Source organism: Lolium rigidum, chromosome 7 (genome assembly GCF_022539505.1).
Source record: "Lolium rigidum isolate FL_2022 chromosome 7, APGP_CSIRO_Lrig_0.1, whole genome shotgun sequence".
In the NCBI taxonomy this organism is placed as follows: domain Eukaryota; kingdom Viridiplantae; phylum Streptophyta; class Magnoliopsida; order Poales; family Poaceae; genus Lolium; species Lolium rigidum.
In genome coordinates this window covers 5,086,800-5,158,888 of record NC_061514.1, presented here as the reverse complement: position 1 = coordinate 5,158,888, position 72,089 = coordinate 5,086,800, and the positions used below count along the sequence as shown (strand labels likewise).

The following is a 72,089-nucleotide window of genomic DNA, read 5'->3' as shown; positions in this document are numbered from 1 at the left end:
CTTACTTGACATAAAGTTGACAAAATTGATTTTTTTTTTTGGATATGTCAAATGTTGTAACTTTGATATTCTTTTGTTCTGTCAAATTGGCAAGATGTTGAAAATGCATCTAAACTCTAAGTGGGCGACTATGACTGAGCCGATGTAGAAATACTTATTTTGCGCTTAACGGGGATAGTCCTTTTATCAAGAAATTCTTGATCTTTTACACCGACATGAATCCTGGTGACCAAATCAAAGGTTCTTATCGGGGATTTAAAAGTAGTGACTTCGCAATCATGGGAAAAAGGTCGCTTCATCGAAAAAGGGAACCTACATTGCACCTAAAAAATTATTTTTTATTTTGATCTTTCTCACAAATATACAATGAAGAAACTAGAAAGATGTATATATGCTCCTAGAGAGGTTACAAAAGGAAGCCACACGACACAGAATATCAATGTGGAGAGGTGGCATGGATGAAGCACACTCGGTTTATAAACACAGGTATTTTAATAATTTTTGCACCAAATATCCAAATTATGAACAATTTTCATATATATTCAAACTGTCTCCAATTTAATATAGTTTGATGGTTTATTTTTTTCGACAAAGAGTATATATTAATATCAGAGATACCAATTACACCCAACCTCTGCAACAACGCATTGCCCTAGTGACATTACGGATGCACACAGCCAAAAAAGAAAGAAGAATTACAAAAAAAAAACCCTGCTACAATGATCTAGTCCTTTAAACAATAGTACTAACACCACCATAATAGCACCAGAAGTTCAGCTTCTCCAAAAGCAACACCTCCAAGAAGGTAACAGTGCACCAGCGCTGTCGTCGCCCGATCATAGATCTTAGGTTTTCACCCTGAAGAAAATCCTCACTCTCAAAACAATGCCTTCAATAAGGACATTGTCAGGCACAACCAATTAAGGTCAGACCTTGGATTTTCACCCTGAAAGGTAAGATTTTGAACTTCTCCTGTGCAGTCGCCCCCACTCGCATGCCGTTGCTTCAAAGACACCGATCACGAAGCCAATTCCTCCTCGCCACCCAGACTCGAGTCGCCATTGCAAGACCACATATCTCGACTTCCATGTCATTCTCCACCAGCACCACAGAACGAAAACGTGCTCCATGATAATAACCGCCAGCAGAGTTTCGAAACGCTCCCTCTATAACCAAACGGCCAGAGTAAAAAACATGGGTGCGCTCGACCGAATTCCACCCGATCTGGCAACCTCCAGGCTTGAATCGCCCAATGGAGCGCCGACGGAGCCTTCCGGAACACGACACATCCGCCAGATCGATGAGGATAGGCACCATCAGATCTGCATCTTGGCGCGAGAAGAAATCCAAGGACCACCGCCATTATTCGCAAGATCAGCCGGTCCCCACACCGCTGGTCAACTCCGATGCAGCAAAGGCCGAAGAGGAAGAAAAGGGGATCCAGTGCAGGACCGGACTAACCCCACGATCACCGATCGGGCCGCAGCCATCCACCAGATCTCGCGGGTCAGGGCGCCGCCACAGACGCCTCACCCCTCCTCCTCGACGGCTCCCGCCGGAGACCTCAAGCGTTGGCCATGGGGCGGCCGCGCAGCTCTGCGCCTCCGAACCGATCTCCCACCTCCTCCCATGAGAGACCTCCAGGGCGCGCCTCCCCTGCCCACCATCGGGTGGGTGTCGCCGCCGCTGCCAGTGAGGGCAGCAGCGACGGCCAGGAGGGCGGCCTTGAGGCGGCGGCGGCGGGGTCCCCGGGAGTCGCTCGAGAGAGGAGCGACTCAGGAGGAAACGGAAGTGAACAAAGTCGTTTGTTGGTTTCTTATGTTAGTTTTCCACTAGATTTCTTGTACGTGCTGCAACTTGAAACATACGGTGACGGACACAACACCAAATGGCGCGAAATAAGTGACTCAACTTTCTCTAGATCACCAATATCTATAATAAGTTGTGTCACTTATTTTGGGACGGAGAAAATATTATATATCTGCATCAAAATATATGCAATGGATACGATATGACTCGGCATAATCGGCAGAACACACTATCTTACATGTCGTGTTTGAAAAACAAGAAAAGTTGCAAATAAACAAATAAAACATGCCAACACAAAACCTCAATAAATAAACGGTCCTGAATGTAAAAAACCTGAGACGGGGTGGGGAAGCTCAACGGTAGTTCGGAAGTGTATCCCCTGATGTAACCACCCTGACTTTGAGTTGATGGGATGTGGGGCCTACCAGCCATGGGGCCATCTATCGGTGACTCAAAGTCGAGGATCTACAAGAATAGCTATGGACAAATGGAGGCCGAGCTACATGTAGCTCTTTAATTTCAAAAAAAATGGAAAAATATATTTTTAAGTTTCAAAAAGTTCTGAAAAAAATCCTAGATCTAGGCAATGATGGAATCTACAAACATGCAAAATCTTAATATAAATTCTTAGTACTTTAGGCTACACAAAAATGACAAATGTGTGGACGTGATAATAGTGAATAGTGCACATTTCAAAACTATAAAACCTGACAGATTTTGTCATTTCTGTGTAGTCTACAATATAAAGAATTTTACATTGAGATTTTACATGTTTGTAGATTTTATCATTGTCTACATCTAGGATTTTTTTCAGATTTTTTTGAAACTTAAAACTATGATTCCAAAATTTTAAAAATAAAGGGCTATATGTAGCTCGGCCTCTGTTTGCAGTTTTCGTGTTAGCGGTAATCCCTATATAGTTTCTTCCATCAAATAATTAGTCATAGATGCTTGTGCCATGCGATCACTAGCACAGAACGACCCATCGAACAACCCTTATGGAACATGGCACGAACATCAATCATACATGTAGAAAAAAGAATGTGTGCAATGGGGCACACCAGAATAGGGAGATCACGGCCCACGACACATCAACATGGTGAATAATGGATGCCCATTGCTAAGGTGGGAATGCCACATTGGCCACGAACACTTTACTATGCCCGTCTTTGTTATAGCCCTCTAACCAAATTGTGGAACAAAGTCAACCGTTACCGATGCGACCACAACACATGGTGGTATATCATCCCATAATTTTCAAAAAAACAAACCCTAACTATGTCACTCCCTCTCTCTCACCTACTCTGATGGCTCGTCCTAGGACTGTTGTCCTCAGTGGTGATAGAGTCAGATGCTGGGTCTTCAATTTTATACCTCATGTACCTCTTTCTTGCCTCAGTAGCACGGGCCTTGAGCACATCAATCTCGTGGTGAGGTTTCAGCTTCAAAACCTTCCGAAGAATTTCCTGAAGCGCACAGAGTCCTCATGCTTTTCGTCAACACGAGCAAGTCATCAATGCAATGCTCCATGTCGTAGGGCAATTCGTGGAAATCATCCCATGAAGCTATCATCTCAGGGTCGAGCTGCTCGGCGTCAGCTAGCTCCTCCATGCTGGATGCTGCTTATCTCATCTTTTGTGTCTTCCACTGACGCCGCGCACCCTTGAGCTTGCCACACTATTTCTTCAGCCCCTTGTAAAACTTAATTGACGAAATTTATATAACATTGCACTCACCATATAATAACTTGAAGGCATCAAGCCAGGAACAGTGAATCCAATTGCTTTCTACTACTTCTTTCCCTGATCAAACGAAAGAAATCAAGACAAGTATTTGTTTACCCTTTTGCATATGAAAAGTATATTTCGGACAACTTCTAAGCAGAAATATAAGAGTGAACTATAGCTTCTTAATTTTACCAGAGTTTACTTTATAAGTGTGACGTAGATCATTCATAACTTTTAGCCTTTGTCATTGTAGCCAATGCAACCACAATATGATGATCATCAGAAGCCCGAGTCTAACTCATCACGCAAGCAAGCTGCAATATACTACTGAACAGTTTATTGAGCAGAGTAATAGCAACCCCATCTTATTATTCCAGCCGAAAATATTGCGGAAATTCAATTCGGCTCCCGGATGCATACCATCTACCAAAAAAAAAATTGAAGTGTCAGAAAATTTTTGAGAAAAAATTCTACATGTACATCTCCGTAATAGTGTGTTGATCAAGTTTTGCTAAAAACCGATATTTCTATGGTCTATTAAAAAAGAGAAAAATTATCTTGTGAAAAACTTTATTTTTAGCATCGAATTTTATCTTTTTACAAGCGGCACACCATAAGTCAATTTTTCATGAAATGACTTTGTGGGCGCATAGCAGGTGAAGATGTCCATGCAAATTTTTTGTTTCGAATTTTTTAACATTTCAAAATATGTCTAAGATGTGTTTTAAAATAAAAGGAGCATATGCTATTATGTGCCAAAACATCACTCCCAAAATATTGCATTTAGACACGGGGTTCCAAAAGACTAGGTAAACACTGAAGATGAGCCATGCATGTCCGACAAAAAGAAGTCATCAGCACAAATTTTGCTTAGGCTAAAAAGATCTCATCCTCCAATTGATTAATCAAGTCCTGAAGTGCAACTCAAATTTTTCTGTAGCAGATGCAGTAACCTGAATTTAGTTACCTACGCTCCGACTGATTGCGCACACTCAATTACATCGGCCACAGAAATCTGAGTTGCACTCTGTACTCCTCCGGAACAGCATATAACGGCGTGTACAGAGGAGTCGGCGTGGTAGCAAGAATTCTCCTTGCCGAGTTGCGTTTGGGCTGGTACGAAGCCGGAGGCTCGAGGATCTTGTACCCCTTCTGCGGGAACATGGAGTCGAGCTCGTCATCGGAGAGAGGCCTGCTGCGCTCCTCGATGTCTCGCTCCCACGGCAGGTACTGGTACAGCTCCGGAGTCGCTGAGCCACAGGCAGCAATCTGGCTAGCTGCTGGTGTGGGCGTGGCAAGATGCTCTGCTCCGAGTGGCGTCTCCATACTCGCCTCCGTTGTCTCGTCGTCCCATCTCGACCTCTGCTTCTTGTGTGTCTCGTCATCCCATCTCGGCCTGTGCTTCTTGGGTGTCTCATCATCATCCCATCTCGACCTCTGCTTCTTCCCTGTCGGAGCATCGGGGGCATCGTCGTCGTCGTCCCAAGCTGAGCTAGCGGTGGTGGCCCCGGCGGCGGCGGTAGCATCCCACATGCCGCGTCGCTTCACCGGATGCTTCTCCGCCTTGATTTTAGCGATTTCACGCAGAACCTCTTCCTTGCGATGCTGCAACATGTTCTCGCGCATGGCGTCGGCGTAGGTCCGCACCGACGGGTCAGGCGGGGCCTCCCCCGCGGCGAAGGCGTCGTGGCGGTCCGGCGATAAGAAGCGGTGGAGGCGGCGGCGCCGATACTCGTCCTCGCGGTCGATGATGCGCCGTGACTTGCCGTTGGTGGCGTGGTCTTCGTGGTCGCTGGGGAGGGCGGCGTCGTAGCCCGTGTATGACGCGAGGCGAGGAGCCAGGGTGGGGCTGGTGGCGGATAGATCGTCCTCATCATCCCCGGATGCCGGGATGGAGGTGACGTAGCCGTCGAAGCGGTTGCCGGTGGCGCCGTAGAGGTCGGTGTCGAAGGCGCCCTCCAGCTTGCGGTGCTCGTCCTGCGCCCGTGCGAGCGCCAGGTCGATCCCGTCCATGGCGATCGGGAATCGGGAGAGGTGATTCATCAGGGTTCGGCGAGATTGAGGAGCACTCTTGTAGACTGCAGTTTCAGTTTGACGACCCGTGACCGTGAGATTTGGGAAGTAATATACGGTTGATTCGTTGCCGACATGCGACGGTGACTTTGACCATTGTGATCTCTAAAACGATCATCGGTTTTTCCCACTATATTTATCTTTACCCAAGTGCTAAAAAGTGCACGACGGCTGGTTTGCTCGTCCCAGCCCTCGATTTTCGTCCGTCCGATGGGGGTGATGAGCGCGCGACGACTCGATCATCCCGACAACGACGGAAACGGACAATGTAGGCCTCGCCCATTTCTCTTCCCCGTACACCTTCTATCTATCCTATGCTACCATCAGGCCCTCAATTTCCCTCAAAAAAAAAAAAATCAGGCCCTCAATCGCCTCCACCTGCGTCGTCGACGTCGTCGACGGATGGCTCCTCTACCCAACTCCGGCGCGGCCCCCTACCTCAGGCCCTCCTTCCCTCCTGCAGACCCCCAACTCTTGCGCGGCATGTCTGCCTGACGCCTCCCACCCACCCGCAGCTGATCCCCTTTCTTCCCCCCTCGATCTCCTCCGCCCCCTTGCCACCACATCAGCCTCACCGGCCAGCCCATCCTCCGGCGGAAGTCCATGATCCCCTCTGCTAGCCCCTCCATCGCCCCCCGTGCGTGAAGCCCTATCAGGAGGCACAACAGGAGGATGGGATTCGAAGCCCTAGCACATGGTGCGCAAGGCGAGGGCCGACCGGAGGGCGACGCGTGCACGCGGGCGTGACGCTCAGCGACGGAGAACGACACATGTGTAGGAGGTATGGTCCAACAAAATTTCTCCCAGCCCACTTGATTTGAGTTCCGTTTGATTCTCGTATGGTAGATTTAGTCATCTACTCCGTTTCTTCAGTTTCATTACAGGAACTCTGCATATGGTAGATTCATGGCGAGCTCTTTCTCTCTCTCTCTCTCTCTCTCTGGAGTGATTTGTGAGCAATTCACACTCACGAGCACATGAGGAAAACCATGATAATCATCTTGCTGTACTTGTGTAAATAGGGGCATTAGTGGTGATTGTAGGAGAAAAATAAAGGTAGGTTCAAAGTCTAAAGCAGAGCAAAATCGAGACAAATATGATGAATAAGACATCGCCGAACTTAAATTGAATTGCTTAGAAAGATATGTAAATCCAGGTCACTGGTTGTGTCCCTCTAGCCACCGCTATTTGCGTTGTTGGTCACTTCTCGCGTCCTGACTGGTCGGCTCTTGCGTTTGCGTTGTCCATTTCGCTCATCGTTGTCCGCCATTGCTCATGCTATCATTCTTTTTCCCGAACTCTACCGCCCGCGGCGTGGCTTCCTAGCGAGTGGAAATGGCAACCAGGCCAACGCGCGACCATTATTCTATGGTTATCACCAGCGCACTGTGATCTTCACGATCGAGTGCGTACATCTGTCTGTTTCCTGCTCAGCAAAATTTCCGTTTCCTCTTGTTAGTCATCTTCCACTTTACCACATAGCTAGCTTGTTGATTCAAGACCCAAAAATCCGTTTCCTCTTTGTTGTACGCAGTATGCTGCTGCCACACACAGCCATGCTAGACCTATGCAATGTAATGTTGATTGCATATCTTAGTCTATGCTTGCATATGTTTGGGTTGTTTTTCTATACAATACACACCAATTTAGTTTAGATTTCTGCTTTATCCTTCTCTTTAATTAAGTTGATTCACCGACATAACTAAGTTGCTTATAGAACGTATTAAGTTGATTAGACATATAAGTCTAAGTTGTGTACTGATCCTCTTTTAAGTTTTGGTTTTCTCACATATCCAAGAATGCAGTGGAGTTGCTCTATTTTATCCTCTCTTTTTCCCAATTAAGTTGCTTTGCTAATATTTTAAATTTACTTCTACCACTTAATTAGGTTGTTTCTACCACTTTCATGCTTCTCAATCGTTCTGTTGGGTTCAAGATTATATCATTGTCGATTTGTAGAACGTCGTTGTTTCTACGGGAGTGTAGGCTCGGTGCTATTTTTTTGGTTTACGCACATATACGCACCAAAATCTCATGCTTTTAGTGAGGGTTCGGAGATTAACGACTCAAGGTAGTTGGTTTATACGTATGCTCTAATTTCACAAATTATTTTGTATGTGCTAGCTAATTGAAAAGTATGGCCATCACTCTGTGCTGTAGTCTCCCTACAGTCCTACTTTTGTAGTGATGCAGCTTCCACTTGCCTGCAAAAAACTGCCGTTTTATTCTATTAAGTAGAGTAGTAGATTTCCTAGAGCTACTGCTCTAAGTAATGCCATGTACTTCTCTTCCTGTTGTAACTATGGTCAAGAATCTTATTCGACTGTCATGCTGTTTATGTTTACTAACTCCCTCCATGATAATTTATACTCAGCCTCTGCTATGTCCAGCACATGCCATTCCCGACATCTCAAATCGTAACATCTGCGAAGGACACCTTATACACATCTTTAAATCCATCTTTGGTACTTTCAGATCAATAACCACTTAATTTGTGGACACTGATCTACTAACAGTAGTTCTGACTTGGTTTTATTTGTTAAATTGTCCTGCCAAGATAGTTAAGTTACTTGTGCCGTTTAATTAAGCTGATTAGAGATTTTAGTCTAAGTTGTATTTAATTTTACTCTCTCGTATTTTTCAAGTACCTTTTTTCATGATATAGGTTTGTGCTTAAAACACCACAACTACGGCTGAAACAACACAAGCAAGAAGCCCAACAAATAAAGATATTTCAGACGCAACTCATGTTGAAACTGCAACACTCATCTCAAGATCTTCCTTCTGGTCATTCTATCGTAAGTTGTTTATCCCATTTAACCAAGTTGCTTTGATCAACAGGCTTAAGTTGTTTTCACCACTGAACTAAGTTGTGTTTTATCACCTAACCAAGTTGTTTTACAAGCAATGTCTTAAGTTTGCAGTGATTTAGTTAAGTTGTTTCTATCGACATGCTTAAGTTGTTCCCACCATTTAACCAAGTTGTGTTTTATCATCTAATCAAGATGTTTTAAATCAATGTCCCAAGTTTGCATAGTGATTTAATGAAGTTGCTTCTATGAACATGCTTAAGTTGTTTTCACCATTGAACTAAGTTGTGTCTTATCATCTAACCAAGTTGTTTTACAAACAATGTCCTAACTTTGCATACTGATTTAATTAAGTTGCTTCTATCTCCATGCTTAAGTTATTTCCACCATCGAACTAAATTGTGTTTTATCAACTAACCAAGTTGCTTTACAAGCTATGTCCTAAGTTAGTTACTTCTATCACCATGCTTAAGTTGTTATCACCATCGAACTAAGTTGTGTTTTATCATCTACCAAAGTTGTTTTATAAGCAATGTCCTAAGTTTGCATAGTGATTTAATTAAATTGCTTCTACCAACATGCTTAAGCTGTTTCCAGCATCTAACTAAGTTGTTATCATCATCTAACCAAGTTGTTTTACAAGCGATGTTCTGAGTTTGCACAGTGATTTAACTAAGTTGTTTTTATCACCTAACCAAGTTGTTATACAAGCAATCTTCGCGTGGATGGATGATTGTTGAAGCGAACCAACTCGCCGCTACCCTCACATGCTTTATGAGACATGGTTAAGTACGCGATGTTCTGAGTATTGCAACCTTTGTTGAAGCCATGTTATGAGTATTGCCCATGTTTATATCGTTGTGTGAAGTTCTGAGTTTAATTTTTGTGTGAAGTTCTCTCATTCAATGTCTATTTTGCTCTGTTTTTCGCAGCTTTGCTCTGTGGCGACGGTGCCGGAGGGTGCCTCTTCCGCGATTATCGTTGGTGGATGTAGCAAAGTGTCAGTCTTTTGGGATATCGCCTCAACCGAAGCTAGTCATTTTTTGCCCATGTTTATATCGTTGTAGAACAATAAGAGATGATTTCTACAACAAGAGATGATAGTTGATGGCCGGAGCTGGTCTTTTCTGCCCCTGTTTTTTGTGGTAGTAGAACAAGAAGAGAAGAAACTGCATGTAATCAGTCAGATGGAAATGGGATTATGTGCCGTGTATTTTGGATGGTTTTCTAGAATAAGGGATGGAAGATATACATGCCTAGTAGAATTCTTGATGAACGACGTCGTGTGTTCACGGATGGCAGACAACATAGGAGTATTTGATTTACGTGGCTGTCAATTTCTGTATACAACAAGCGCGGGCAAAACATTCTGTTTTGGGGCAGGGCTGGTGATGTCTACGTTCCCCCTCCTTTCCTGTAGACAGTGTTGGGCCTCCAAGAGCAGAGGTTTGTAGAACAGCAGCAAGTTTTCCCTTAAGTGGATCACCCAAGGTTTATCGAACTCAGGGAGGAAGAGGTCAAAGATATCCCTCTCATGCAACCCCGCAACCACAAAGCAAGAAGTCTCTTGTGTCCCCAACACACCTAATAGGTGCACTAGTTCGGCGAAGAGATAGTGAAATACAGGTGGTATGAATAAATAGTAGCAAGTAGCAACGGTGCCGTAAAATAGCTTGCTGGCGTGTAGTTGATGGTGGTAGTATTGCAGACAGTAGTAACACAAGAAAACAAGAAACAAGCAGACGATAGCGATATTTAGGAACAAGGCCTAGGGATTTGACTTTCACTAGTGGACACTCTCAACATTGATCACATAACAGAATAGATAAATGCATACTCTACACTTTTGTTGGATGATGAACACATTGCGTAGGATTACACGAACCCTCAATGCCGGAGTTAACAAGCTCCACAATAATGCTCATGTTTAAGTAACCTTATAGTGTAAGATAGATCAATAGACTAAACCAAGTACTAACATAGCATGCACACCGTCACCTTCATGCATATGTAGGAGGAATAGATCACATCAATATTATCATAGCAATAGTTAACTTCGCAATCTACAAGAGATCATGATCATAGCATAAACCAAGTACTAACACGGTGCACACACTCGTCACCTTTACACACGTGCAGGAGGAATAGAACTACTTTAATAACATTGCTAGAGTAGCACATAGATAGTAGTGACACAAAACTCATATGAATCTCAATCATGTAAAGCAGCTCATGAGATCATTGTATTGAAGTACATAGTAGAGAGATTAACCACATAGCTACCGGTACAGCCCCGAGCCTCGATGGAGAACTACTCCTCCTCATGGGAGCAGCAGCAGGTGATGAAGATGGCGGTGGAGATGGCAGCGGTGTCGATGGAGAAGCCTTCCGGGGCACTTCCCCGCTCCGGCAGCGTGCCGGAACAGAGACTCCTGTCCCCCGCATCTTGGCGTCGCGATGGCGGCGGCTCGGGAAGGTTTCGTGGTTTTCGTCGAACGCATCGTGGTTTTCGATCCAGGGGCTTTATATAGGCGAAGAGGCGGCGCAGAGGGTTGAAGGGGCGACGACACCATAGGGCGGCGCGGCCGGGGCCCGGGCCGCGCCGGCCTAGGGTCCGGGGGCCCGGTGCCCCCCTATGGTCCTTCCCGGGTGTTCCGGATGCTTCCGGTGAAAATAGGAACTTTGGCGTTGATTTCGTCCGATTCCGAGAATATTTCGTTACTAGGATTTCGAAACCAAAAACAGCAGAAAACGAGAACCGGCACTTCGGCATCTTGTTAATAGGTTAGTTCCGGAAAATGCACGAATATGACATAAAGTTTGCATAAAACATGTAGATAACATCAATAATGTGGCATGGAACATAAGAAATTATCGATACGTCGGAGACGTATCAGCATCCCCAAGCTTAGTTCTGCTCGTCCCGAGCAGGTAAAACGATAACAAAGATAATTTCTGGAGTGACATGCCATCATAAACTTGATCATACTATTTGTAAAGCATATGTAATGAATGCAGCAATCCAAGACAATGGTAATGACATGAGTAAACAACTGAATCATAAAGCAAAGACTTTTCATGAATAGCACTTCAAGACAAGCATCAATAAGTCTTGCATAAGAGTTAACTCATAAAGCAATAATTCAAAGTAAAGGTATTGAAGCAACATAAAGGAAGATGAAATTTCAGCGGTTGCTTTCAACTTATAACATGTATATCTCATGGATATTGTCAACATAGAGTAATATAACAAGTGCAATATGCAAGTATGTAGGAATCAATGCACAGCTCACACAAGTGTTTGCTTCTTGAGGTGGAGAGAAATAGGTGAACTGACTCAACATTGAAAGTAAAAGAATGGTCCTCATAGAGGAAAAGCATCGATTGCTATATTTGTGCTAGAGCTTTGATTTTGAAAACATGAAACAATTTTGTCAACGGTAGTAATAAAGCATATGCATCATGTAAATTATATCTTATAAGTTGCAAGCCTCATGCATAGTGTACCAATAGTGCCCGCACCTTGTCCTAATTAGCTTGGACTACCTGGATTATCACCGCAATACATATGCTTTAACCAAGTTTCACAAAGGGGTACCTCTATGCCGCCTCGTACAAAGGTCTAAGGAGAAAGCTCGCATTTGGATTTCTCGCTTTTGATTATTCTCAACTTAGACATCCATACCGGGACAACATAGACAACGGATAATGGACTCCTCTTTTAATGCTTTAAGCATTTGACAACAATTAATTCTTTTCTCATTAGAGACTTGAGGATGTTTGTCCAAAACTGAAACTTCCACCATGGATCATGGCTTTAGTTAGCGGCCCAATGTTCTTCTCTCACAATATGCATGCTCAAACCATTCAACTCAGTGTAGATCGCCCTTACTTCATACAAGACGAACATGCATAGCAACTCACATGAAATTCAACAATGAGTTGATGGCGTTCCCCAGTAAACATGGTTATCGCACAACAAGCAACTTAATAAGAGATAAAGTGCATAATTACATATTCAATACCACAATAGTTTTTAAGCTATTTGTCCCATGAGCTATATATTGCAAAGGTGAATGATGGAATTTTAAAGGTAGCACTCAAGCAATTTACTTTGGAATGGCGGGAAAATACCATGTAGTATAGGTAGATATGGTGGACACAAATGGCATAGTGGTTGGCTCAAGTATTTTGGATGCATGAGAAGTATTCCCTCTCGATACAAGGTTTAGGCTAGCAAGGCTTATTTGAAACAAACACAAGGATGAACCGGTGCAGCAAAACTCACATAAAAGACATATTGAAAACATTATAAGACTCTACACCGTCTTCCTTGTTGTTCAAAACTCAATACTAGAAATTATCTAGACTTTAGAGAGACCAATTATGCAAACCAAATTTTAGCATGCTCTATGTATTCTTCACTAATAGGTGCAAAGTATATGATGCAAGAGCTTAAACATGAGCACAACAATTGCCAAGTATCACATTACCCAAGACATTATAGCAATTACTACATGTATCATTTTCCAATTCCAACCATATAACAATTTAACGAAGAGGAAACTTCGCCATGAATATTATGAGCTAAGAACACATGTGTTCATATGAACCAGCGGAGCGTGTCTCTCTCCCACACAAGCATGATGTAATCCAATTTATTCAAACACAAACAAAAATAGAAACAAACAAACAGACGCTCCAAGTAAAGTACATAAGATGTGACCGAATAAAAATATAGTTTCAAGAGAAGGAACCCGATAATTTATCGATGAAGAAGGGGATGCCTTGGGCATCCCCAAGCTTAGACGCTTGAGTCTTCTTGATATATGCAGGGATGAACCACCGGGGCATCCCCAAGCTTAGAGCTTTTCACTCTTCTTGATCGTAGTATATCATCCTCCTCTCTTGACCCTTGAAAACTTCCTCCACACCAAACTCGAAACAACTCATTAGAGGGTTAGTGGACAATAAAAATTAACATGTTCAGAGGTGACACAATCATTCTTAACACTTCTGGACATTGCATAAAGCTACTGGACATTAATGGATCAAAGAAATTCATCCAACATAGCAAAAGAGGCAATGCGAAATAAAAGGCAGAATCTGTCAAAAACAGAACAGTCCATAAAGATGGATTTTATTAGGCCACCAGACTTGCTCAAATGAAAATTCTCAAATTGAATGAAAGTTGCGTACATATCTGAGGATCACTCACGTAAATTGGCATAATTTTCTGAGTTACCTACAGAGAATTAGACCCAGATTCGTGACAGCAAAGAAATCTGTTTCTGCGCAGTAATCCAAATCTAGTACTTACTTTACTATCAAAGACTTTACTTGGCACAACAAAACACAAAACTAAGATAAGGAGAGGTTGCTACAGTAGTAAACAACTTCCAAGACACAAAATAAAAACAAAGTACTGTAGCAAAATAACACATGGGTTATCTCCCAAGAAGTTCTTTCTTTTATAGCCATTAAGATGGGCTCAGCAGTTTTAATGATGCACTCGCAAGAAATAGTAGTTGAAGCAAAAGAGAGCATCAAGAAGCAAATCCAAAACACATTTAAGTCTAACATGCTTCCTATGAAAAGGAATCTTGTAAATAAACAAGTTCATGAAGAGCAAAGTAACAAGCATAGGAAGATAAAACAAGTGTAGCTTCAAAAATTTCAGCACATAGAGAGGCATTTTAGTAACATGAAAATTTCTACAACCATATTTTCCTCTCTCATAATAACTTTCAGTAATGTCATGAGCAAACTCAACAATATAGCTATCACATAAAGCATTCTTATCATGAGTCTCATGCATAAAATTATTACTACTCCCAACATAAGCATAGTCAATTTTATTAGTTGTAGTGGGAGCAAATTCAACAAAGTAGCTATCATTATTATTCTCATCAAGTGTTGGAGGCATAGTATAATCACAACAAAATTTACTCTCCATAGTAGGTGGCAACAAAAGACCACTATCATTATAATCATCATATATGGGAGGCAAAGTATCATCAAAGAAAATTTTCTCCTCAATGCTTGGGGGACTAAAAAGATCATGAAAACCAGCTTCCCCAAGCTTAGAACTTTCTATATTATTATCAACAATGGTGTTCAAAGCGTTCATACTAATATTACTACCAGACATGCAAATAAGATTCCATAGGTTTTTTAATTTTCGCATCAAACAATCCATGTTTTAAATCGGGAAATAGAAATAGAAGCTCACTCTTGTCCATTATGCCAAACTAGTGTAAACAAGAAACAAAAAGATGCAATTGCAGGATCTAAAGGAAATAGCTTCGAGCACAAACACAATGGCGCCGTGAAAAGTACTTTACCCGGAACCGGAGTATGAGTGCCTTTTACCTTTCCTCCCCGGCAACGGCGCCGTGAAAATAGCTTGATGTCTACGTTCCCCCTCCTTTCCTGTAGACGGTGTTGGGCCTCCAAGAGCAGAGGTTTGTAGAACAGCGAGCAAGTTTTCCCTTAAGTGGATCACCCAAGGTTTATCGAACTCGGGGAGGAAGAGGTCAAAGATATCCCTCTCATGCAACCCCGCAACCACAAAGCAAGAAGTCTCTTGTGTCCCCAACACACCTAATAGGTGCACTAGTTCGGCGAAGAGATAGTGAAATACAGGTGGTATGAATAAATAGTAGCAAGTAGCAACGGTGCCGTGAAAATAGCTTGTCAGGCGTGTAGTTGATGGTGGTAGTATTGCAGACAGTAGTAACACAAGTAAAACAATGAAACAAGCAGCGATAGCGATATTTAGGAACAAGGCCTAGGGATTTGACTTTCACTAGTGGACACTCTCAACATTGATCACATAACAGAATAGATAAATGCATACTCTACACTTTTGTTGGATGATGAACACATTGCGTAGGATTACACGAACCCTCAACGCCGGAGTTAACAAGCTCCACAATAATGCTCATGTTTAAGTAACCTTATAGTGTAAGATAGATCAATAGACTAAACCAAGTACTAACATAGCATGCACACTGTCACCTTCATGCATATGTAGGAGGAATAGATCACATCAATATTATCATAGCAATAGTTAACTTCGCAATCTACAAGAGATCATGATCATAGCATAAACCAAGTACTAACACGGTGCACACACTCGTCACCTTTACACACGTGCGGGAGGAATAGAACTACTTTAATAACATTGCTAGAGTAGCACATAGATAGTAGTGATACAAAACTCATATGAATCTCAATCATGTAAAGCAGCTCATGAGATCATTGTATTGAAGTACATAGTAGAGAGATTAACCACATAGCTACCGGTACAGCCCCGAGCCTCGATGGAGAACTACTCCCTCCTCATGGGAGCAACGAGCGGTGATGAAGATGGCGGTGGAGATGGCAGCGGTGTCGATGGAGAAGCCTTCCGGGGCACTTCCCCGCTCCGGCGGCGTGCCGGAACAGAGACTCCTGTCCCCCAGATCTTGGCGTCGCGATGGCGGCGGCTCTGGAAGGTTTCTGTGGTTTTCGTCGAACGCATCAGGGTTTTCGATCCAGGGGCTTTATATAGGCGAAGAGGCGGCGCAGGAGGGTTGAAGGGGCGACGACACCATAGGGCGGCGCGGCCAGGGCCTGGGCCGCGCCGGCCTAGGGTCTGGGGGCCCAGTGCCCCCCTCCGGTCCTTCCCGGTGTTCCGGATGCTTCCGGTGAAAATAGGAACTTTGGCGTTGATTTCGTCCGATTCCGAGAATATTTCGTTACTAGGATTTCTGAAACCAAAAACAGCAGAAAACAGGAACTGGCACTTCGGCATCTTGTTAATAGGTTAGTTCCAGAAAATGCACGAATATAACATAAAGTGTGCATAAAACATGTAGATAACATCAATAATGTGGCATGGAACATAAGAAATTATCGATACGTCGGAGACGTATCAACTGGTTTGGACAAAGAGCGGGGCAAAACATTCCATTTTGGGGCGGAGGCTGGTTCGGACAAACCAGCCTCCGAGTGCTCGCTAGACGCGTCCTTATCTTTATCTTTACTAGTCAACCTTACTATTATATTAAAGTTGGTGATGGTTTGCACTTTGACAATCAAACATTGGAGCAATCTCAGCCCTACATCGCCCAAAAGAATCATCTCACTCCGTTCAGAAAACATAGAAACTCATATATTGTGTATCAATCAAATCGCCACAATCAAGAAAATAGATACGAATATCACGCATCAACCAAGGAAACAATCACATATCATTCAAAAAATGGAAACTTATTTATTGTGTATCAATCTAATCGCCACAATCAAGGAAAGAAACATAAACATCCAGCGAAACCAAAGATAATAGACATGTCCCGCTAATTTGCAAAAGGAAAGCTAGCACACCTCGGAGACCCCGTCCTCTCCCGCGTCCTCATCCTCCCCATCCCCCGTGTCTCTCTGTACATACGAACAACTCCACCTCTAGCTCGACTCCAGCGGCAGTCCGTCAGCCGCCCTTGCCACCGCCCCACCTTGATGGGGCATACGATCTCGATCTTGCCCCGCTTACCTCCCTTCTACGCCCAACCACCGTGATCCTCGATGAACCGTGACACACAAAAATAAGCAACAACATCACAAGAGTCGGAGTAGTACCTGGTGGCGCCGCACGAGCAACGCCAGCTCCCCGCGTGACAAGATCCTCCTCCCCATCTGCTGGAATGGTCAGTCCCATAAATAACATTGAGTTGATGGACGGAGTTGCTCTGACCTTCTTTTGTTTTCCGACGCTTCGGTACTATTTGCATTTCCGGACATGCTGGAAGTAGACAACGGAGGGACGAGCAACGACAAGTACTTCTTGCACTTCATGTGGGCAATCTCAAAGTTCAGTGACGGTCGTGATTGTTTTGCCCTTTGTGTATATGTTGATATACTGACAACGATGTATGCATGTAGTTGCCAACCAGGTTGTGATCGCTGCCACCCAAGGTGATATCTGAAGCTTGCCTAAAGTTATAAATTCTTCTGAATTATTAATTGTCTTTCGAATTAGATAGTATGCAGCTCCTAACACAATCTACTCTCATGTACTGCAAATTCATCATGAAAAGAATGACTGGCACAAAATCTTTGGCTTTTATTCTTAGGGTTGGAATGATGGCAGTGTAAGTTGATGATTATTACATCCACTCATGGCCAGGTAGATGCCATTCTCAGTAATTGAAACATTAATTACATGATGCTGGTCGAGTATGTGTCTCTAGCCTTCAGTGTATTGTAAGTGCAGTATCTAATCTTGCCATTGTTCCAATACCATTATGTACTTTCTATCCTGGAGCATGACATACATTTCATCTATAACACTTTAAGCACAATATTATTTGCTTGGATGCAGGTCATATATATGTTCCATAGATATGCTATCATAATGTTTATGAGCTACTATTTTAGTGATTCAAATGTATCATATTTTGTGGGTGCTACTGCGCCATGGCTGAAGTTTCTTGAGTGATTTATAAGTAAGCAATTTTTTAGGCTTTAATTTGGTTTCTTATGACATTTCTCAGGTGCATTACTATGCATTTATTTACCTTTGTATTGAACTGGAAAGAGTAACATTATACACTTAATTTTTAGGCTGAGTGCTTTTTTATTTTGTCATCATTAGCAGAAATACATTATGTTCTCTTCCATGGTGCAAGTTATAAATTTATTCTGAATTAAGACACTTCACCCGCATCTAGGAAGTATCCTTCTCTCGAGTGGCAATATGTAAATCATCTTGATAAAGAGGGTCCCTTTTGGCTTTACAAAAAGGAAATTCTTTTCAAAATATGTTTGTGCGATATGTGCATATTATACGAAGGGCTCTTTACAAAAGCTCATGTACAACACGGACTACAATAGGCTGGTATGATGCCCCCAATGTAGATAAAGCCCGGTGCTTTTTGTTTCCTTTTACATATCTTAAACAATACATGCAAATTTAGAAATTAGAGCAGTAATATATGGGGCTTAATCGAACGGGCTTTCATTTTCGGTGAGTGATAGCAAGATCCATATCTTTGTGTGGTAGACTTGCAAAGGGTGATGCATACAATCGCCAATATAATCCTTTTGTCTTCTTGGTAAGAAATTTGCTCGATATATATAATCCTTTTACCTTGTCATAATAAAAATCTTAGTGACATCCATAATTAAAATCTCTCCGATCAATTAACCTCCAATGACAAAATAAAGTGCAGATCTCAATAGCTTTTAGTTCAGTATGGCCGTTGATTTCATCATAGGTGGATATAAGCAAAGGAGAAAATTTAGTTAACATCTCTTAAATTAATAAATGCCTTTCTTTAGAATACACCACTATAGGTCTTTAAATCTGCTCTGTTATAATTTTTTTGTGAAGTATTGCTCCACACAAGATTCGACATCCAAGGGGATGGTGTAGCAGAATAATATCAGGTGCATTTTCAACGTTTTTTGTGCTCAAAACTTCTGATGGAATTTTCTTCTCTATTGATTATCATGTCATAAATTCTGTAAGTGGAACTTTTCTGATGGTTGTGTAGCTTTTTAAACTATACTATAGGTTCAGTAGACATATTTGATGGATCACCACTTGCTAAAGTGATACTTGTCTTGTGTCAAAACATTTATTAGTTCAAATAGGGAAATCCCCACAATCGGCCCCTCCCCAAAAGACATTTTACTTGTTGATGTTTTGGATTTGCTTGTTGATGTGTTTGATTATGATCATCATTGAACAAACCGCATATCAAAAGGCAAGATGGATATTTGATCGGATTACATGCACATTGAATTGTTCAAAAAGGTGATATATTTTATGGTTAATTTCCTTTAACATATACTCTACATTGGTTCTGAAAAGGAGAGTAAGCAAATTTCTTGTGCTGGTGCACGCCGCTTCCTACAATCAAGGTGACACTCATTCGTTGGGATGATAGTGGGGTCCTCAAGAAGTTATCCTTGTTTTTTATCCATCTTAAGCTGTAAGGGGAGAGATGGTAACAGGGCGAAGCGGAGCCATGTAACGGCCCAGGGTAGTACCCCTACTAGATTTGTTTGTTCGTTTTCCTCTATGCATCATCATATTGCATTCATGCATCTTGTCACCATGGCTTTGATAAATTGCATATTCTGTGGACTTTGTTGTTCTTCCTTTCTCTCTCAAAATTGGTTTGACCTATTTAGGGTTTACCAATTATTTTGAATACTAAATATTTTGTTTTCCATTAAGTCCCTATGCCTCGCTCCCTCTCTTTTATTCTTCCTTTACCTTCTCAGGCAGCCATAGCTTGGTTTAAATACTTGAGCCTCTTTGTTATTCAAAATATAGTTTACAACTTCAAAATTATGCTTTCCTCAAATTTCAGAAAAGATTTAAAAATGAGAGAGAAATAAAAACAGAAATTCAAAGGGAAAATATTTTTCTAAAACCCCTAACCCTTCTTGGGCTCTCTCCTCCCTCTGGCCCATCCCTCCTTCTTCCCACCGCTGGCCCGATCACATCTTCCGGCCCAAGCCACCTCCCCTCTCTTCTCTTGGCCCGTACCCCTTCAAGCCATCTGTTCTTCCTCATCTTCCTGTACGGAAGCTCATCCAAGCACTGGCATGTCGCTGTCCAAGCGATGGGACGGCCACCAGAGCTCCCCTTCCTCTATAAGTTCTCCTCCTGCAACCCTAGGTCGTGGCCATAGCCTCCCTTCCCCCGCGCCGCCACTCTCTCCTCCCTTCCCCAAGTTTTCTCTTTTCTCTGTAAGTAAACGAAGGGGAAAAACCTCACAGACACCATCCTCCTCACCATGGCGCCGCTGCTCCCGGCCGCCCCTCGCCGAGCTGAGGCCATCTCTAGAACCGCCTTGACGTCCTCTATCTCCTCCCCAAAGGAATTGAGTTAGAGCGCCTTGAATCGTCGTCACGGTCACCGTTTCTCCGCCACGACCGTCGTACTCCGGCGAACTTTCCGACGCCATCCGACCTTCCCCGGCCTCCTCATCTACACCATGAGCTTCAGCGTGAGAAGACGCATCTCCTCGACCCTTTTCCACTCCTTATCTCTCCTTGGTTCGTTTTCTCCGTCGGTGACACCGCCGTTTTCCCCGCAGGTCCTCGTCGACGGCCACACTCCGGTGGTCCTCTGGTGCCGGGTCAGCGACCTTCTGGTTCCCCATGAAGTTCTGCATCTAGCGCACCCATCCGCTCGTCCCAGTTCGCCCTGAATCGGCCAGTCTGTGCTGGACCAGATCCTCTCCGCCATGATTCTTTTCTGTCCAAGGTCTCCGTCTCGTTTTGCTTCAAAAGGTTGCGTGACATGAACCTTACACGATCAGACATGCAGCATAGTGGTTTGTCCCTTGATCCTCATCCAGCAGATCATGTGGTCAAATCCCAGTAACATCACTTTTAATCCTCTCTTTTTGTTCTCTGATTGTTGAATCAGATCTGGCGCCCCAATGGGCCTTGGCCCAGTTCGTCCCGGCATAGCCCGTCGCTCCGTGCACGCAGTAGCCCCAGATCCACCCTCTCGCCCGGCGCGGTAGGTAGCAGCCCGTTGCACCCCTTCAGCCCAGTTCGCCCCTGCATGTTTTTTTTCCTTTTCTGAAAATTCCAGAAAATGTTTGAATCTTGCAAAATTTATATCTTTTAAACCGTTTGTCGGAATGCAAAGTATTTTATATGAAAATTGATCAGAAAAATGTGCTGAACATGAATATGTCATCCATGCTTGCTGTTGCACCATACATCATAAAATTTCGTGGTTGTTTGCATTATCATCTAATATGTAACATATGGAATATGTGGGATACTATATAAATATTGTCCCGGTTCTATTTAACTTTGAAGTAGCTCACCCCTGCCATGTTTGCTATGCTAATCCACCCTTAATATTGGCGGTAGGAAATGCAACTCTAACATAATTTGTTTGTCCGGGGTTTCGACTCCGATTAATATGGATAATTGCACTGCACCATATTTGCCATGCCATGCATACCATCTCGAACATGCTGGATCTTCTTTATCCGTAGTAGTAAGACTTGCATGCGTTGTTTGTCTAGCATTTGCTTCTTCCCGGATAGGATCACGAAGTGGTGATGTGAGATACGACGAGTTCTCCAACAAGTTCTTCTGCAGCTTTTCACAGGCGAGCCCTCTCTCTTCACCTATTTTACTCTCTCCCTCGCACTGCTATCCTTATGTTGCGATTCTTTATCGAGTCACGTGTCCTATCCACTTGTTTACCATAATAATCCTATATGTATCATTCCTTACCCTTAGCCGTTGATTGATGTTTGAGCCTTGCGAGTCGTAGGCGTGTTTAGGCTCTGTTGTTTATCTCGATCTGTTATCGGGATATGTTGGGTTCTTGGGAGGTTATCACATGCTATATCAGTTATTGGAGATACACATGCTCTATTTAATTGTTAACAACTAAAATTGTAAGCAGAGGCATCTGTGAGCCCCTTTGCGAAAGCATCGGAACTTTGACTCGCTAATGTCCCCTAGGACCCGAGTTCTTGTTACCTGTTCCGAGATTGAGCGCTCTACCCATGCGTGGGGATTCACTGGAACCCACCTCACCAATTACCTTTTCTCGAGTTAGTTGAAAAGGGGGCCACAACCTTGGTTTTATTTGGCGCATGCATGTTTATTACTGTTGCCTTCGGGTGTTTACTTCCTGTTGCCTTCGGGTGGTTTATTTCTGTACTTGCATCGCATAATTGCTAGACGACTTATCTAGTGCTTGGCCGTTAGTGCCCGCCTAGACGCCTACGCAACCTGCGGGTCCGTCTCGAGTACGGCCGAACTTCGTCACGGGTAGCTTAGTTGGGTGGCCCCCTAGACTTTCTTGTTGAACTGGGAACGGTCTTGTTGTGAGACATCCACCTGTCGTAAGTGGGTCGAGCATGCGTATGGTTACATTTGGGCAACCCCTGCAGGGTGTACATCTTATCGATAAGCCGTGTCCGCGGTTATGGACGACTTGGAATTGTATAGCTTGATCATAGAACAACTTACACCTTATATTTGTTGTTAATAATCTGATAATAACTTGCGTAGTAATATAGCACTACTACAACCGATACCTAATAAAACTTGTCCACCGTTGAGTGCCTTTTACATTGCCTCTTCGCAATTGTTGAAGGGGATATGTGTATTTGGCTGGGTTATGTTTGTGTAGTATTTATCTCGTTACCTTGTGCGCTCTCTTATCTTCTCCGAGTAGACGGATGTTGTAGCGTGTCTCTATTGGTTATAGTTTTGCTGCCGCTAAACCTACCATATAGCCCCGGGCGATATATATTTATACTCGCTCGGCGAGCATAGCCATTTCCGGTCTCGCTAAGTACGTGCCGGAGTTCGTTCCTTGGTACTTACTCTCGCCTTTTCCCTTTCTCTTTTGCTTCCTCCCTTTTGCTCGGCAACCGATGGCCCGACTTTGACGAGTATGAGATGGCGACGTTAGCAAGGTTACCCTTCCGGCTTGGCCCGGGCGGGGTTATGGACGCCATCGGTTATCTTCGGGACTCTTAGTCCAATTTGTATCTTGTCCGTACTCGGACGTATTCGATCTTCCGTATGATTTGGATCTTTGTATTGTATATTTGTATCTTGACTCGTTGGAGTCATTGTTGTAATATATGTATCTTGTGGGCTCTATTGTAATCCTGTTGTAATGTTACCGCTCGTGTTAATTCCTCTGGCATCACGTGTGTGATTCGTCGCGCACGTCGTGTCGGAGGGCGTCTCTGAATCGATATCGTGCGGATTTCGGCGGGTTCGCTGGGATCCTCATGGTACCGGTTCCGGGGCGTCACAAGCTAGAGGAGCGTTCGGTTGCAAAAGTTTCCGCGCTCAACCTCGCCGCGCCGACCACCGCGCTCGAGTTCGCCGGTGCCAGGAAGGAGGAGAACATCGACGCGCTCCACCTCGACGCCGCGAGGAAGGATGCGCTCGGCCTCGCCCCGCCGACCACCGCGCTTGACATCGCCGCCTCGGGGAAGGAGGAGGGCGTCGATGCGCTCGACCTCGCCGGCGCGAGGAAGGAGTACATCGATGCACTCAACCTCGCCACGTTCGATGTCACTGACGGGAAGAAGGTGACAACCTCGCGGCGCTCGCCGCCTTCCCCGACATCGTCACGCCGCCGCTCCCTGACCTCGCCTCGAACATGGTGGAGGACGCCGCGCAAGGGGGCGAGGGCCAACTGGCCGTTTCCATGTTTGATGTTGACCCGGGCTCCATCCTCGCCCGCTTCCTCCCCGTCGACCACTCCGAGAAGGGCGTGATCAAGTACCTGCCTGCCAACTCCTCGCGCCTGGAGATCCACCAGGCCGCCGGATGTCTTCTATTCGGGCATATTGAAGCCCGCCGCTGTGCCCGTGACGCGGCGGACAAGGAAGAAGCCCGCCGCGCTCGCATCGCACGCCGAGAGGCCGAGCGGCGGCCATCGAAGGCCATCTGGAGGCGCCCAGCGGCCGAGCGCAGCAGTCCCACCTCCGCTGCCTCCCTCGCAGCAGTCCCACCAGGCACCTCCGCTGCCTCGCCCGCCGCAGCCAAGGCCATTGCGCCGGTTACCTGCGGTTTCACAGCTCCGGATGGCCAGTTTGTCACGCGGGAGTGGACGCCTTGCGCACGTGACCTTGCCATGGATGGATTTCTTGGATTCCTTGGTCCAAGTTCCTCCTCACAGATGCCGCCAACTCCTGCACCAGTTTGTTCCTCCTCCTCCTCCTCCTCCTCCTCCTCCTCCTCAGACGAGGATGACTACGACGAGCTTTACTAGTTGGTTCTTGCTTGGTTCCATTGCTCAGATAGTCGTCATGTGTTGATATTCCTTATAACTGCCGCGTTCCTTAGTTCCATTGCTCAGATAATTGTGATGTGTTGATATTCCTTATAATTGTGGTGTTCCTGTTCTATCAAATTTGTTGGATGCAAGCAAGTTAAACATGCAGTAGAACATTTGCACAATGCTGATTGTTTTCTTTTATATAATGATGATAATAACAATGCCCAATTGTATTTGATTTGGACCATTTTTTGGGGGAGTTGGGTACTTGGGCATGGTTTCTTCGTTGTGGTTCAAGATGAATCTTCTATCTACCATCTGCATCTCAAAATTGTGCCCGAATTGCTGCATTATGCAGTAGCTGATTTGGCAGGATCTTGACGCCAAGAAGTTTTATTGTTCCTGTGCAAATTTCTGTACAATCTGTGACTTAACTGCCCTACTCAGATTTGGGTGGCAAATGCTCCTATGAGCCAAACTGAATATCCCCACAATATTCTGTTTCTTTAAGAAAGTGTTACAACAATATTCTAACAACTGCTATTGTCACGCAAAACCGCATTTAAGTTCAGAATACAACTGTTGAAACAATACTTCTGAAAATTATCTGCGGTGAGGACGAGACCCTGTTGTCTCTAAGTTGTTTGACTATGGTTTCTTGCTCATCTTTGCCCCTTGGAAACATGCCTCCTACTCGAGGAGGTACTGCAGCCATTTTGTCACAATCCTTGCATCGTCTTAATTCTTTGAAGAGAACTGTCTCCAAATTTGGTGCGTGATCCATCACAGCACGTACAAATGACATATAATGGCCCACCAGGGTACTAAAGTTTGCAACCTGGAGCTCTCTCAATTGCCACTTACTGCAGCTTGTGAAATAAGGCATCTTCCACGAAGGTTGCACTCTTTGAGCACCAACGCTTAACCAATATGGTTTGACACATGAATGTTCAAACATCTGTATTCAAGAGCAAAGACAGAATTATGTAAGAGACACTATTCTAAATTTTGTCATTAGATGACCAGAAAATGCTTATATCTGTTCAACTACCACAATCGAGAAAGGAATGAGTAAAAGTACCTCGATATCAAATATCTCAACAGTTGGAGCAGCTTCAAGGAGATTCATTGTAAATAACAGGTCAAATTCAACATATATGCCATGAATAGATAGCTTCCTTAGTTTTTTGAATGCATAGCGGAGTTGCTCTCTTTCTGGCTGAATCCAAAGCTAAGAAAAAAAAATGCAACGCTGTGTTAACTTTAGTCCTTTCCAAAAAGACAAGCTTATTCATTTGCTATTAATAATATTAACGAACACTATCTAGCAATAATAAGTAAAAGAAAATATCTTGGAACACAACATGAAACAGAAAAACCTAATCTTGTGCAAGTATAAAATCCCTAGTTATGAAATTAGAAGCACATCTTACAAATAGGTACTGAGATATGAAATTACCTTTTCTCCTTGGAAGTTTAAATTGAGAGTATGTATGCTGGTGGCACCATTTAGAAGCTGGCTTAAACTAAACTCCGGTTGTTCGAGTTTTGCATCAGATAGGAGGAATAATTCCTTAAGGGATGGGACAGAACCAAAACGCAGGGGGGGCTCATAATGCACCCACATGTCCAAACGGAGCTGCTCTAGTTTAGGCAGGCAGAGCAAGTCAAGCCTCTTCAAGCAAGAATAGTAGATTTCGAGAACTCTCAGACTCGAATTTGGTGCATTTATCTGCCACACGGAACAGTTCCCGGCATCACAATGATCCAGACTAAGGTGCTGCAGCTGCTTGCAACAATCAAATAAGATGTGATGAATGTCCCCCTCAGCAAAATGCAGGTTATAAAGCTGGAGCCTCGTGAGGCAAGGAAGCATGTTAGGATAGGTACCGAAAAAACTGTTCACGTCCTGAGCTTTCTGCAGCATATCCGCATCTTTGCAAGCATTGGGAGCCTTGTCGTCCGCAATGGTGAGGTTCAGTTCTTTTACCATGCCGTTGTCAATGGCGCCGTGGACCAGCAGGCCAATGTCATGTGAGTAGTTGCCACCCAGGTACATCTCAACGGACATCCTTGCGACGGTGTTGCTGCGTTTGATGCGCAAGAAACTCCTAGCAGCTCTTGCCAGGGATGCCATTGATTGATCTATGTGTTGAGCTGGTATCTGAGAGTAAAAATCTATCCAATGAGTGGGATCGGTAGGGTAATCTGCGCGTGGGGCGGGCAGGAAATCCCTGACATGGAGGTTGATCTCGGGGAGCAACCATGGCAGGTTCCTCCACCGTGTCGACAGAGTGCAGGTCCTTGCCGCCGTCAAAAGGTCAACCCTCCCCAAGATTAAGAGCAAAACATCATCGGACAGCATGCCGAGCCTGTCTTCCTCGTGTCGCGCTTTCTGCAACCCATGAATAGATACAGTGAGCAAGAACACTGCATTACCTTATACTAGGATGAACAAAATTAAAAAAGTTCAGCAAGAGCTTACACAGAGGTGGCGGCAGACATTATTGGACGCCATGTCCATGGATAACAACGATGAGCTCGGAACCTCGGACCCCCCTAGGAAGCCATGAGCCAGAAGCGATGCCCTTTATTTAAAGGAAGGGGGAGGAGACAGCAGCGCCGGGTCCGACTAGAACAAGAAGTGGAAGACGGGTGCGAGCTCCCAGATGGAAACCGTGCAAGCTCCAGCTATCGTGCTACCACCATGATTCATGTATGTACAGCCTCCATGGTGATAATAGGTGCTCCACAAATTAGGGCATCGTAGAGCTACAAATCGACCGACGAAATTTCTCCACAAAAGAATTGTCGATGATAAATAATAATACACGCCCCCCTGAAAATCAAGCGGATCTGCTCGTCAGAAAAGGGACCAACCGACCGACGGCGCAAGGAACACCAGAGAAGGGGGCATACCTTGTTCCTTCGTTCCTTCTCCTTTTCCGGCGACGGTGACGGGCGGCGGCGTTCCGTCCGTCCGAGCGTGTTCCTGTTCCTGGGAGCGCGGCGTCTAGACTGACTAGATGCCCTCCACAACCCAAAGTCCCAAACCAGGCCTGTACTCTGTCTGTGCCAAAATGGGCTGCTTTGGGCTATCGTTAGTCCGATGGCCCAATCTAACAAGATTTGACTCGATTCAAGTAAGGTAGCAGCTGCTGAAAAAGTGAGTCTTGTTCCCAGGTTTAATTGGATTTATTGCATTTTCAGGTAGATCATAGGGTTCAAATAAACAAACAAAAAAGGTAGATCATAGGTACATTCCACTATTCGTCAATCTAGAGAAAGCATACTTCATAATCCGATTGGGGGTAAAATATAGATCGATTTTTTGCTATATCTATATGATACTGATACCAATGGGGAGATTCAAAGACAAGGAGGCAGCCAAACGCAGTAAGCGACAGCCAATACTGTTCTATTCAGGAGCACATGACGTCAACTCATCAACACAACGAGTTATCAATTTTTGTTTTACTCTGAGGGAACTTCAAACCTCGTTCGGTACTTCGTTCCAGACTGGGGCACTGAATTTCGTCTTCGGTTCGAAGGACTGCACGCCTTGCACCGGACTCATATTTCATCAATTCGCATACACAAACCACGCCAGACTGAAGCTCCTACATAGGAGGTAATAAACTTTCAGCTGGTATACAATTGGTTCTTAACAGAGATACGGCAAATCGTCGGAACATGATGTTGCAGGATAGGAGACACCGTCAGTTCGGTCGTTCCTACAAACAAACATGACATACAGGCAGGCTACGTACAGAACCCTACTACAGGCCTGCGGGGTTATATTCTACTACAGCTTAAGCTTAAAAAAAAACTACTACAGCTGTCTTATCTATATTCACAAAAAATATGACACCCTCCCCTAGATCACCATTACACTCTCGTGCAGGAAACTGCTTCCATGCTTTTTTGGCCGCTGCCGCTGCTTCCCTTGTCCTTCCTAAACCTCGGATGCTGCTGGGGGCTCGTCACTGAATGATCCATAAGAGACTGTTACCAAATCATATAAATCTGGGGCCCACTTAACACAGCAGTTTACAGTTGGCGATGCTACCGTCTTTCTCGCAGCCTCCTTTCATAGCAGAGATGAGCCTCAGCGCCGGCTAGACAGAAACGGAACAGAGGAATGAGCATGAATAAATCAAGTTAAGCATGGATAAAATTAACTGCACAATGCTCCCAAAATTACAGTATCATCCATATAAAATGCAGAGCTTAAATGTACAAACACCAGGCAGCAAGTGAAGTAACACTAAGACACTAAGTGCAGTTTCAGGATCATTCAGAATTACAATGCTTTAAGATTTAGCCTAATCATATTCACACCACAACATGACTGGCCTAGATTGCTAGCATTGATCAGCTTATCTGCAACAAAATGCCACAACTAGTCTGAGACTGAAAATAAAGAGCCTAAGCACTCTGGAAAAGCAATTATAACTTTTGTATTTCCCAATGCAGCTCAGATCATTCAGCAATAGAGTTTCCATTGATTGAGATAACTTTTCATGCCCAATTTTCCATTACACCGTGTATGCTAACAGCATGTACAGACAAAGGAAAGCCAACATAATTTAACATGCTGGCTCACCACAAAGGTAGGGCACTGTATGCTCCCGAGTGTTAGATTTCCCTTTGATGCACACAATCTCCTTTGCCTCTTTATTCCTGACTGATAGAACCTGGGATATCCACTTCAATCTGTAGAGGAAGTGGTTTATGAGTTACACAAATACAACTGTGTCATCCTATCCTAATGATTGATGGAGTTCCTCACTACAACATCGAGTCCGCCTGCTGGAGGAAGTCCTAACAGAACTGTGCCATCCTTGCAACTGGAATAAAGCATCCTCCTCCATTGGTACTCCTTCAGAACCAGAAGGTAAATCACCCATGATGTCGTATACCCATGCAAGAAAGCGGTTTTCAGAATTAGTGGTTAGCTTGTAGAGAACACAAGACTACGGAAGAGATCTCTTTGCTTGTGTTTAGAATACATTCAGAGGGTCATAAGGAGCATAAAAAGTGCCAATAACTGGTCCAAATTTTCTGACAAATTAACTACATGAGAAAAAAATTGGTGGCAGTCTACTTTGAATTCATCTAGGATTTGAAAACTGCAAATCCCCAGGCTCAGTTGCATGAACTACCTACTTTGCTACAATATTTGTGATTTCGTGAACGGTACCTATTAATCGGTAAATCAGATAGCCTATTTTCGATATCAAAGCATAAAGTGTGCTCCATTGACTCGACAATTCTGGCAGGGTGCTCAGTAGTGGGCACTGGCCAAAAGTAGACATAACCTTGTAGGCATGAACGGCTGATTTCAAATCGCACTATGGCTGCTTATGTCCAGCTAGATTGCCGGCGACACTCATCCCACACTATGTCTTCTAGGAATGAAACAGTTACCTACACGATTTTTGTCCCCGGTCAAATTGTAGCCGAGAAAAGAACAAAACTTCCATCACCATGATATTGGCTTGAACTACCATTCATATAGAGTACTAAGTTCTATGATACTTTAACAGATTGACCACCATATGGTCAATTTTAGCTCCTAATTTAGGGGTTTTTTGTCCTTTGCAAGGACGTAGCACTAAGACAATCAAGAAATCAATGTGCCAGGAGAATTAAAAGGCCATGCAGAGAAGACCTTACGGCAGTACTAATATTATTGTTGTTTATTTGGCCAGAATAGACATCAAAACAGATAGTTCAAATTTTGTCTAATTATCGAAAACTCTGAACTAACAACTTTTGATACCGAAGGCAAAATCAAACTTTGAACTGACTGGGCTGCTAAGATATGCCAATTAAATGAACAGAAAATCATGCGAAAAAAAGTCATTTCGTTTAAATCTCGCAGGTGTGCAAACGATCTTTTCTCTCTAAGTGCCCTTAAAATATTTCCTCAAATCCATTGATAGATACATTGCATCAGATAATTTGGAAGTGTTGGCACAAAAGAGACCAACAACCAACAACCGGAAAAATCTTACTTGAGAAGTGATTACTTCTTATCATCACTTTAAAACTGAAAATATATTGATAAGATCCCCAAAACATGATAAGACCCCCAAAACAAGAAAAGAGTAAAAGAAGTGAATTTGTTAGAAGAGCAAAAGTGACCCTCCCTCTCTCACAATAACATTATAAGTCCTGCCAACCATACAGAACTCTTGCATGACAACTTACTCCAGCGACGGACCAGCCAGCCCAGCTGCCATCGCTTCCCAGGAATGCTAGGCAGGGACTTTTTTAGGAATGTTCAGTTAAAGAGGGGTGCTACGCATGCATGCTCCGTCTGAAACATCTCTAGTGCCCCTTACTCAAGTGGTTGCCTCAATTTTTTTGGCGGAGGACTGCACTCGTTCCAGGCACGCAAGTTTTGCTGCAATGTCAGATATGTCGCTTGGGACTCTTGAAATATCAGTGTTAGTTAAAATTCAGTTCCTACATCTGGTACTAGTTACAATTCAGTTCCTACATCCGGTACTCTTGGAATGTCAACACCAGCTGAGGAGCTTAGAAGACCATGGGATGCGGTTGGTTAGGCCGAGACTTCAAAGTAATCAGATAGTGTATTCTAGAAAGAGTAATAAAAAATTGTCCAGTTACTTCTAAAAATTGTAAGTCATCTATATAGGTATAAAACGAGAAAAAATAGATGAAAGTGTGGGAGGAACCCACCAATTTATTTTAATTTTATTCTTATCTTATAATAGGTAATTTCTCCCCCCTGTAGCCCCCTCCTCTGCCTGACTGCCGAGGGTCGGCATAGCCTCCCCCCCAAGCCGTCCTCCGGGGGTGCATACCCACCCCCCCCCCACCCCCCTCTACTCGCGCCCATCTAACCCTAACCCTATACACACCTACAGTAGACGCCGTAATCTATTCGTATGCTACTTGGTGATACCCTCGCTGAGACGAGCGTTTATAAATCCCTCTAATCGCTCCTAAACTTTCGATGTGGGACTAACCCAGTTGCAGCAGTAGCGGCTGGCGGCAGCTGCCGTCTTACCCGAGTGGCCTGCTCCGTCGCACGCGCGCGCGCCTCCCCATGCTCCGCCGCACGTCTTCCGCCCCCGCAGATGCGCTCGCGCCCTCCATCCCAGGTCCCAGGTCGCCGGCGATGCTCGCGGCTGATCTCCTGCGCCGCGCCAAGAAACGGAGTATTCGAGCTGGTCACCTACGGCGCGGCGGCTAGAGGTCGGCTCTGGTGGAAGAGAAGCCACGCGCGGCTTCAGGACGGCGGCGGTGGTGGAACAGAATTCCGGTGGGCGGTGGCGTGAGCAATGTGGACGGAGACTGGACGGAGTGAGACTGAGCCAGGTCGAGCTAGAATACATAGTCTATTAAGCGAGTGGCCGGGCCGAAAGTGGCGACTTCGGCCCATGAGACTGCCACAAGTGCCAATGAAAAAGTAGGCTGTTTTCTCGCTCGGGCCAGAGCAGTTGCTTTCTTTATAGTTGTGTATATATTTCTCTGATTTGGAAAAAAGGTTATATAGAGTACTTTATTTACTCAAAATAAACTTCATGTTTCTATAGACGTAGTCCTGCAACTGTATTTGCTCTGTTTACAACACTTTACACAAACAGTTTGATATTCCTTCATCTAAAAAAAAAATCAGTTTGATATTCCTTGATATTCTTCACCTCGTCTGGCCCAGGGACTTCAGCTCTGAGTCTCACACCAACTTCACCAATTTCTTCAGGCAAGGAACTGACAGGATAGGACATCTCGACTACGAGTAACTCATAACGACGTAACGTACAAGAGAATGCACGCATCTCCTCTACGAATGGAGGGAAGAAATGGTTTCCACATTTGGCACCATAGGTTTGCTGTTGGCTCCATGCATCACACACCACGTGATCTTCATCTTGATGTTGTCTCGGTGGTCGATACCTTGAAACCCAATGGAATACAGAGTTCAGACATATTTGCTAGCTAGGCCACAGTTGGCACAAAAATCCATGGTCTTCTAAGCGCCCACTCTTGAATCCAGCCTTCAGTTTCTCTACGAGATCATCGTCGCCCACTGATTGCTTTACAATCTTCAGTTTCTCATGGACATGGCCAAATTTGCCAATACACACCTGACGCCATCATATATAGTGATCCTCAGTAAATTCATCATACTTAATATGAGATTTGTGTTGCAGTCTCCAGGGTAAGACAAAAACAAATAAGAGCCTGATTAATTAAGCTTGTAGGATGAAGATATGGACAGGAGCCAAATACTTTTATAAACTAGCTTTTACGCCAACATGGCATTTTTTTTTAAAAATTATCTTTATAAGCAAACTTATTTTTAATTTTTGTTTTCTTCTATTTTTCTTTGTTACAATATAACTTGGCTAAAAGATTAAACCAATGTCCACCACCTAAAAGCAGGCATAGAATTGTAGCTCCTGGCATCCAGCAAAATATGTAGTCATCTCATCGCTAATCAGGTAAGCCCTGGTTGACTGCAGATTCCAGGTGTTGTGATATAACACAAAGACTTAAAACATCCTATCTGAGGTTGGGTTTCAAGCAACTAATGAATAATACGGTAATACCTGGCAATTATGAACATTGCACCTAGTTCCTCACTGAAAGAGAATAAACAAAGGACGCGTGATCCACTTTGAACCACTGGACGAAGTAAATAAGTCATGCAATACTTGAGTTATGCGGTATGCAACCTGTCACACCTTACACGGAGGGCACTGAATTGATAAACGAACGTGTACATACATGCGTATGAAGAAACAACACTTAACAGGAAAATGCAGATAACAAGAGGTGCAAACTGAAAGCGGCATATTGCAATCAGAAGTTTCCTTGATGGATCTCAGCAGGGTCAACAATTTTGCATGGACCCTTTATGTGAAGCTTTCCAAACGAAAATAAAACTCTGTGAAATCTAGTGTACATGTTGATTCATCATTGCCGCTTCATTTTAATTGGGATAATGTTCCCTGAATTTAAATTGTGGAGATTGAATCTGACTAGGTAGTTTCTGCACGGAATTTCCGAAATTTCCCCGGGAGCTTCCTTTGCTCTCTAATCAGTTCTTCATCAAAGAAAAACTCTGGATTCATTTCACTTGCCCTCAGTGCCTGAGAAATCAGGATGAGAGAAAAAGTTGAAAACATAATCATGAAATTAACACATGAGCTAGGTAGGACATAAAACACAATAGGCCTGTGAGAAAGAAAGCATTGGTTAGGTGCTTGTACCTCCTCTTGTTGTATAAGCGGCCTAATATCAAAGGTGATGACAGGATGAAGGGGATGGACATTAACTGTCTGCCTCAATGCAACCACTGCATCCTTCACGTCTGCAAGTGTGACACCATGACGATCAATTCCCACAGTGACCTGCCCAAGGGATAAGAGGTTCAGCAGGCCGAAGTAGAAATCGCCATTGCCATCATCTTTTGCCTTCTTGACATTGAAGTTAAAGAGAACCCCCTCAACCTTTGGAAAAGCGCCTCGCTGAAACACTATCTGCCTGGGTGATTCACAGTATAGTGTGAAGCTTGTTAGATAGTGGAAACCATCAGCGCCAATGGACAGCACCTTCGGCGTTTGCTTGGCACTCCACAACCAGAGACGACGAAGAACTGGCAACCTCCCAAGGATCAGTAGGTCCTCCTCTCGTAGTTCCACGAAGCCAATTACCAACTCGGCGAGGTCTGAGAGACACAGTGGATCCCTCTTTATCCACTCCGGCACCCCAGAGAATGCTCCGCACCTGACAGACTCAAATGCGCGGAGCTGCTGAGGTGGCAGCCAACTTTTCTCCAAGATATCCATGGAAGGGAAATACCCACGAATAATTACACTTTGGATATTTTTCAGGTGACGTAAAGACTCAAGAAAAGCTTCCCCATACTCTAGGCTTGCATTACGCTCAAACTTAACTTTGAGCTCCCTTAGCATTGATAGCTTGCGCAACTCTTTCACAATGTTTAGGGTGGCACAGATCTTCTTCAACACTTCCATGGATGTAAGATTTCCCAGCCCATCAGGGAGGCTCGCGTGGTAACCATTAACAAGTAGACACATCAATCTTCTCAGCTTGCAAATACTGGATGGTAATTCTTTTAGGTTGGAATTGTATCTTACATCCAACACCTGCAAAAATAGCAGATTTCCTATTCCAGCTGGGAGCTGGCAAATATTTGTACCGGCAAGACCTAGGTACCTTAAGTGAAATAAATTCACAACATCCTCGAGGTTAAGGTTTTTGCTTTTCCCCAGATGACATCCATTTAGATCCAATACACGTAAAACATCAAATCTCGACAGTGACATCATTTGATTAATAGCAGGTGGAAAGGTAGTAACAGACCTCACTTGTGATTTACTCATGAAAGCAAGTGGCTTCCTTTGATTGTCTTCATTTCTATTTTGGATTGACAGCCTGCGAACATTGACGGGTGAAGATATGCCGCAACCACCGCTGTGATTCAATATAGTAACAAAGTTTTCTTCACTAGACAATGAACAGATTAGGCCAAGCACCATATCATGCAGACGGCAATGTGTTACATCACCTTTAAAATCTATGCACGGCAGGATCATGCCACTATTTATCAGCTCAGTAAAGTAACTGCGTCCAACCTCAAATAAGCTATCATCCGAATTTTTATGTTGGATGAAACCTTCGGCTATCCATTTCCATATCAAGTCATCTCTATGGATCTCATGATCTTCTGGATATATACTTAGATACAATAGGCAAGTTCTCAGATGATAGGGTAAGTGGTAATAGCTTAGGGACAATATTATCCGCATGGTCTTCACATGAGGACTATGTTCAAGTCCAGAACCAATATAGGCACACACCTTATCCCACACTGCTTGGTTTTGGATTTTACTAGGTACATTCAATACACTAGCGATGGTAATGATAGCTAGTGGTACACCACCACATTTATCCAATATCTTTATGGACGCTTCACCCAAATGTCGAGGTAATTTATCCTCAGAACCAAATATTCTTCCACAAAATAAGGTTTTTGAGCTCTTTAGATTAAGGGGATTTATCTTAAAAGAACCACCAACATTTGTAGCAACATCAAGGTCACGAGTTGTTGTGATTATTCTGCTTGCACAACTATTCTCATTCAAAGCATGTTTGATTTCTATCCATGATTGTAGGTTCCATATATCATCAATAACAATGAGGTACCTATAGATGTGTATGAGTTGTAATATTTGTGAACCATATCAAGAAATGAATAAGGATAACGTAGGACTTCCCGAATGTGTATGTTAATATAAGCAGCATGGGCAAAAATAATAAAATTCATGGAGAAATAAGACAAGGATGAAATAGGGGTTAAATGAAATAAGACAACAGAAAACGTGAAATTTAAATAAAGAATGCAATTGTTTCTAACTATTTGTACACATGTTCTATTCACCGTCTTGAGCAAAATGCATCGATGCACTTCACAATCACATCAATGAAAGTACATACAAACTATATATGAGAAAGCAAAGAATGATCAATACCTCTTGTTTTGGAGGAACATTCTGAGTTCATCAATGAGCTCTGTTGCATCGCGCGATGCTTCATTGATGTGGGCATAGTTTTTCTTATCAAGCTGATGTAGCATCTTCCTGAAAATCCCTACCATATCAGGAGTCTGCGACACAGAAACAAAGGCCGTGCAATCAAATTGTGGTTTGAGACTGTCATATACAGCTTTAGCCAAAGTAGTTTTGCCCAAGCCTCCAAATCCAACAATAGAGACTATCTCTATTTGGTCATTTTTGTTTGTTAACCTCTTGATTAACTCATCTCTTGGCTCATTGATGCCAACAAGGTCAGATACCTTGTTGTACAAAGCAGGTAGACGAGGATCAAAAGTTGTTGTTGTAGCAGCTACATTAGCAGCAACAATACCACTGACCCTGTACCTCTTATGTTGTTTGGCCACATAATTGACTTGGTTCTTGATGTCCTTGATCTCGTTGGCGATCTGATGACAAGATTTCCAGTTGGTGAACAAGCCAATTATATTATCCCCAAGCTGTTTGATCTTGTTGGAGTTGGGGTCAGAGCTCTCGCCATTGACATGCACCAGGAACTTGTCTACAACGTCTTCCATGTTGTAGGACAGCTCCCTGAGCTCCCCTGCCCAGATCTTGATGCCCTCCTCAAGTTGGTCCCGTGGCACCTCTGCCACCTTGTGAAGAGCAGCACGCATGATCTTCATCTCTTTCTCCAGAGACTTGATGTCTTCCTTGACGCCCTTCTGCAACTTGTACTCATTAAGGAGCTTGCCAAGCTTGGGGAGAAGGGAGCCCATGGCCCCTGTTACGAGATCCATGAATACTCTCTCTTTCTCTCTCACTCACCCCCTTCGTTGTTTGGTTGACAAGTGCCAATTAGGCTGGTGTGTAGGAGCGGTGGTATGCATGGATTGCTTTTTACAGATTTCAAACTTATAGTGTATATACGCATATAGCTAGCTTGAAGCATGTATTCAACTACCAATGGGATATATATATATAGTATGAAGTACGCAAAAAAAAGGAATATGTTCATCTCGACCAATTTTCTTGCACAGAGAGACGTGGGTTTGTTTCTATGCAGAGGTACGCAAATTGTAAAATAATGGACACAATAATTTAATACACATACCGTGTTTTAGGTCAAGCAGTCCAGTGCTTGCCATCGAAATGCTGACGCAAATGTCCCTTGCTATGATTAACTACACACCACCATTTAGATAAGAAAAATTACCGGGTTCGATGTATCTAGCTAGACAGCCGTCATCATACTTGCCACTATAGTCAATTAATCATGCATGCTCGCTGGATGCGGTTGAATAAATGTATTTAGACGGTCGTCATTATACACTATTTTATAAATGCCAACGTAAGGTTTGGAACCGATTGCAGCATAATCTAATTAGTGACGTGTCACCTTATCTTTTCGAGACATCGTGATATGATCACCATTTTAAACCACAAACTGGATCCATCACATATATATATATCATGTCTACTCAATCTATTGAAGCATATATAGTTGCGATTGTTGCAGCGTCATTTTTATTTTCTCGTCTTAGAGTCAACGCACTCACTGACTTCGACTTAAATGGTTAAAGCGCTGGCCTGTTCCTTTGTATTAAACACACCTTGGCGTGTTAGGTTAGCTAGCTAGCTGTATGTCCCATCAAATTATATAACGTTAAAACTTGTAACAATATAATGCGGTAAATCAGCAGGTGAACTGCCTCGACAGGCCTATTCAAACAATGAAACAACTATTCATAAAAATATGTACACCAACTATTTATAAAAAGATGTACACTACGCCATGAAATGTGCAGGCCACCACGCATAATTATCTTTAGGTCGATTATATGAGGTAGAATCTTGAAGTATGAATCGATGGTGAAAACTACACCGGTAGGTAGCGGCCGGTAAATTTCCAGGTTACTATTACTGGATCCTCACTCACTAATTGAGATGGTTAATGTTGAAGGTTTCTGATAGGTATGTTACGTATGTATAACCCCTCCCATGCTATCCTGAAGGGGAGTAGACACCATAATCAACCAACTTGGTCAGTACTGATTCAGAACGACGAGACTTTAGTTACCTGTGTGCCGCGTACCAGCGAGGGTGAGCCGCCAGGGCCAAGGGGATAGCCGGGGCCAAGATGAGCCCACCACGTCACTCCACCATTCGACGGGATGCTTGGATGCCTTGGATGGAGATCGCCGATGTTGACGGCACCCCGGGCGTTGGCCCCGCATGAACTTTGGCTGCAGGTTTTCTGGTGGGGCATTTCCTCGAACACGTTGAGGGCTTAATAGCCGCACTGGAAGGCCATGGCCTGGACCGGGTCGGTACGCGGACAGGCGCGCGCTTCTGCACGCCGAGGTAGATGGGCTTGCACATGAGTACCGCCACGGTGGTCGGACGGTTGAATCTGATGCGGTTGCCGGCGGCGCGGAAACGCTCGAGAAGAGATATGTACTATCTATTTTGACGGGGGAAACAGTGGCGCGGTGGTGCCCGAGGGCGTGACGACTGACCAGACCTTGAGTGTTGTAGGGTGTGTTTCATTTTTGCCAAGGTTTGCCCTACCAAATGTTTGGACTTTGGATGGCCAGAATTTTGGGTTGCCTGACCATGATTTGGACAACGTTAGTTAGAAAAACGAACGGTGAAGTAGCATCCCTGCAAAAAAAAAAGTAGCATTGACATGCCAAAAAAATTGGCAACTGTCAAGCATACACCATTTTTGGGTAATGCTAAAAAGGAAGCGGTAGGGGTGCCCACAATCTCCAAAATAGCTAGAAAATAAATTAGAACACAAGGTAATACTATATCACAATTATGTAGGAAGTACAGCAACTAAATTTATCACGCGAATATAAATCTCCAAAACTACTGAAAAATTGTCTGGCCGGTCTACAAACTACACTAATAAGATTATATAAATCTCCAAAACTGCCCAAAAAAAAGTATTCTTGGCATTTCACCAGGGGCAGGTTTGTGTTTTAAAGCTTCTAAATCAGTCATCACCGAAAGTGGTCTTCTTCCCTGCGAAAGAAAGGACAAATGTATGGTAAGACTGGTGGTTCTACCAATAAAAAGACAGCTAGAGCAATTTGCACTTTCACATAACAGAGTCAACTTACCCTTTGCTTGCACCAGTTTCATAGTCCTTCGGACTTGAAACTCTTGTGATCTCTCCACCTGAGCTAAAATGTTGCAGAAGTGAACTTCTGATCTGCCAATGGAAAATAGTAAGCGTAATACAAGAGGCATATGGATGTCAAACAGATGTACCCAAAAAAAACATGTTTAGCGCTTCAAACTACCTGATCCTCCCCAAGAGCTGAATCAAAGCATCTAATAAAGACAGTACTGCTAGAGCTTTGATCAGGCTTCTTGCAAGAACTGTTCTCCCTCCTGAACACAGAAAATTGAGGGTCAATAATGATTATCTCATCACAGAAATTTTTAGGAAGATAACACACACACAGACAGTGGGATAAAAAGTCACTCGCTGCCAGGAGTAACCGAGAAGGAATAATATTGCCAACACCATCACTGCGCCACTGACGGCACTAATCAAGATAAATGTGAAGGCACACAAATTCTTTACATACCGTGGTAAGGCTTGCTATAGCATAGGTTCATCATAACAAAAGAGTTTGCTACTTTCAACACATGGTTTATGTGTCCAGCCATCATGTGATTCGAGTGCCTCGTGGAAAACCAAAAGGGTATATCACACTGGCACGATTGTGCCAGTGGTGGCAAACCTCAGCAATATGTGCATCGCTGATGGCTGCAGTCAGCAAAGGTAACAATTACTTTAAGCAAGAAGAGGGCAAAGGTACTGAGTACTAGTAAAGAGAAAATAGTCCAGAAGTGTACCTTGGAAGAAGACACTGTTGATTAATTCACTCGCTCACTATTAATCCTGACCTTTAGCTTCTCCGTTGCTGCCATTCTGCATTGTGAACCTAGCTCCTCACTGCAACAGGATAACTGAAGGTGTCTGAGCGAAGGTGGGAGGCCCATGTCTGGAAGCCTTGTGATGCTGCTACAATGATAGATGGATAAGCTCTCGAGGGAGGTCAAGCTATGTAGGTTTGCAGGAAGCGATAAGAGTTTCGGGTGTTTCCAATATGTAAGGTCTTGCAGGGAGGTTAGAAGCTGCAGTGCTCTCTCTTGTTCCTCTGTTAGGCTCACCATGCTGTCTTTCGGTTCACTACCCCAAGATGTGAACTGTAGGTGCGTTAGAGATGTGAGCTGTTTGCAGAAGGGCCTAGAAAGTACAGACGCATCACTAGCCTCAAGAATTCTCAGTCTAGACCAGATTTCACAAGCCCCATGCTGGTGAGACACGAGCTCCAAACAGGAAGGTTGGCTGGGGGAGTAAGATAGTTTCAAGGATGTCAGGCTTCTAATGAGCTGGAAGCCCTCAACCGAAGCAAGAAACTCACAGTTTCTAATTTCCAATTCTTGAAGTGTTGTGCAGCATCTCAGCTGTAGAGACGTCAGTTCTGGACTTCGTGATATCATTAACCTGGTGATGTTGGGGAGGCAGCTTAGGAGACCAGACTGGACCCTATCTGTGAGCATCCAGATCCTAAGTTCTTTAAGAGAGGGAGGGAGAAGCTGAATTTGACTTCCATCATTCTCTTGCTCCTGCAGTTTGAGCTCCCATGTACAAGACAGATCCGGATTCATCTCCATATACAAAATTCGAAGGGAGGTGAGGAATCGCAAGCCCTCCAGTGCAGCCAGCTGGACACACCCCCAGATTCGCAGCTCCTCTAGGGCTGTACAGGAATGCAGCTGTACATACTTAAAACAAGGGCTGTTCGCGAGCTTTAACCTTTTGAGGCAGAGAAGTCCCTCGGGAGTGAAGGACTGATAATTTTCTTGGAAAGAACTTATCGACAGGTTTTCAAGTGATGGCGGGAGTAATCCAACATCCATGTTACCATCATCTTTCCTTTCGCCCATGTGACCCACCAGCGATGAGACCAGCTTGGGGCAATCTTGAAGGACTAGCTCTGTAAGGGAGGTAAGTCCCGCGAAGTGTTTGTTACCCCCAACGAACTCCAGATCCAGGCTGCGCTGAATCCATAACCTCTTGAGAGAACACAGGAGATTATATGGCAGCTTCAATTGATGTTCATCTTGGGATGACGTCATCACTCCTGAAACCAAACTGCTGGTCCCTTCGGTTTCTGAAAGTTCACTGATTGATAGATACTTTATCGCTGGACATGCAGTTAATTCCAACACCTCAAGGGACTGCGTTTGTGAAAGCATTTGTGTTAGCCAGCTCCCTGTTAAGCCGCATCTGTCCATGACGAACGATTTGAGAGATGGTAGCAGAAGGCTTCTTACAGACCTACTATTTTCCAGAACAACTCCTGACATAATGTTTGACTTGGCCAGATTTGGGCAGTCGTATATACTTAAATTCTCTAAGGCACTGAGCTGGCTGAAAACTTCACTTGAAAGAGATACCAGATTTGGACACTTTCTTATGTGCAACGATGTTATGCCCCTAAGGTTACTGAATGCCAAGAAACGGTCATCCAACACACTCAACTCATTAGATTCGATACTGAACTTTCTCTGTTTTATACTCATTTTTGGAAGTGCCGGAACTCCCATGATGGACAACTCAGAAGACGGAAGAGGATGTGTCACTATCAAACAAGGGCAATCATGGATGGTGAGTCTACGGATACTACATAGCCATCTCTTTTGATCTCCTTGAGAAGGTAAAAATTGCAAAGATGGAGAATCTGTTAGACTGCCACAAATTTCCAGGTTTGGCATTTGAATCAACACTAACTTCTCCAGAGAAGGGACTGCCAACTCTCTCACATCATGTAGGCCCATCAGCTCCAACTCCTTGAGGGCCACCATTTCTCTTAGTGGAAACATTTCCCACTTGCTGCAACATCATTTATCAAAGTAAGTGCCTAAGAATTCGCAAATGTACTGAACAGGAACAAAATTGAGAACAAAATTATACATTATTTGAGGACAATGCTCGATGGAGAGTTTGTTGAGTGACGGAAACCACGATTTCTGCTCAGCGTCGAAAGAAGAGTAACTCTGGAAATGAGTGCACTCATTCAGCTGAGGGCAGTTCTTGATAATCAAAACCTTTAGATGGGAAGTCAATTCCATTCCATAAGAACCAACACATTTTTCCAATTTTGGCATATCGGTCAAGATCAACTCTTCCAAGGAAGGAACTTCGACTTCCATTACATTTAACATCCTGATCAATGCCAGCTTCCTAAGGAAAGGCATTTCAAGAGTTGGAAGAATTCGCCATTCCTTGCACTTCTCTAAATGAAGTATCTGCAGTGAGATAACTGAAAAGTTGCCGGAAAGCCAGGTTGGGGAGGTAGCACCACCGTATCCAGTTATTTCTAGAGTTTTGAGGTTCTCGTGTGGTTGAAGACCTTCAAGCACATCTTTTGCTGTTTCAGGTTGAAGGGCCATGCTGCTATCCTCCCATGACAAGGACAACTTGTCTAGATGCTCTTTATCTAACAGCCTGGCCCCACTCGCCTCTTCTTTAGTCTTCACATTTTGAAGTTGAGAAATTTCAAGTACTACAAGCACATTCATAGACTGAAGTTGTCTTGTCCCAAAACTGCCAACATTTTGAACCTTGAATCTTAGTTCCTGGAGAGAGGTCATTTTGCCAACACAAGCTATTGCACGATGCACTTTCTCATGAGAAACAAGATGGCGCAAATTAACAAGATTATGCATATCAGTGGGCACAACAAAATTGCCTGAAACACCCACGTCCAATACTTGAAGGTGATAAAATCTTGTCAAAGCTTGAGGAGACACATTGTACTTGTAGACTCTGTATAACGATGTTTGTGTGCTGGCAACACAAACGCATTCAAGATAGCGAACATGGCATGGATTTAACAAACTGATTATAGAGCTGATGTCAGCACCTGTCACAAAACAATTTAGGAGCCGTAAACATTTTGCCTCCTTGCATAAAGTACGCAAGGACTCCAATAAACTCATACTGCTTCGCCCAAATAACATCAAGGTCCTCAATTTTGGCAAAGGGCCAATCTTCTGAAGTACTTTCTCAAACATCTCAGTAGGAAAACTGCCACGATCTTTATCAAAAGCAGTAGTTATGATTGACAAATGGCGAACCCTTGGTCGAATTGCCTCAGCTTTCAATCCATGTATAGTAGCACATTCATGTGATGAAACTTTACCGGCCAATTCATGCATTAGGTCATGCATAACATAGCGTAAGCCAACCTTTTGGAAGAAACCTAAATCCACTAATCTATCCAAATATTGCTGCCCTGTTTCTTCCAATCTCATGGTAGGGTCTTCACACTGCACAAAATTCTGTGATATCCAAACACAGACCAATTTTTCTCCATTAAATTGGTAGTCCTCTGGAAACAAAGAGCAGAATGAGAAACAGCGCTGAAGGTGGACCGGTAGGTAATCATAACTGATCTTCAAGATGGGCAAAATGTCATCAGCATCTTCTTGAAGAGATTTCCATTTGTCTTGGACTGTCCTCCAATGCTTATAGCTAACACATGTATTCAAAAGTGCACCAACACTTTGTGCAGCTAGTGGGCAGCCCTTTAGTGCTTTAGCAATCTGTTTGCCAATAGATTGCAAACTAGGATGACCCTCGTACTTCTCATTACCAAATGCAAATGCCTTGAATAAAAGCCAGAAGTCCTTTTCATCCAGACCATTCAATTCAACTTCAATCATTGTTCCTAGCAATTTTGCAACTGATTTTCTTCTAGTTGTTGCTAAAATCATGCAGCCACTTACTTGACTATGCCTCAATGGGGCTAACAGTTCATCCCATCCACTCTTGTCCCTGTCTTCCCACACATCATCTAATACAAGTAGAAATCTTTTGTTTCTGATGTACTTCAAAAGGATCTCCTGTAGTACATTAAAATTGTTTATATTTTCATACTCTTGTCTATCTTTACATACATGCTCTAAAATCTCAAGTGTAAGTCTTCTTTCAGTGAAGTCCGTGGATACACAAACCCACATTTGCAAATCGAAATGATCTGTAGTTCTTTGATCACAGTATACATACCTAGCAAGTGTCGTCTTTCCAACACCACCAATGCCAACCACTGGCAGCACATTCAGATCATTACATCCCTTGTTTATCAACAGGTCTATTATCATGTCTCTCTCTGCATCTCTCCCATATACCTTACTTTCAATTAGAACAGAGGTTGTCATGCGGGCATTCCTAGCAATAATCCGACTCTCACTTGGTGTTGTAATGGGGTGAGCGATCACAAGCTGAAGAACTCTCTGTACAGCATTGCCAATAGTGCACAAATGATTCACTATTCTATTGATCCTCTTAGAAATGTCATGTTTAACCTCAATAGTGAGCAAGGTGCTATGAGCTGGCCCCTCATCTTCCCGTTTCCTTTTTCTATCGCATGATGCCCAACTAGTTACTTGTCTTGTGGCATTGTATACGAATTCAAAAGCAGAAGATGGAGTGGATGGTGACGTGTGGCTTCCTTCGGGATTAAAACCACTAGGAACACTAGAACCATTTCCTGCATTAAAAGAAGAAGTTATTTGGGGACAAGCATACGAAAGCCACTTGAGCAAAAGCAGATATTATCATGTAACTGCTAATCTGCTAATAATTCACAAAAGTTACATGGTGTACAGAAGTCCTCTACTTTTCTCCTAAACATATAGTAACAAAAAATGAATAGTTGATATCTAAGCAAGAGATAACTGAAAAGTGGTGCCTAACTGCCAATGATATGCGGCCACCAAGCCACCGGGCAAGGAGGCAGTGACGAAGGGGCCGAAGGCGCCCTTCGCAAAGCCGCTAGCGCTAGCGGCGCACAACTTCTACAAAGGCATGATCCTCGGTGACATCGAAGCCAAAATGGCGGCGGCCGAGGCAGCGGTAGCAACCCCACCCTCGGAGGCAGAGCCGGCACCAGCAGGGGCGTCGGCGACAGCGTCTGCTAGTACACCTAAGTCGGCGGCATCGGCATCGGCATCTGCATTTGCATCGGCGTCGGCCTCGGCATCGGTGACGAGCAGCCAGACCGGGCAGAGCACGATGAAGTCATCGTGCTCGACGGGCCTACGTCGACTCAGGATGCGCCGTCGGTGTCGCCGAACCCCTCCTTCTAATTTATGTTCAATTTGCACCACCGATCTGTAATACGATCGCGCGTCCAGTACTTTGATCGCGACGACTTCAGCGGGAAGGATCTCTTTTGAATTAAACTATTTGAATTTATGTTTGGGAGTGGTTTTGGGGGACGCGGCTGGGCAGCGACGTCCCCCAAATGCGGCACGAAGAAAAAGCATCCCCCAAACGCTCGATCCGGCGCGGTTTGGGAGACGATTTGGGGGACGCGACCGGAGATGCTCTTAGTTTTTTAGAGATAAGGCCTTAGCCCAACTTTCAATTAATAAAGCCACCAAACATGCTTACAAACAACTCACAGGAACAGGCAACACAAGTAAACTAAAGATCGAAACATGAACACCACTTGGAACGCCTACACCACAGCTAGACATCGAGGAGAGCACCAGGAAGGCAGCGAGAGCTTGGGGAGGCCACCGGACCGTGTCTTCGTCCGTACCCACTGGGCAAATCTAGATCCAACCTCCACCGTCTCCGCCTCCGGAAAGAGACCCCTTGTCCCTCGCCCTGGATCGAAGGGCACAGTACCGTCCGGAGGCGAAGGAGTTCCCCCAAGAACACAGCGGAAAAGATGGAGCTAGACTGCCAAAGGGGAAGCCATCATAGACGGCAGGGAACATCACCGAGACCATCGCCAGAGCAACCACCACATCAAACTGAAGTTGCAGGAAGAAGACGCAGCGAAGAAGAAACGACGGAAGAGGGCACAACCAGCCCCCACGGATGAACAGGACCACCATGGCATGGCCGCTCGCCAGCCCAACGTCGCTACTGCCGTAAAGGGGAACCCTTTCCCTTTCACCCAGGCTCGAGGGCGTCGCCACCGGCCAGCAGGGGCAATTGTAACACCCCAACTTTTGCAACCTTGTTTATGTGTCCAATGTGCAAAAATCAAGGGGAACAAAAACTTTTTTTTCTCTAGTGTTGACATGTTTTGATTGCAATGCTTGTTTGGCTTTGTTTGTTGAGTGATAATAGCTAGTGCTAAATGAAGTACCTCAACCCACATCTTCTAGTCTCAAGAAAAACACTCATGCTATGGTCTCTCTTGTATTACTTTAATCTACTCTCTTCAAAAGTATTTGAACTTTTTGACACAATACAAAATCTGTTTTGTTTTGTCTTTTGACTCAAAGTCTAAATTCAAAAGGTCTTGACAAAAATATTTTATTTAAATTGGCTAGGGTCACTTAGATCATAGTATCACAATATAGGTTTCTAAAATTGTTGTTGACACAAAGTATTTTCCAAATGGCATACCCCTACTTTGTGTGACATTAAATTTTTATAAATGCTTTTATATGCAGTTTTGATTTCCAAACGTAAAATGGAGTGATCCATATTTTTAGTTTTATTCGACTTTGGATCATACTACTCTTCTAAAAACCCTCTCTCATCTCAAAGGTTTCAATTAAACTTTTTTATCTATTTTAAATCAAATAAGGGCCATAGACACCAAAAATAATTAGAGGACTATTTGATCTGTGATCAAATATCGTTGGCATTTTCCTTGCCAGTAATATGTCTCATTGATCTATCAATCAGCATCCCCACTTCATCTAGTCATGATCTTGTTAGATGATCATTTGGCCAACAAATGAGTAATCTCCAATTGTATCTCAATCTCTCCAAGATCATCCAACTCTATGTTAGAAAACATTTTTGACCTAACCATCTTATGTCTTGCACACCTTCTTTTTGTCATCTTACCTAGACCCCACTCTTTGAGCCTTGTCTTTAATTAAGAGGCTAAAACAAAATATCATCTATAAAAATCAATACTATGACCTATGGCAATGATCCGAATTTCAAATTTGGAGTTTCCCTCCAAATTTCCTGAAAGCCCTAAAACCCTATTTTTTCCCTACCTTAACTTCAAAAACTATTATTTCTGTTGTCAAACTATTTTCAAAACCTTTTCTCAAATAAAAATAGGAAATGTTGCTGATATGTTTTATCACTACATTTCCATTCAAAAATAATTTCTATTTAATAAAATGCATGGAAAAGGTACATACACCATTTCATGCACCTTTTTTTATTACCAAATAGTTTTGAGAAAAACCTACTATGCACTGTTATGCAAGTAGAGCATACTTTGAACTCAAAATATCATCCTCCTACTTTAAAAAACTTCAAAATGTTTTCTAATGAATTTCATTCAAATTTGACCTTGGGCATAGAAAGTGTTTCAAACAAATATGAATTCAGTCCAAAATTGGGCGATACCATTTGGATATAAACTAAGCCTCTCTGATCTATCCAATGACATCATATCATCTACCAAGTCATGATCTTTAGACATGATCAGTTCATCTTTTCAAATTAGTAATCTCCTCTTCCTTCTCAATTTTCTTTCATCAGTATCTTTCTCAAATTCAAGTTTTGAACTTGCCATCATAAGCATTCCCACCTTAATAACCTAAATTTCGCATTTAGGCTATTTTTTTAGCCATATATGCATGGCACGAATGGAGTGCCGGTTATGCCATGCACCCTTCCCTTTCTCCATCTCCCTCTTAATCTTGTTGATCAACACCATCTGAACATCTCGACCCCTGCAACACTCTTCTCATTCTACTTGGTCCACCTCCCCACCTTCAGTGCTTCAGTACTCCTTTGGAAGTTTCCCTTTGGAGTGAATAAGAGAGAGAGATTGAGGCCGGTGCATGTCCCTCACCAAATCTTGGAGGATCCTTGCTGCCACTCTCACCTTTCCTATCCACCCTATACCAGCACAAGACAACACCCTTCTACACACCCCTGCACCCCTACCCGCTGCCCTAGCAACCCTAGCACACCCCATCATTTGTCTCTCTTTTGGACACCAAATCTGGGCAGCAAGGATGAGACCGTCCTGGCTCTCAGGGCTGCGCCACGGAGACGCCATGTTCCTCCTTTTTCAGATGCGCATGGTCCCGAGGCCATCTGTGCCCCACAACGAGCTCGCCCGTGCTTTGCCTACTCGTGATCACCCAGACCGGGAGAGGCCGATGCGTTCCCAAGCGACCACACCTCTTTAGTCTTGTCCCGCACTGCAAACCTGTAAGGCATGGTATCGTAGCGCTATATGGTGGTCTACACCTCTACCTATCCCTCTCATCTGCCTTCTGACACCTGTCGAACACCAGCGTGCACCCTCAGGCACCATCGCGTTCCGACCATTCCAGCAAGCGAACTTCCTTCCTTCTGGTAGCAGGGCACCCAGCTCGCGGCACCGTTCACGATGCCACCACCCAGCTGCTCAATCGCGCTAAGCCTCACGCGCCCCCGACCATATGCACCACGTCCATCGAGCGCCGCGTTTGGTCGAGCACGGCCACGACCCTTCTTTATTAAGCTCACCCGACACTCTCCCTCTCCGTTTCGTTCTTATCTACCCTCACTCGTGCCCGAGGCAAACAATTGCGCTCCAGAACATCTTCTTCCTCGGCTCCGTCTGCAGCCCCGCCGCGAGCACGTCGCCGTGCATGTCACAGCCATCACCCCTCCATCCCTTCTCTCTACTTTATTCTCATGTGTGTCTCTCTCCGTCTGGCCCTCCTAACTCGTCCGTTTACCCTCGCAGAAATCCACTTGGCGGTTGGGCTCCGTCGTTGATTTTTGTCAGTGCGGTGCTGTTCCCGTCACCACCCTCGCCGTAGATCCTTCAGGCGCCTAGGACTGCCCCTTTGAGGACACGGCACGGCGCCCAGATGCTCCGGGCCACAGCACCGCTGAGCCTTGCAAGGACACCGATGTTCCTTCTTTGACCCCCGAGCTGCTCCGCCTCTCCGTCACCTCTCCGTCGTCGCCCGCGTCGTCTACCTGGCGTCCATCGACGCGTTCTTCTCGACTAGGGTGACCACCTTCGCGCCGCATGGCCATCCATCGCGTCACCTCTTCTTCCCACGGCCGCCGCTGGTGAGACTCCGCCTTCCCTCCGTCGCTTTGTCGCCGTCACGCTGCTCGCTCTTGTTCATCGCAGATGAAACCGGCGTGGGCCGTCGGATGTCGATCCGGCGGCAGCATGCAAGCCTGCCTCGTGCATGGCATCAGGCCAGCGGACCCCGCTCATGCCCTTTGATTCCCGCGATCGGCCGCCCGCGAGGAAGAACTTCTGGGCCGGTCCGCCTCGGATCTGCTCGGCCCGGCTGAATTCAGCCCCTTCCCTCTCCTTTTCTTTTTCGCTGAAAACTAAGCCCCAGATGTGATCTGTTCAGTTTAAATTCACAAAAAATCATTTTTGTTCCAAATGGCCTGATTCAAATTTCGGCGTGATCTTATACAAATTCTTAATCATCTACACTTGCATGCATGTGCTTTATTGTTGTATATTTGTGGTCATAAATCAAACCCTAAAAAGTTACTGTATCTGCATTTTATTTATTATGTGATTTGTATGATTCATTTTTGCATGAGGTAAATTTTGCTGTGAAATAGATGTAAATACCCTTCTTTTGGCACAGGTCCCACACGGAGGAGCTTCCTGGATGTTGTTTTATTTACAAATAAAATTCTTGTCCAGAGAGCCCCTTCTTCATTTTTAGTTTGAAAAATACAAATAGTTTTGAAGCAAACCCAAGTGCTACTGGTAGATATGTAGGGTACTTTTGTGCCAAAGGAAATATTTTTCATAGTGGTAAATTCTTTTACAAATCAGAAAAATGCCAAACCAGTGAGGTTAGGTCACATTTAGTTTCAGCTATCCATGGGTATGCTTTCTCTGGTTGGTGATACTCTGATACTGGTGTGCCTAGCTATTTATGTGCCTGGTTCCTGCCTTGTTTAATTTGCCTAGATTATTTAGAAATTTATTTGCATGTGATTCTTGTGCAAGTGTGTTCTACATGTTGTTAGCTTTCAGTAGGTATGCTGCATGCATTTTTATGACTCACATAGAGTTTTAGGCCATTTAAATGGTTCCTAATCCATTTTTGGTTTTATAAAAGTCTTAACTACTGTTTTTAAAAGCCAAATTGAGTGAATCCAATTTCTGTAGCTTTATAAAGTCAAGCTTTACTCTCTGTGATTTTACCAAATTTTTGTGTGCATTATTCTGGAGTGGCTTGTTAAATTGGTGTTAGTGCTTATTTTACCCATAGGGCAATTGGGTTGTTTTTGTTTAAAATGTTTTGTAATGAACTTTGGCACCAGAACCTTTTTTGGTGGTTTCCAAGATTCATTACCTACCGGTATTAGTGCAGATTATATCTTGGTGTGAGCTAGAGCCTTTTCGAGTAGCGGTAAAATTAGCCCATTTATAAATAAAATGACCATCTGGCCCTAGGTGCTATTTATTTTGTATGTTTAGTGCCTCTGATTGAGTGGTTTGATACTGGTTTTGTATGAGTGGTTGATGCTATGGCCATGTGTTGATTGTTCTCCCTTTTCTTTTGCGACGTTAGAATGCGAACGCTATCGGAGAAGGAGATGATCTTGGTGAGGAATTCGAAGAGGAAGACAGAGCAGATGATTCATGAAGATGAAGTCCAGGGACATATAGCCAACAAAGGAAAGCAACCACTTGATGCATCTCTGGTCCCATATATCTTGCACTTGCATTATTACATGTTTTATAAAGTGCATGTCTTTTATTTGTTATATCGGTGGTTAGTGCCACCCGGAGTTTTATTAATCCACCCTTAGGGTGCAGCCCTCGTTGGTACCTACCGATCACACCTTTATTAGTGATAGGGTGCTTATCACCTTGTCATCCTTGTCGCCATTTTTCAAAGATGAATTGGACTATAGGTTGGGAGCCCTGGAAAAATGGTTATGAAAATGTTTTCCGGAAAGAAGTTTTTCGAAAACCTTGGAATGGGGTAGCACTGCCCAAGTGTGGGTTTATGAAAGGAAAAATGTTTATGGGAGGAAGATTTGCTGGAGGCAAGTGGAGAAAAGAAAATGTTTTCGAAAACTTTAGCGCCTAAGTACTCACCCGGACTGAAAGACAGTGCAACCACATTACCCCAAAGTGGGCACGGGGCGTAGCGTAGTAGTTTGTCTCGCCTTAGTTTGGGTCCTGCAAGTGTAGTGCAGTCCGACCATGGACGCTTCGACCGGGGTTCTTCCCATGATAAGGGACGCAACCCATTTGCCTGTTTAGGTACGCGGGTACAACTTATGAGCTCCCATTAAAAAATGCCTAAGTGGTTGGATGGAATTCCGGAGGGTCGGGTGTGCTGGGGACTTTGCTACTCCTGGATAGCCCCCGGACTCTGGTGTTGGGAGGTACAACTTATTCGACATGTCTTAGGCTAAGGCGAGCAGGTGAAAAACTACGATCGGGCACTTGTCGTGGCATATGTTGTTATGCAGGGATGATGCCCACACGATGAGCATTCAGATCTTGTGGGGGAAAGTGTACAACCTCTGCAGAGTGAAAACTATTCGAATAGTCGTGTCCGCGGTTATGGACGGTTGATACGCCTCCAACGTATCGATAATTTCTTATGTTCCATGCCACATTATTGATGTTATCTACATGTTTTATGCACACTTTATGTCATATTCGTGCATTTTCTGGAACTAACCTATTAACAAGATGCCGAAGTGCCAGTTCCTGTTTTCTGCTGTTTTTGGTTTCGGAAATCCTAGTAACGAAATATTCTCGGAATCGGACGAAATCAACGCCCAAGTTCCTATTTTCATCGGAAGCATCCGGAACACCCGGGAAGGACCGGAGGGGGGCATCGGGCCCCCGGACCATAGGCCGGCGCGGCCCAGGCCCTGGCCGCACCGCCATATGGTGTCGTCGCCCCTTCGACCCTCCTGCGCCGCCTCTTCGCCTATTTAAAGCCCCTGGATCGAAAACCCTGATACGTTCGACGAAACCCACAGAAACCTTCCAGAGCCGCCGCCATCGCGAAGCCAAGATCTGGGGGACAGGAGTCTCTGTTCCGGCACGCCACCGGAACGGGGAAGTGCCCCCGGAAGGCTTCTCCATCGACACCGCTGCCATCTCCACCGCCATCATCATCACCGCCGTCTGCTCCCATGAGGAGGAGTAGTTCTCCCGAGGCCGAGGGCTTCGCCGTAGCTATGTGGTTCATCTCTCTCCCATGTACCTCAATACAATAATCTCATGAGCTGCTTTACATGATTGAGATTCATATGAGTTTTGTATCACTACTATCTATGTGCTACTCTAGCAAAGTTATTAAAGTAGTTTTATTCCTCCTGCACGATGTAATGGTGACAGTGTGTGCATCCGTGTTAGTACTTGGTTTATGCTATGATCATGATCTCTTGTAGATTGCGAAGTTAACTATTGCTATGATAATATTGATGTGATCTATTCCTCCTACATATGCATGAAGGTGACAGGTGTGCATGCTATGTTAGTACTTGGTTTAGTCTTTTGATCTATCTTACACTATAAGGTTACCAAAATATGAACATAATTGTGGAGCTTGTTAACTCCGGCATTGAGGGTTCGTGTAATCCTACGCAATGTGTTCATCATCCAACAAAAGTGTAGAGTATGCATTTATCTATTCTGTTATGTGATCAATGTTGAGAGTGTCCACTAGTGAAAGTGTAATCCCTAGGCCTTGTTCCTAAATACTGTCGCTATCGCTGCTTGTTTACTCGTTTCTATCGCGTTACTACTCGCTGCAATACTACCACCATCAATTACACGCCGACAAGCTATTTTCCGGCACCGTTGCTACTTCTCATATATATTCATACCACCCGTATTTCACTATCTCTTCGCCGAACTAGTGCACCTATTAGGTGTGTTGGGGACACAAGAGACTTCTTGCTTTGTGGTTGCGGGGTTGCATGAGAGGGATATCTTTGACCTCTTCCTCCCCGAGTTCGATAAACCTTGGGTGATCCACTTAAGGGAAAACTTGCCGCCGTTCTACAAACCTCCGCTCTTGGAGGCCCAACACCGTCTACGGGAAAGGAGGGGAACGTAGACATCAAGCTTATTTTCACGGCGCCGTTGCCGTGAGGAAAGGTAAAAGGCACTCATACTTCGGTTCCAGTGTAACAGTACTTTTCCGGCGCCATTGTGTGTGTGCTCGAAGCTATTTCCTTTAGATCCTGCAATTGCATCTTTTTGTTTCTTGTTTACACTAGTTAGGCATAATGGAAAACAACAAAAATATGAGAGATCTTTATGAACTTTATCTTGAATTAGGACATGATGTGTTTGAAGAGAGAATTAAAAAACCCATGGAACTTTATATGCATGCTAATGGGAATGTTATTAATATGAATGCTTTGAACACTATTGTTGCTAATGCTATGGAAAATTCTAAGCTTGGGGAAGCTGGTTTTGATGAGCTTGAAATTTTTAGTCCCCCAAGCATTGAGGAGGAAATTTACTTTGATGATACTTTGCCTCCAATTTATGATGATTATAATGATAGTAGTCTTTTGGTACCGCCTGTTATGGAGGATAAATTTGATTATGATTACAATATGCCTCCTATATTTGATGATGAGAATAAAAATGATAGCTACTTTGTTGAATTTGCTCCCACAATTACTACTAAAATTGATTATGCTTATGTGGAGAGTAATAATTTTATGCATGAGACCCATGATAAGAATGCTTTATGTGATAGTTATATTGTTGAGTTTGCTCATGATGCTACTGAAAGTTATTATGAGAGAGGAAAATATGGTTGTAGAAATTTTCATGTTGCTAAAACACCTCTCTATGTGCTGAAATTTTTGAAGCTACACTTGTTCTATCTTCCTATGCTTGTTACTTTGCTCTTCATGAACTTGTTTATTTACAAGATTCCTTTTCATAGGAAGCATGTTAGGCTTAAATGTGTTTTGAATTTGCCTCTTGATGCTCTCTTTTTGCTTCAAATACTATTTCTTGCGAGTGCATCATTAAAACTGCTGAGCCCATCTTAATGGCTATAAAGAAAGAACTTCTTGGGAGATAACCCATGTGTTATTTTGCTACAGTACTTTGTTTTATATTTGTGTCTTGGAAGTTGTTTACTACTGTAGCAACCTCTCCTTATCTTAGTTTTGTGTTTTGTTGTGCCAAGTAAAGTCGTTGATAGCAAGATTCATACTAGATTTGGATTACTGCGCAGAAACAGATTTCTTTGCTGTCACGAATCTGGGCAAAATTCTCTGTAGGTAACTCAGAAAATTATGCCAATTTACGTGAGTGATCCTCAGATATGTACGCAACTTTCATTCAATTTGGGCATTTTCATTTGAGCAAGTCTGGTGCCTCAATAAAATTCGTCTTTACGGACTGTTCTGTTTTGACAGATTCTGCCTTTTATTTCGCATTGCTTCTTTTGCTATGTGGGATGGATTTCTTTGTTCCATAGACTTCCAGTAGCTTTGGGCAATGTCCAGAAGTGTTAAGAATGATTGTGTCACCTCTTAACATGTGAGTTTTTTATTATGCACTAACCCTCTAATGAGTTGTTTTGAGTTTGGTGTGAAGGAAGTTTTCAAGGGTCAAGAGAGGAGGATGATACAATGTGATCAAGAAGAGTGAAAAGTCTAAGCTTGGGGATGCCCCGGTGGTTCACCCCTGCATATTTCAAGAAGACTCAAGCATCTAAGCTTGGGGATGCCCAAGGCATCCCCTTCTTCATCGACAACATTATCAGGTTCCTCTAATGAAACTATATTTTTATTCCATCACATCTTATGTGCTTTACTTGGAGCGTCGGTTTGTTTTTTGTTTTTGTTTTGTTTGAATAAAATGGATCCTAGCATTCACTGTGTGGGAGAGAGACACGCTCCGCTGTTGCATATGGACAAGTATGTCCTTAGGCTTTACTCATAATATTCATGGCGAAGTTTCTTCTTCGTTAAATTGTTATATGGTTGGAATTGGAAAATGCTACATGTAGTAATTGCTAAAATGTCTTGGATAATGTGATACTTGGCAATTGTTGTGCTCATGTTTAAGCTCTTGCATCATATACTTTGCACCCATTAATGAAGAAATACATAGAGCATGCTAAAATTTGGTTTGCATATTTGGTCTCTCTAAGGTCTAGATAATTTCTAGTATTGAGTTTGAACAACAAGGAAGACGGTGTAGAGTCTTATAATGTTTTCAATATGTCTTTTATGTGAGTTTTGCTGCACCGGTTCATCCTTGTGTTTGTTTCAAATAACCTTGCTAGCCTAAGCCTTGTATCGAGAGGGAATACTTCTCATGCATCCAAATCCTTGAGCCAAACAACACTATGCCATTTGTGTCCACCATACCTACCTACTACATGGTATTTCCTGCCATTCCAAAGTAAATTGCTTGAGTGCTACCTTTAAACAATTCAAAATTTATCACCTCTTGATTTGTGTCAATGTTTTATAGCTCATGAGGAAGTATGTGGTGTTTATCTTTCAATCTTGTTGGGCAACTTTCACCAATGGACTGGTGGCTTCATCCGCTTATCCAATAATTTTGCAAAAAGAGCTGGCAATGGGATTCCCAGTCCCAAATTAATTAACAAAAATAGACACTCCTCCATGGTATGTGATTGTTGGACGGCACCCGAAGGATTCGGTTAGCCATAGCTTGTGTAAGCAAAGGTTGGGAGGAGTGTCATCATAATAAAACTAAAATAAAAAGGCACTCCTTCATGGTATGAGATTGTTGGCGGGCACCCGAGGATTCGGTTAGCCATGGTTTGTGAAAGAAAGGTTGGAAGGAGTGCCACCCAAAAATAAAATAAAATGGGAGCCGCTCTTTGAAGGTTTGTCTGGCAAGGGGGTTAGAGTACCCGCTACCATTCGTTGACAACAACATACACCTCTCAAAACTTTATTTTTATGCTCTCTATATGTTTTCAAAATAAAAGCTCTAGCACAAATATAGCAATCGATGCTTTTCCTCTATGGAGGACCATTCTTTTACTTTCAATGTTGAGTCAGTTCACCTATTTCTCTCCACCTCAAGAAGCAAACACTTGTGTGAACTGTGCATTGATTCCTACATACTTGCTTATTGCACTTATTATATTACTCTATGTTGACAATATCAATGAGATATACATGTTACAAGTTGAAAGCAACCGCTGAAACTTAATCTTCCTTTGTGTTGCTTCAATGCCTTTACTTTGAATTATTGCTTTATGAGTTAACTCTTATGCAAGACTTAATTGATGCTTGTCTTGAAGTGCTATTCATGAAAAGTCTTTGCTATATGATTCACTTGTTTACTCATGTCATATACATTGTTTTGATCGCTGCATTCACTACATATGCTTTACAAATAGTATGATCAAGGTTATGATGGCATGTCACTCCAGAAATTATCTTGTTATCGTTTTACCTCGCTCGGGACGAGCGGAACTAAGCTTGGGGATGCCGATACGCCTCCAACGTATCGATAATTTCTTATGTTCCATGCCACATTATTGATGTTATCTACATGTTTTATGCACACTTTATGTCATATTCGTGCATTTTCCGGAACTAACCTATTAACAAGATGCCGAAGTGCCGGTTCCTCGTTTTCTCGCTGTTTTTGGTTTCGGAAATCCTAGTAACGAAATATTCTCGGAATCGGACGAAATCAACGCCCAAGTTCCTATTTTCACCGGAAGCATCCAGAACACCGGGAAGGACCGGAGGGGGGCACCGGGCCCCTGGACCATAGGCCGGCGCGGCCCGGGCCCCGGCCGCGCCGCCCTATGGTGTCGTCGCCCTTCGACCCTCCTGCGCCGCCTCTTCGCCTATTTAAAGCCCCTGGATCGAAAACCACGATACGTTCAACGAAACCCACGAAACCTTCCGGAGCCGCCGCCATCGCGAAGCCAAGATCGGGGGACAGGAGTCTCTGTTCCGGCACGCCGCCGGAACGGGGAAGTGCCCCCGGAAGGCTTCTCCATCGACACCGCTGCCATCTCCACTGCCATCATCATCACCGCTGCTGCTCCCATGAGGAGGGAGTAGTTCTCCCGAGGCTGAGGGCTTCGCTGTAGCTATGTGGTTCATCTCTCTCCCATGTACCTCAATACAATAATCTCATGAGCTGCTTTACATGATTGAGATTCATATGAGTTTTGTATCACTACTATCTATGTGCTACTCTAGCAAAGTTATTAAAGTAGTTTTATTCCTCCTGCACGATGTAATGGTGACGGTGTGTGCATCCGTGTTAGTACTTGGTTTATGCTATGATCATGATCTCTTGTAGATTGCGAAGTTAACTATTGCTATGATAATATTGATGTGATCTATTCCTCCTACATATGCATGAAGGTGACGAGTGTGCATGCTATGTTAGTACTTGGTTTAGTCTTTTGATCTATCTTACACTATAAGGTTACCAAAATATGAACATAATTGTGGAGCTTGTTAACTCCGGCATTGAGGGTTCGTGTAATCCTACGCAATGTGTTCATCATCCAACAAAAGTGTAGAGTATGCATTTATCTATTCTGTTATGTGATCAATGTTGAGAGTGTCCACTAGTGAAAGTGTAATCCCTAGGCCTTGTTCCTAAATACCGTTGCTATCGCTGCTTGTTTACTCGTTTTATCGCGTTACTACTGCTCGCAATACTACCACCATCAATTACACGCCGACAAGCTATTTTCCGGCACCGTTGCTACTCGCTCATATATATTCATACCACCCGTATTTCACTATCTCTTCGCCGAACTAGTGCACCTATTAGGTGTGTTGGGGACACAAGAGACTTCTTGCTTTGTGGTTGCGGGGTTGCATGAGAGGGATATCTTTGACCTCTTCCTCCCTGAGTTCGATAAACCTTGGGTGATCCACTTAAGGGAAAACTTGCTGCTGTTCTACAAACCTCTGCTCTTGGAGGCCCAACACTGTCTACAGGAAAGGAGGGGGAACGTAGACATCAACGGTCGGGAAGGCTGTTGCTTAGCCTGAAGAGTTTTGTTTTATAAAAGTGATTTCTCAAAAATGTTTCGGAAAAAGGAAGCCAGTGGGACTGGTGGAAATGTACCTGGGAGGTATGGTGGAAAAGCTGGAATTGTTGGAATGGCCATTTGAGATGGCCGGAAATGAAAATGGCTCATCCTTACCTATTAGTCTGCAAACAAACTGATTTACAAAAAGGTTTCAACAAAGATATAGAGATGTCATACTCTCGAGAGGAACTACCTCTCGCTCCTTGTCGCCCTAGTTAGTGTCTGTTCCTTGCTACTGCCAAATTGCATATCCTTTACTTCTCTCTAAGGTGGTTTGCGAGTACAATTCATAATGTACTCATTGCTTTGTCCCTGGCTATTTACTTGGCCAGACTTGGTGGAGTTCGATCGATGAAGGAGTTGACGACGTCTATGCGAGCTAGGAACGTCTTCCCAGTCAGTTGCATGTAGGGTTATGGCATGACTTGGGCCATGCGAACGCTTTCGTCTGAAGTATTTCAGCTTTTGGATTGGTGATCTCCTTCCATTGCGGCTCTTATGTAAGTATTGGTCATGTGACCCGTTGTAATCTGTTTATTCGGTACTGTAATGGATGATGTATTTGATACCAGTTCAGTTATGCTTTAACGACACACTGATCATGGGATCGTGAATGTGTATGCATAACGGGTGTTTCGGACAGCTAGTTCGGGGCCCCACAGCAGTGGAGCAACATAGCATCAAACCGGCACCTGCCAGTCAACACGGGGAAAAAGCTTCGCCGAACAGAGCAAGTCGCCACGGCCACCTCAAACCACCATTGTTCACCCACCTCTGCAGTTCCCAAGACGGCTCCTCCAGAAAGGGGTCCGACGTCGCAACGTTGCCGCCGTCCGCAAGGAAAACACCGGGTTTTCGCCCACGCAGAGGAGGGTAGTGAGAGTGGTACCTCGACGAGGCCTTCAAGAAGGAGCGCGGCGCCGGCGGCGTCGTCCTCGTCGTGGTTGCCCAAAGGTTTCCCCCGGTACCACTAGACAGCACCACCCTTTGCCCAACACCTAAATCCGGTGGCCGAAACCACCGAGCTCCAGATCTGGTAAGGGACGAACAAGTCGAGGAGGAGGAGGTTTCATCTTCAGCTCTGGCAACCGGGCCGGCGAAGCAGACCGGTGCCGCGACCCTCAACCTCCGTCGCCTCGCCGCCCGCGCGGCCGAGAACGACGGCCATCACACAACCACGGCCGCCGCCCCTCCGCAGGGCCGACACCGTCCACACCCGCCCAGGGCTGCCGCCCTAGCTCCTAGAGCCCCCACCGAGGTGGCCGCCGGCAGGGAGAGCCCACCGAGCAGCAGCCACGACCATGGCGAACCTCGCGCGGCGGTCCTCCACCTAGTCGCCGCGGGAGGAGCGGGGGCCAAGATCCCCGCCGCCCCCTTCACCGGCGCCGCGTGCTTTGACGGCGGTGCCTCTGGGGGCGACGAGGAGGAGGGGAGGAGGGAGGGCCGGCGGCAGAGCGCGCTAGGGTTCGCTCCCTCGGTCGCCAGGAGGGGGCGACGCGAGGGGGGCAGTTCCACCAGTAGTCGATTGTCTTTTCTCGAGATTAGTTGCACAGCAAACTATAGGCAAAGTAGTGATCAAAATCACGACAATATAAAAAGAAGCAGAAAGCAACATAGATGGAAGACAAGTGAAGCACCTTGTTCGATCTGTTGCTGGAGCCGGTAGTAGTCTAGCTCGTCCATCACATCCTCTGAGTCATAAAGCAGCTCACTGAGATCATCCAGCGACTGGGCGAGAGGCTTGTTGTCAATCCTCCTTCCCTCGGCAGCAGCAAGAACCATTTCCACGTTCCTCATCTCAAACTTGAGCTTCTCCACATCTTCATCAAGCCCGACTTCACGAGTCCATGCTTCCATCTGTCCAGTGAAGAAGCTTCCGAGGATGCTTTGCACCATCCATCCTATTGCTGCGTCAACTACCGTGCCAACAAACCCCGCCATCTCCCTACTGCAGCACAGCAGTGGCAGGAGCAAAAGCAAAAGCAGGCCTTGCAAAGGGGAGAAACAAAACAGAAGGATTCAGAGGGGAGTAGAGCAATAAATGCATCGAAAGGAACTGGGAAGAGCCAAACTACGCACCAAAACCAGCTAACTTTACCAAGTAACAATAGGATCCCTCCAAGCTTCAGTAGACGCACAGGCCCTTCTCATGGCAGCTCAAAGCAGGTCCACACAGCCGTGCAAATATGGGAGCCCTTGAGTCAGGTATGGCTCCACACAGTTGAACTGTTGTATGACTGCAATAAGCATTTCCTCCTTACCACTGAACAAAACGTAGCTGTCAGCTTCCAAGTGCAGAGCACTTTCGTAGAAAAGAGATGTGAGTGGGATCCCGCTTAAATACCACTTATAGTTCATTTTGTCATTTGCAGTGCAAATTTTGTCTTAAAATTTACACTAAAAATAACAAAATGTACTATAAGTGTGATTTAGGTAGGATCCCACTTGATACCTTAGTGGAAACTGAGCTGCTAACAAACAGCACGTTAGCTTGGTCTACAAACAACGGATGCCAAGGAGGCAAGATGTGGTACAAAATCACCAGACTTTTGTTACCTGTGTCAGTGTGCTGCGGACCAGTGAGGGTGACCCGCCTAGGCGCCAGGGGAGATCCGTGGGCAAAGATGAGCCCACTAGACGACGGGATGGTGGGACGGTGATCGCCGACCAACGTGTTGGCCCCGCATAGACTTTGGCTGCAGGTTCTCGGGTGCGGCATTTCCTCGAACACGCCCAGGGCGCAGCCGCGCTGGAAGGCCGTGGCTTGGACCGGTCGGCATGCGAACATGCGCCCGCACTTCCGAACGTGAGGACGGGCGCGCCCATGAGGCCATGAGTGCCGCGGTGGCAGTGGTGGAAAAGTTTGAGAGGAGTTCTCTGTATGGAGTGGGTTAATAGACAGTTGCGCGGTGGCGCCGACCGCCGGGGCCGAGGCCGTGATGACTGATGAGACGAAGAGTGCAGTTTCCAGAGCAGCACGACCCCGTTTTTTTTATGTAATCGTATATTTCATTAGACAGTCTGTTTACAGAGATTACACATATGGTGACTACACAAGACAAACATTTATGTCAAGTAACTTTGCACAAAGAAACCCACAAGAAGTAAAACTACAAGTTCACTCTTGGAGAAACCTGTTGTTGGTGAGTTTGGACTTTTGGTTGCTATTGCATTATATTGGATGTATAGATCTTGGTTGCTGAGGTGAGGTCTCTTGACAGTTAATTTCTTATGTTCTCTTGCTGGCACTATTGGCATGTAGTTATATTTATTCCAATTTCATATGAGTAGCATGAGTATGTTCTTTTGTTTGTTCTTAAGTTCTCTTATTTTCTGTTGTATATACTTTCTATAAATATAAAAGGATGCACACTTCTGGTTTACACAACGAGTATGAAGAAGCAAATGACTGAATATCATGCCCTGCAATTTTGATTTTGAGAACTTATATGTGATTGTGCTCTGGTCCAGGTCTCCTTAGGCAAATACAACAAATCGTAAGTTGTCCAATTTCCTTAATTGAATTTAATGTTCCATGAGTTCTGTTGAATGTACTCTTCATCCGATATTAGGACTCAACATTTTGGTTTTCTAATACCTCTCAAAATACTCATTGGTAAAAGAAGTTCATACAACAATTGTATGTTCTCTTGCATTTTGTTTTCAAAGTACTGGGGAACATAGTAACTACTGATGGTTTACCATATCAAATTGCAGTACTTAATTATGTTCCATACCCAATGGCATCCATTTCCCAAAAAGGCATATAACTTGCATGTAGTTCACATATTTCACATTAGATATTCGGTCACTTCTCCCTCTTGGTATCTAGATTTTATAAAATGAAAATTTATGAGACATTGATCTATATGACACCTTATCTTTAGGTTCGTCAACCATGTAAAAAATAAAATAAACCGCCTTCCGTGCATTTTTTTAAGGTTTTGAAAATCGATGCATTTATATATACCTACTCTATTATTTTTTTAGATGAATATAGCAATCAAAAACCTCAGTTGCTCAGACTATACTATTATATTTCTGTTTACATGTGTGCTGTGATACCCAACTGTAGTTTGGTAGGTAGGTGCAAGATTCACAAATGCAGAGTGTTGGAGAGAAAAGGGTGATTATGGATGCAGAAGCCTGAAGCTCTATGGAGCAGCACCAACCTCCTAAGCTTTCATGTTTGTAACCAACAATTGTTGTAAAAAAATGATTAATGTGATGTTCAGTAGAGTTCTGTTCACCATGTAAATTTGCTTTTGTCAGTACAGTTTGCAAGAAGTGTGTTGTGAACATCTCCCAGGAACACATTGTGTGATGTTGATGCAACAAATTCCTAATGCACCGATTACAATGGCAGGAAATGACGTTGTTACCTGGTTAGCGTGGTTAATAATACGGTCTGGAGGGTACATGTGTCCAATTCAGAGGGTAGAATTGAGAAGTTTAACTATGTAGAAATCCTTGTGTTCCTCTACCACCATTGGATTGTACATCTTCACAACCTTTCTACAGGACCATCCATCTAATAATTCTATCTCTGTACATCATTATAATCCGTCTCCTATGTGAAAGAATTAACCAACAAGAACTCAACACGAACAAAAAGACACACCAAACGGCGAGGAATATAATCCTCTGTATTACAGCAGGGGCTTCTGCTAGTATCTTACAATGAAAACATGGAGTATGAAAACGTACCTACTAACGTTCCTACATTGGGTATAAAGCAGTTGCCATCTCTCAAGTAAGTGGACATTGTTTCACCTTAGTAATCTTGCACACACATTGCATGCCCAACTAATATACAGATTAAAATCACATTACATTTCTACTAATGATACATGTCAAGGAGGCGACAATATCTTTGTCAAGTTCATGCCCTCAAAATAGTTTTCCAACAAATCTTTGAGGACGACAACTTAAAGGTCAAAGACCTCACATAAGTATCTGAATCGAAAGATTTGACTAAAGTTCCCAACCAATAATAATTGACAATATCATAAATATATATTAGAATATTCAAAAAAATATAGTAGAATATTCTTTAGCGAAAAGAGATTTGGAAAATTACAAGTAATGCACAAGATTGCAGGATGTCCGAACATAGGCATGTTTTCTCCCAAGCGTCTCAGGAGGAGGGACACTTGAGCGTCGGAGGCCCATCCGGCGGTGGACGGCGTGGAGGGCCTCGATAGCGTAGGCCTTGCCGAGTTCGGCGACCAGAGGGATAGAATCGTCGGGAGAGGCGGCAGGGATGCAGTGGGAGATGCAACGCATGTCCAGCACCAGTAGCATCGGTAGCACCATGCGCCGACACCCCATCCTCCTCCTTCTCCCTACCGCCGGCACCCATGAGGTTGGTTCACTCAGGAAAAAATGTCATTTGGTTCACTCCGGTGTTGGTCACGCACCAAGGTTCTCAACGGACTCTGGAAAATCTTCCACGCCTCCGACTTGCTTTGGCGAGAGAACGACACCGGCACGATCTGACAAGTGAATGTCGCCTTCGTGAAACTCGCCCGAGTTTTTGTCGTCATCGATATACTTCGCGAGGTCATCGTCGTTCAGGCGTGCCGGCCAATCCGACGGCCCTCCCTTGCTTGCCTTGGAGATGAGGTATTTCAGAGATGATCAGATGATAGGTGTGTTATGTATACCATATGTTTGTGTATAGCATCTCCTATCACTATGAAAATGATCGTTGGCATGCACAAAGTATAAAATATGTTGACATGTTCTCTGTTTAGGAAACTGATCGTTGGGCATGCCATGATATACGCGTACATAAAATTTGGTAGCATATCCATCATTTAGGAATTCCATCTTTGGTTGCACGCTCATACTCATAAACGAAATTTCTGGAGAGGAGAACTCTAGCACTGATGGTCCCCGCAAAAAATAACTCTAGCTCTGATGGAGGGAGTATCTGATTAGTTGCACATAATTTCCTGATTTTTAGGTTATGCAGCGATTTTTTTCAAAACATACCTTTTCTTCATGGCACCTGTGTATCGTCGGATGTATATCGGACGGACCGGATAAAGACAAATGCAAAGTGCAAAGTGGACGTACCATCACCAATTTGAATAATAATATATTTAGGAATTCCATCTTTGGTTGCACGCTCATAAACAAAGTTTATGGAGAGGAGAACTCTAGCGCTGATGGTCCCTGCAAAAATAACTCTAGCTCTGATGGAGGGAGTATCTGATTAATTGCACATAATTTCATGATTTTTAGGTTATGCAGTGATTTTTTCAAAACATACCTTTTCTTCATGGAACCTGTGTGTCGTCGGATGTAGACTGAACGGACCGGATAAAGACAAAATGCAAAGTGCAAAATGAACGTACCATCACCAACTCCAATATAATGATATAGATCAGTCGAGGCAAAAAATTAAGATAGTTTAGCTAAGGAGGTCATCACGCTGGGCAACTCGTACCGCTGCCAGGTAGGATGATGTACGATACTATGATTGAATGCAACATTCCTAAAAATAAATATATATTTTTTTAGGTAACAAATTCCTAAGGAAACCAAGTAAGGAAATGCCCGTGATTTTGTTTCCTAATTATTTGTATCGTGATTGATTGACATCATGAGCGCTAAAGATGGCTATCAGATTGTTTCCTTATTAATTAGCATGTCATATTATTTCCTTATTAATTCGTAGCATGATCGAATTGTTTCCATGATTGTTGTGGGATTGGATGTCAAACAGAGACTGTAGGATTAGATTGGATGGACATGATGCTTCTAATAACGACCATCAAACATGTTGAGTATCAATCGACCAACTCTAATTTAATACTCTAGTAAAGATGGTGAGGAGACAATTGTACAGTTCCAATTCCCATGAGTTTTCCAAATTGCTATCCTGCGCAGGATATGTTACAAAATTCCGAAGTGGCCTGTACTGTCGACATTAGGTAATCATCCCAGGGGGAGGCAACATGTGATTCAGAATGACGAGATTTTTGTTACCTGTGTGCCGCGGACCAGTGAGGGTGAGCCTGAGCCGCAAGGGCCAGGGAGCCCCATGGGCAAGATAAGCCCGCCACATCAGTCCACCATTCGACGGATGCCGAGACAGAGATCGCCGATGTTGACGGCCTCCCGCCCCCCCGGGCGTTGGCCCCCATGGACTTTGGCTGCAGGTTCTGTGGTGGAGCATTTCCTCGAACACGTTGAGGGCGTAGCCGCGCTGGAAGTCCGTGGCCTGGACCGCGTCGGCACGCGTGCTTGTGCATGCCGAGGTAGATGGACTCGCACATGGGTGCCGCGATAGTGGTAGGGCGGTTGCCGGCGGCGCGGAAACACTCCAGAGGAGGTATCTGTTTGATGGTGGAAACAGTGGCGCGGTGGCGCAAAGGCCGTCTGATGACTGACCAGACGAAGAGTGTAGTTTCAGAGCAGCATGACCCCGTTGTTGGTGCGTTTGGTCTCGATTCCGTGCGTTGCCACGGGTAACAAAACATGTTAAAAACTGAAAATATTAAAATATAAACATCAATCATCATTGAACACCCCAAAAAGATGGCACATATCTTGGTCTCAAGAACAACAGAAAAACATATTTAGAGTAATAGATGCAACCTACGAAGTCTACACCACAATTTTAATATTGTGCGCAATTTATACTCGGTAAACAATTATTTCAGTAAAACTATATAGGCTAGCCTTGCATATGTTTCACGTCGATCTGATCGAATTGGAGCGAGTATATCACAAGGTTCTATACACAGTTTTTAGACATGATAACTAAGTAAAATTGTACAAATCTGATTAATATATGGCGTTTAGAGTCTTGAATGTCACTTTCTTACAGTATAGCAGGAATGTATATTTCTCGCAAAAGAAGAAATAAAGTAATTTGAAAAATATATTGCATGCCCTCTTCTCCTATTATGAAAATATTCATAATCATGCGAATGGATGAAAATCACTTTCTAGTTTCTTTGCTTCAAATATGTACATAGTATGACCTAAAAGAACAATACGCAAAAAAATCAGTAGACACAACAAACTGAGCTGTTAATTTCTGCAGAAAGTTCTCATTTCATGATATTTGAAGCGATACTAAGTAGTGAAGAGAAAACAAATGCCAATGCTCAATAAAAACACCAAACTCACTGGCTCTAATTCAGCACATAAGTAATAATCACCCTTCTAGTTTTCTATGCAAATACAACTGTATTGTATCTAGACTATTGTAAAGTTTGGAGTAGAGCTAGACGATTAAATAATGAGAAACCCACCATTCATCTTTTTGGGCCAGTCAAAGTTGCTTAGATCAAAGATTTTTGATAGTTTTTTCAGTCACAAAGGTAAATAATCTCCATTGAATGATATAGCTTGTGATATAAACACCAGTTCTTACATGCATGCACTGTGAAAGCAGAAAGTGAATACAATATTTGCTCTATCAACTATAAATTTGATTGTTGATGACTTCAGCTAGAACACGGGGCAAACTGCATGCGCCAATGTTAGTGTTTCTTCTTAAATTTCTTGAAGCACACTGTTAGCTGATTTGATTTGGACCAGTTATCCCAACTTCCTATGATCATCTCTTCTCTTCTTATCTGCCTGAAGGGAACTTGTGAAGAATTTTGGTATTTTCAATGAATTGTTGTAATGAACAGTGGTAATTCTGCAAATTGCAAATTAAATACAAGCAACATATTTAAAGGGAAGTATCAGTAATTATTATCACCCAACATCATCAAACCAGTAGTAAAATTCATGACTATCTAACGATCTTTTATCATTTAATAGAGCAGCCTAGTAGTATCATGAGAACACCGAAGGACACAATTTAATCATGAAAATATGGGCTATTTATTTGATCTAATGGCGTCTCTCTGAAAACAGAAAGCACAACTGTAGCAATAATGGGTCTAGACTATAGCAATGCAAGAAAGAACATTTTAAATTGCGTCAGCATTTCCTTGTTCCTTGATTGGCCAACAAAATTAGAGCCCACACTGTAGCGATGCAAGAAAGGACACAGTGTAGACATCTATTTTTGACACCTGAAAAAGAGAGTAAGTAAAATTTCAGAAGTGGATATTTGTTCTTATAGCGGAAAGATGCACAAACCGAGGAATCTTACCGGTCACAAAATGTGTATTGTAAAAGGCAGCTAGATGAAGTTATGCAAAAGCATAAGAATTAGCAAAGGATTTATTGTGCCTGAAAGTAAATTTTCAATGCATAAAAACAATGAAAACGAGAAGGATATAGCTGCCAAGAAATTTCTTTGTAGAAGGTATATAAAAAAGTAGATGCAACATGTCATGTAAAATATTGTTTCTCTGCATTATTCACATAACCATCCTAATAACTTTACAGATTTGACCAAATGGGTAAATAAATTTCAAAACCTGATTGGTTGTTTCATAAAACACAAATATGCAGCCTAAAATATCAATATACAATATTGCCAGATAGCAGCAAAACCTCCAGCATAACAAGATAAACCGGGTAGCTGGGGATCAGAAAAAAGGAGCTGAATAACAAAAGGCGAATGAATCAAAGTAACATCCCAACATGGACAGCCCTGGACCAGTGCGCCTCCAACCTCGCTCCTGGACATAGATCGGCCAAATCACGCTGGAGGAAAGGGGGAGAGAACACGTGCACCTTAGGTGTGAGCGAGATATCAAGTAGCCTTGAGCAGGATGGGATGTGCAAGCACTAACTTGAACCGGCATCGCGAGCCAAAGTCCGTCTTCGATCCACCCCCTGATCGAAACATGCGGAAGAATATGTGTGATTCATGGAGCTCAGGATCCACATCTTCAATCCACCCCTGATCCAAACTTAATGTAGTTCTGTTTCAGCAAGGATAAGCAAACACCCTCAAAGCGTTTAACCTTCAGAAAAGTTCCCATTTCTATGTAGCGATCACATTTGTGTAGAGATCTTCATCATGGGTTATTTCTCAATAGTAAGATGAGAAAACTAAAAAGCTCGTAAATAGTAAGATGAGCAAAATTCTAGTCTTAGACAAACAACTGATCTACCAAACATTACAACTTTCAAAGACGCCAACAGAAGTGTCTTACTTGATGCGGAATAAGATGGCTCTGCCCCTAACCTCAATGGCTCTATGAAGTTAACCTACTGATGGGAGACACTCAAGTGTTCGCAAGGATAAACAATTTTACCTCCAAAAAGAATAATATAATTTTCTCTCCCATCAGTGGGTTAACTTCATAGAGCCATTGAGGTTAAGGGCAGAGACATCTCTTATTCTGCAGCAAGTAAGACACTTTTGTTGGCGTCTATGAAAGCATAGCAGATAAACTGCTTATTCAAGCCACCAAAATAACTGGAACATAATCTGTGGAAATACATTAATGAAAAAGACTCTCTAATGAAAAATATTATAAGATCAATTAGTATTACAGAAAGTGTTCAGATGCCCACAGTAAATCACGTAATATGGCTGGTCTGGTGGCTGCTGACTGTCAATATTTATTAGGCATTCTCCTATGATATCCAGATTTTATAGTATTGTACCGTACATCTAGTTTGCTAAATCTTCTGAAATTACAGCACCATCCACATTGACAAGTTAAAACAATGCCCAGAAAAATCAGTGCAGGTCGACCGCAAAGTCACCAATCATCAGGACCTGGTTTAGACATACTAACTAATAGTGAGTGTCCACCAAAAGAAATAATCTTCAAACCTTGGTCCCAATTAAAGTGAAACATTAGGTATGGTTGTACATCAAAAGTACTAATTTTCTGTGTAGACCGTCTCTTGTTAATGATGAGGATAATCCAGTTCCTGTCCACTGATATGCATTACCATGGAATCAACTTTGTTGACCTACAATTTCTTTTTTGGGACAGTCTTATTTTTGGGTAAAAATTTAAAAATAGGGTGGGGTATAGCAAACAATTTCCAATTGCAACAAGAATCAACTGCCACTTTCAACGTGGTATAGAACTTACTTTTTGCACTGTTCCGCTATTCCCATTGACATGAAAAAGAAAAAAATACGAAAAAGCTAGAGAATCACGAGTAGAAGAAAATACCATAGCAATTTGTAGCTTTACCCATCTGCGACAGCCGTTCCTGAAGTCGACAGTGATTCTACTTGACCACATACTCTTATAACTACTTCATTCTGAAAGCAAACATTGCAAAGTGTTACTGTCTTGATATTTATTCTAGAACATGACAAGGAAGGCTAATAGCAAGGAAACTGCATGACAAATGGAAATCTAATAAGTGAGAATTTTGCACAGCTTGGTTAGAAATAAATCATGTCCATCAGCAACGTGGAACGTAAATCATAATATCACTGCTAGGATAATTTTAAAAATAAGTTTTTCTCTACTTACCAGATGGCTTATAGAACGACCTATAGATATACGTATACTATATGGTACAGGCTTACATAAAAGTGAAAACACAAATCCTGGCACAAAATAACAATATACGCGAAGAGCAAAACATATATACGATTGAAATATAAACAGATCGCGTGAAAAGTTCCATTTGACCATTCCATATGAGTATACAAATATAACATTTGTTTAAATTTACATGTAGTTCACCAAATCCGAGTCAAACGTGTTGCATTAACATGTCCCAAAACATATTTCTAGCATACAATTAACCTGTAGAAACATGTTTCGGAACAGTTTCTCGTTAAATCATCAATACATTGCACATATCTGGAGAAAAATCAATAAGATGTACTCACATCGATACCATATTAGTTACCAAATTCAATAGAAACAGCTCTCAGAGTAGTATGTCACAAGGTTCATTGCTATCACGAGCTCACATACAAAGCAGGCACCAGACCTGCTATCTTCCCATCCCTTCTAGATCTATTTTTCTTTACCGCAAATAGCAACAGATGCCCTATTAGAAATCTTTCATTTGCAGCCAGGTTACAAGTAATAAGTGGTGATGTCATAAGAACTTACGTAGTACCAACCATCAACCTCATATTCGATCGACATCTTCTCGAGAGTTCAAACTCAGCTAACAAAAGTTACATAAATATGTGTTAACTTGATTGATTTGGCATTCACTTCGAAAATAGAGACAACTTTGATTATTTCGACGTTCACTTGAGGTCAGTTTTGAGTGCAAAAAAATAGAAAACTGAAAAAATAACTGGAGAAACATGTTTCGGAACAGTTTCTCGTTAAATCATCAATACATTGCACATATCTGGAGAAAAATCAATAAGATGTACTCACATCGATACCATATTAGTTACCAAATTCAATAGAAACAGCTCTCAGAGTAGTATGTCACAAGGTTCATTGCTATCACGAGCTCACATACAAAGCAGGCACCAGACCTGCTATCTTCCCATCCCTTCTAGATCTATTTTTCTTTACCGCAAATAGCAACAGTTGCCCTATTAAAAATCTTTCATTTGCAGCCAGGTTACAAGTAATAAGTGGTGATGTCATAAGAACTTACGTAGTACCAACCATCAACCTCATATTCGATCGACATCTTCTCGAGAGTTCAAACTCAGCTAACAAAAGTTACATAAATATGTGTTAACTTGATTGATTTGGCATTCACTTCGAAAATAGAGACAACTTTGATTATTTCGACGTTCACTTGAGGTCAGTTTTGAGTGCAAAAAAATAGAAAACTGAAAAAATAACCAACTAAATGTAAACCAGTATCAAATGAACATCAACTAATTTAGCTTCAGGAAACAAATAATTACCCCACTATAAGAGATGATTGTTTTCCTGATAACTGATGCCCCATCAAACTTGATGCATTCAACTTCAGAAAGATAAGATTTAGCCAGGAATTGCACCCTATGTACCTCGTCATCGCCGCCTTGTGAAGTCATACAATGCTTTCCCGGATTGAGGATTCCCGAAACTGGAACTCTTATCAGTATCCTCGTGTGATCCAGAACTTCGACTCCCACACCCGCATGGAGGTTGTCAAACGACTCATGCTTTTGTAGGACAGATGTTGAATATGATGGTGGTTCTTCACGTATCTGAAATGAAACACAGATGGATATCAGGAACAATGTTTTTAATGCAGATACATGTGAAATCACAGGGTAGAAGTAGCAATCTAAAATACTACACCAACACAGCTATAACTACCATCCGATGACATGCTTACCTTTGTAGAAAAACAGGAAAGGTACACCTGTTAATATTCATATGTGTAAAGTTCGGTTATAACTAAATATGAAGTGATTTTACTATAACTCATCTGGTCCAGTATTAGTTGAAGCTGGCCATAACATTTTATCAGTCCAATCCAAGGATGAACACATGAGTTTGTATCCCTTAAACAGCAACTGGCTGGGTAACTAAGATTTATCTCAGTCAGATGTGAGACTCCCAAGTCCCAATAGCATCCTACGTTCCTAACAGTTAAAATGGAATGAGAATATTGATTATATACAGTGAAGGGAAGACAAAATAAAATATATCAGCCGAAACTTGGTTTTGTTTCCAGTCTTCCTCTGCCAAATCATGACAACCTATACCAATTAAGGCCCCTGAAAAATACGTCGCTCTTACAAATGGACCAAAGGAAGATATCCAGCGCAGAGCGGACGGCCACTTGCGCCTGGTAGGGAGGAGGTGAGGGATAACACGTACCTTGATGGGCCGGGGTTCGATGCGGTGGACGTTGCTCTCCTCAACGAGGATCTCCATGGCCATGAGGCAGAGCACATTCAACTCTGCCTCCAGCAGCGGCTCGTGCTGCTTCAAATCTAGACCTTGACCTCCTGCCTGTCGATGTCCATGCTCCAAGCGCGCCACCGCCGGATGCCATTGCTGGTGCTGCTCCTCGCTGGCCACTGCGGCTGCTAGATCGTGGAGGGGGGAGAAGCCCTAGTGAGGTGATCTAGGAGAGGGAAAGAAGAACGAGAGAAAGGGGATCGGGGAGGTGGCCTCCGATCCTCCCTCCCGATCTTGGAATCCCCGAGGGGAGGTGGTTGCCGGGGGAGGGAGCCGGCGAGGAGTGGATGGGGCCGGCGTCGGGCGGCAGGGGGCGGGGTGCGGGGCTGCTGGAAACGGTGCCAAGAAAAGGAAAGAGAATGACGGAAAGAGAATTCGCCACGTAGTTCGGGATTGCCTGATGCATTTTTTGATGTTGCGGTGGGAGGGTAAAATGGTCACACGAAAATATGTAGGACGAAAGTTCCGACCGGAGGAAACAGAACCAGTTCCTCCTTTTTATATAGTAGAGATAATCCCATTAATTACGATCC

General features: G+C 43.5%; 2 protein-coding genes and 1 long non-coding RNA gene across 3 annotated transcripts; all 3 read right to left on the bottom strand.

Moving 5' to 3' along the window:
• Positions 1-24,679: 24,679 nt before the first annotated feature.
• LOC124674512 lies at positions 24,680-27,195 on the bottom strand. Its single transcript, XM_047210556.1, has 5 exons — positions 27,120-27,195; positions 26,686-27,039; positions 25,660-26,595; positions 25,282-25,431; positions 24,680-25,158 (listed from the first exon to the last, which is right to left on the bottom strand). Exons 2-5 carry the CDS (start codon positions 26,722-26,724, stop codon positions 24,769-24,771), a joined length of 1,515 nt encoding a protein of 504 aa, XP_047066512.1. The 5' UTR covers positions 26,725-27,039; positions 27,120-27,195; the 3' UTR covers positions 24,680-24,768.
• A 638-nt stretch (positions 27,196-27,833) lies between these two features.
• Positions 27,834-30,948, bottom strand: LOC124678200. The gene is made up of 3 exons (XR_006994369.1): positions 28,993-30,948; positions 28,807-28,916; positions 27,834-28,318 (listed from the first exon to the last, which is right to left on the bottom strand). It is a non-coding gene; the product is annotated as an uncharacterized LOC124678200 (long non-coding RNA).
• A 2,174-nt stretch (positions 30,949-33,122) lies between these two features.
• LOC124670818 lies at positions 33,123-60,036 on the bottom strand. Its single transcript, XM_047207287.1, has 11 exons — positions 59,912-60,036; positions 59,470-59,820; positions 41,760-44,340; positions 39,656-41,678; positions 39,487-39,542; positions 39,070-39,160; positions 38,887-38,978; positions 38,771-38,788; positions 35,738-36,577; positions 33,452-35,411; positions 33,123-33,331 (listed from the first exon to the last, which is right to left on the bottom strand). The coding sequence occupies exons 2-11, from the start codon at positions 59,771-59,773 to the stop codon at positions 33,221-33,223; spliced, it is 8,076 nt and encodes a 2,691-aa protein (XP_047063243.1). The 5' UTR covers positions 59,774-59,820; positions 59,912-60,036; the 3' UTR covers positions 33,123-33,220.
• Between the last annotated feature and the right edge of the window lie 12,053 nt (positions 60,037-72,089).

Bases quoted from the DNA above. Each gene is read 5' to 3' on its own strand.
- LOC124674512 (XM_047210556.1), bottom strand. From the start codon at position 26,724: ATGGACATGGCGTCCAATAATGTCTGCCGCCACCTCTGT. The intron at 26,596-26,685 runs GTAAGCTCTTGC...CATGGGTTGCAG, and splicing joins ATGTCTGCCGCCACCTCTGT to AAAGCGCGACACGAGGAAGA. The intron at 25,159-25,281 runs GTACTTTTACTC...TCTTGAATACAG, and splicing joins TTGAGATATTTGATATCGAG to ATGTTTGAACATTCATGTGT.
- LOC124670818 (XM_047207287.1), bottom strand. From the start codon at position 59,773: ATGGCGGGGTTTGTTGGCACGGTAGTTGACGCAGCAATAGGATGGATG. The intron at 39,543-39,655 runs TAATCAACAGTG...TGCTGACTGCAG, and splicing joins TTAATAGTGAGCGAGTGAAT to CCATCAGCGATGCACATATT. The intron at 38,979-39,069 runs GTAGTTTGAAGC...TTCCATTGGCAG, and splicing joins CAGCTCTTGGGGAGGATCAG to ATCAGAAGTTCACTTCTGCA.